This window comes from Oryctolagus cuniculus, chromosome 1, assembly GCF_964237555.1.
Source record: "Oryctolagus cuniculus chromosome 1, mOryCun1.1, whole genome shotgun sequence".
NCBI classification, from domain to species: Eukaryota; Metazoa; Chordata; class Mammalia; order Lagomorpha; family Leporidae; genus Oryctolagus; species Oryctolagus cuniculus.
This window is the reverse complement of record NC_091432.1, coordinates 127988151-128059762: the sequence shown is the minus strand read 5'-3', so window position 1 is coordinate 128059762 and position 71612 is coordinate 127988151. Positions and strand designations below refer to the sequence as shown.

Sequence of the window (71612 nt, the reverse complement as noted above, 5' to 3'; positions counted from 1 at the left end):
TCCAGTGAGAAATTATCTTTCCACAAATTCTCCACTTCTCAGCAATCATCCTTTCTAAGTACTTGGACAAGTGAGACAGCTAAAAGTTGGCATGATTCTCCAGATGAGCACTGAGCCTGCTGATAGAGGAGCAGGGTTTCTTCAAGGAGATGCAAGGCCTGGCTGATGTGTCCTGGGCACGGACTGGGGGAGTGTGCCTGAGAGGGGATCCTTGGACTGCTGGATCAAGGAAGCCAGAGTCTTCAACATTTCAGGGGAGAGTTTCTTAGTACAGGGGCCCTCCCCATGATAAAGGCTTTAATCATCTTACATGAGTCCTGGAAGGTGAACCTCATATCTGCTGGAATGGTTCTTGGGAGCTTGATGATAGCTCACATGACATATGTCAGAACTGTATTGCAGATTATGAAAGAAGGGCTCATAAGGCTTGGAGTCATGAATACACTATAGGAAACCAGAAAAACCCATTACCTAACTGTGTCTTCTGGTTGGGTTGGAGGACTCTTCATTCACCAAAGAGACAGAGGATGGATTGGGGGTAGGGCACAAGAATGGACGAGAAACTCAGTGTGCCTGGTATCTACAGGTGGGGCTGGTGGTTGAACAAGCAGTCCCAGGTGGCTACCAAAAGCCTAGTGTTGTCATTCTTCATGGTGATACATGAATAGCATTTCTTCCAAAGCCCCGGATAAGACAAAAAATTAAGACATCAAATGTACCATGAAATGCTGCACTGGCAATTCACCAAGCAAAGTTAAGAAAGTAAATTAATGACAAGTTTAAAAGTTGGAAAGTAAAGTAAGACTTTCATTATCTTCAGATATATAACTCTCTACATAGAAAATCTATGAGAATCTATGAACACACTATTAGAAATAGTAAGAGAACTAAGCAGGATTGGCTCCAAGACGGACAGTGTTTTTATATACTAGCAACAATAACAAAAATCACAGTTTAAAAGATATATTTGTAATAATAATGATGACAACAAAATAAGGTAAAAAGGAATAAATTTAATGAAAGATGGGAAGACCTTTAGGTTCAAATAGTAAGATTAATTAAGAGGCATAAGAGAAGGCCTAAATAAATTTGGAGCTCAGACCCACACACATGAGCACCTGTAACCCCTGTTTGCTTCCCTTCTTGGAGGATATAGTTCTGGGAGGGTCCTAGCTTAGTGTGTCTTGTCAGGATGGACAATCTGCCTTCAGCAGGCCTGTTTGTCACCTTTGCCATGGTTGTAAATGCCAGCTCTTTCCTCATGAGATTGGAACCACCCCCCCCCCCCCACACACACACACCGCCCCACTCTGGCTCTCTTTCTCTGCTCAGGCCAACTCAGCATCAGGTCCTGCTTGGGATTCTGGTTTCTAGGTTTCTCTTCACCTTTGGCTCATGGCAATTATAAACTCAGCTATGCATTCAGAAGGATAGTCACTGGTTCCTCCTTGTGCTTGCAACAAGCCCTGTGAATGAGCCAAGCTCTGTAGGACACCGTGCACAACTGTGGAGGAGGCAGGTGAAAATGAGGTTAAGGCACAAAGGAAAGCCAGTCCCACCAACCCCCAATACTTAAAACAACTCCTTTGCACACTGAATTACACCCCGACTTTACTTGAACACACATGTAGAATGAATTTCTTCACTTCTTTAATGTCCCCTTCTCACAGCTGCATGGTAGTTGGATGTACTGCCACTGGAGCTGGTCAACCTGGGACAGAACCTGCTATGCCACTGACTACCCAAGTCATCTTGGGCCGCTTACCCAACCACTTTATTTCTTGTTCTTATCTGTAAACTGGGGACAATCATAATACTAGGCTTCTCCACCTGGTAGGATCCAATGAGCTGTTTCTACTAAGAAAAGCACTGACAACGCAGGAGCGGCATGTTAAGTGGTATCTAACTGTGTCAAATCCAACTATTATACACAGTATAATTATAACACTTAACTCACATATTTGGAAGGGTTTATACAAAAATGAGATTTAAAAAAGTCAACTAGGAACTAGGGAGCAGGTGTTTGGCCTAACAGGTAAGTCACCGGTTGGGATGCTCACATCCCATATCAGAATGCCTGGGTTTGAGTTCCAGCTCTACATTTGACTTGAGCTTCTTGCTAATGCACACTCTGTGAGGCAGCAGGCGCTGGCTTGAGGACTTGGGTTTCTGCCACTCATGCAGGAGACCCGGATGGAATTTCCACCTCCAGTCCAGACCCATCTGATGTGGGCATTCAGAGTATGAACCAGAGCATGGGAGCTCTGTCTCACACAAATGAACAATGTTTTTAAAAGGTAAGTTATAAATTCGTTTAAAAAGAAGTATACTTGCTATATCTCATTCAGAACTCTGAATTTTGGAGGCAAGAGGCTCTGTAGGTTATACCATTAACCTTGTAACCAACACTGGGAGCCTCCCATCATTTCTTTGTTTAAAGTGTTCTCTTTTTTCCCTAAATAGCATATTTAAAAAATATTCTTAACACAGTCTGATATTTTCTTTGTCTAAGAAGATGTTATTTTCATTCAAGTTGAGTAAGTACTGCTATACTTTCAATAGCATTCTACCTTGTTTATTTTTTCATTCACTTTATTTTGTGGTTTCCTGATTTTTCCTTTTTGCTGGTTTGATTTACTGTTTATTTTTCAGTAGATAATGATTGGCTTTTTACTTTTTCCCCTGAGCTTGGGAGTTTACTTATCATTTCCTTTAATGATGATGCTCCATCACCACCACTACATGATGGCAGGAGTCCACCTCCTTCCACTGAGACTATTACCCAACTGCTCCCCTTGCCACCTTGCAGGTGATGAACCTTTAACAAGCTGTCACTTCCACATTTTTATCCTTCTCAACCTGGCTGATACCTATGAACACTTTTACTTCTGTCTCCCCATCTTAATATCCAGGTTATATTGAGAGTTCAGTGCATTGGTTCTAAACTATTAGGATTAATATATTTTTAAAAAGATTTATTTGAAAATTTGATTTAGAGAGAGAGAGAGATTTTCCATCCATTGATTCATTCCCCAAATGGCTCCAATGGCCAGGGCTGGGCCAGTCCAAAGCCAACAGCCAGGAGCTTCTTTCCAGGTCTCCCATGTGGGTGCAGGGGCCCCAGCACTTAGGCCATACTCCACTGCTTTTCTAGGTGCATTAGCAGGGAGCTGGATGGGAAGTGGAGCAGCCAGGACTTAAACCAGCACCCATATGGCATGCCAGTGTTGCAGGCAGAGGCTTAACCAACTGTGCCACAGTGCCAGCCCCTAGAGTTAATCTTGCAGTAAGTAGATCTCTTCTGTTTAAGAATCCTTATTTCTTAGATTACACATTTTCAGAAACTAATTTTCAACATGTATTTTCAATATACAAGGGTACTTCAAAAGGTTCCAGGGAAAATAGAATTAAAATATTATTTAGATGCGAAAAAATTAAAATCCACACACATTTTTTCAAAAAACTCATTCTCCATAAACTTTTTGGAGACCCCTTATATACCTGGATCTCAAAATGTTTTGCACTAATCAAATCTTTTAATTCCATTTTCCATGAGCATTTTGAAATTCTCTCATATATTTAACCATATATGTACGCAAAATATTTCCTATGAATGCATGTATATACATATACATGAGTTCGTATGTATTTACTATGTACTATTTCTCTTCCCCAACATCTAAAAGTCTCTGCTTTTAATATTTCTTTTCTTGAGAGCAAAGCCATTTCTCAAAGTTCTTTTTTTTTTTTTTTTTTTTTTTGACAGGCAGAGTGGACAGTGAGAGAGAGAGAGACAGAGAGAAAGGTCTTCCTTTGCCGTTGGTTCACCCTCCAATGGCCGCCGTGGCCGGCGCACCGCACTGATCCGATGGCAGGAGCCAGGAGCCAGGTGCTTTTCCTGGTCTCCCATGGGGTGCAGGGCCCAAGCACCTGGGCCATCCTCCACTGCACTCCCTGGTCACAGCAGAAAGCTGGCCTGGAAGAGGGGCAACCGGAACAGAATCCGGCGCCCCAACTGGGACTAGAACCCGATGTGCTGGCGCCGCTAGGCGGAGGATTAGCCTAGTGAGCCGCGGCGCCGGCCTAAAGTTCTTTTCTTAGGTTCACAGGTGACTTAGTCTCTGGACCAAGCATTTTTACAAATCTCATCTTTCTGATATTGTGTCAGCAACATAACTGCAAACATTTTTCTTCCTCTTTTTCTTTTTAAGATGTATTTATTTGAAAGACAAAGTGACACACAGAGAGGGGGAGACATAGATAGTGAGAAAGTGAGATGAAAAGTGACAGAGAGAGAGAGAGACAGAGCGAGTGAGAGAAAGACATCCACTGTTTCACTCCCTAAATGGCCACAACGACCGAGACTGGGCCAGGCTGAAGCCAGGAGCCAGGAGTTCCATCCTGGTTGCTCATATGGGTGGTAGGGGACCATCTTCCACTGCCTTCCTGAGCACATTAGCTGGGAGCTGCATCAGAAGCAGAGCAGTGAGGACTCAAGAGTTACCCAATATGGGTGCTGGTGTTACAAACAGTGGCTTAACTTGCTGTGTCACAATGCCAGCCCCTGCAGGCAGGTTTCAGTTGTATTTCAGGATACCAAAGGGAGAGCACCCAGCTCCCTTGCTGACCTCTCTGTTCCTTGGAGGACATAGAGGACTCACATGATTCCCCTGGCTCTTCCTGTCCCCCCCAGGGTCATGAGTTTATGCACAGTGAGCTTTCTACAAGACCCACCATATTGCTCATCTGGCCCAGAGATTTTTTTTCCCCAACACTTGTACTTAAGTCAATGCAATGCAGAGGAAAAACTTGACATTGTGGAAGTGGTTGGGATTGTTAGTGGGAGTAGAGAGGATCAGGCAGTGGAAAGGACAGAATCTTGGGCAACACCACTCTCTAAGGGCAGCTGGAGAAAGGAGGGCCCACGAAGAGATCTAAAAGGATGAGACAGGAAGACAGCAGGAGACCCAGGTGATGGAGACTCTCAAGAAGGAAGACGTGGGCAGATGGGTCACATTTAAGAGGAAGGTCATGTGAGTGTTCCATGTGTGTCTTCACAAGCTGGGATCAAGATGTATGAAGCCCCACACTTCAGCAACTCAGGGCCTCATCTGACAAACAGGAGTGCCAGTTCCCTGAGGCCCCTGTTCTATTTCTTAGGATCTTTGGAGTATTTACACAGACTCCAGCAGGTACCCTGGAAGGGTCTGCTGCTTGCTGGTAAGAAAGACAGCTCAGGCCGGTGCCGCGGCTCAACAGGCTAATCCTCCACCTAGTGGTGCCGGCACACCGGGTTCTAGTCCCGGTTGGGGCGCCGGATTCTTTCCCGGTTGCCCGTCTTCCAGGCCAGCTCTCTGCTGTGGCCCGGGAAGGCAGTGGAGGATGGCCCAAGTGCTTGGGCCCTGCACCCCATGGGAGACCAGGAGAAGCACCTGGCTCCTGGCTTCGGATCAGCGCGGTGTGCCGGCCGCAGCATGCCAACCGTGGTGGCCATTGGAGGGTGAACCAATGGCAAAAGGAAGACCTTTCTCTCTGTCTGTCTCTCTCACTATCCACTCTGCCTGTCCAAAAAAAAAAAAAAAAAAAAAAAAAAAAGACAGCTCATTAGCTCAGAGAGCCCCACAATGATCTACTGTATATTCCAGTATATTTGTACTGCTGCTGCTGCTACTATTGCCAGTGCAACTAGAGAATAGCAAATCCAGCCGTGGAAGGGTGCAAACACTAGGGTTGTGCACCATAGACTGTTATGTCAGGTCCAAGCTCCTGTTGTCTGTGCTTGCTTTTGTTAATGCCAGGATACCCAAATTTCTAGAATCCCAAAGAGTGGAGATCAGAGTTTCTCTCCATTTTCTTCCCCTGGCTTCAGTGTAATATATTGGATTTAATTTGACAACTAGATGGAACAATATCTAAGGTTGGATATACCAGGAACAACAATTGGCACTACACACACTCTTAACACTTGGGGTTCAGCAGGAAATACAGGAAGGAAAGAGTGATTTACAAAGAGATTATTTCCGTGGATATGGGAGCGTGCAGGAATACCATGTGGATAGTGCAGGATTCCAGTCCTGGCTGTCACCATCCCAGGTCTGAAGGAGGAAAAGGAAGGAGAGGTGACCACATGGGAAGTGGAGGGACTCACACAGAGTAGACCATCTGGAATAGACATCAGGAATAGTCAGTCCCAATGACTTCCTAGGTATGGTATAAGGGAGCAAGCACCCTGACCTTGTTCTCCTTTCTCCTGCCAACCCCTGGCAAGATTCCTGCAGGCTGAAGCCAAATAAATGCCAACAGGCACAGAAGTCCACTGAGAAGATTCATAGGGAGGAAGACAGCAGGGAGGGGAGAGATGGAGAGTGACTCTTGAGGGGCAATATCATGATCTGCCTCCAGGATACATGGCTTCAATTTATGTCCAACACGTCTCTCACATACAATAAAAATCAAAACGCATGTTGATTGTCAGTCTAGAGTACATGGAAAACCATGTGGAAAACAGGATAGATCCAGGAAGAAATCATGTTGCAGTAGTCTGGATTAAGAGATTCAGGAAATGGAGACAGTGAGTGATAAAGAAGGCTGTGATGATGAGAACTGGGAGATGACCTAGATGTAGGAGACAGCAGATTGTTGCAGATCACAATGATGCTTCCAGTCTTTACTCCTTCCTGTATTCAAACCCGCTGCCACAAAGTTTTCTAGTGCCTTTCCCCTCTATTCTGGACTTAACCAGGGTTGGCTAATAGGGTGTCAGTAGATGATACTCAAGCAACGGCTTGAAATGAGCCTGTGCTTTAGAGCTTTCACTGTTGTGTTTTTGACCTTGCCGTGAGTGTGCACTGTAGCCTGTGGGAAGATTATTAACGTGGAGCAGAACCATGCTGTCCTAATTGCTCCGGATGTAACTAGATTAATAGAAGCCGGTGTAGATCAGATTTATCAGATATATGTGGATGAATCCAGCCAGTATCGGAAGACATCTACCTGATTCTAAAGGTAGGATTCTGTTCCCAAATGTTTATGAGTCTAAGAATTTATGAGTAATAAATATTTATATCTACATACCACTGGCATTTTATAGCTGATTTTTAATGCACCATTATTGAAGTAACCAATAATAGATATAGAGAGTAAACTGATACTAGCAAATTCTCTGAGGATTGGAAGCCTATGTGTAAAATCTGCATCCACACAAGTACTAGAAGAAAGTATGGGTAGAGTGCATATATAATGTGGAGTGTGGAAAAAACTTTCTCATCACACTCAAAATCTCTATGCAGCTTAAACAATAATAAATTTGACTATATAAAATTAAGAAAATTTTTACATGATAAAACACAATCAAGGCCCAAAGTGAAAAGTGATAAACTGGGAGAAAATAATTACAATACACATCATAGATTGAGGACTATCTATGTATATATAATACATACTGTGTACAGAATCCTCAAGAATGAAAGTTAAAGAATTAAATACTCAATAAAAAATGGGCAAAACATATGGAGGGTACAAAACACATAAATGGTCTTGAACAAATGAATAGATGTTCAACTTTTCTGAAAGCTACAAAAGGGCAAATTAAACCACACAGAGATGCCACTTTTCACTTATTATATTGGCAAAAATTCAAAGGCTTGATAAATGCTTTGTTGGTGAGGCCCTAGGGAAAGAGATGCTGATATATTGTCAGTGGAGGTAAACATGATACAACCCTATGGGGTGAAATATGGCACTATCTAACCAAACTACCAATATTTTATACTGTGAAGCAGCAATCCTACCCCATTAATTTATCCTCGAAGCTGCATTTTCAAAAAAAACAAAAACACATACACCCATGTATTCCATACATTGTCTTCTTTACTTCCATTGTGGAGCAAAATCCAATTTCTTCTGGATAATTAGGACCAATCACTCTGGCTAGTACAGTAACTTTTAAATCAATTCAGAGGCACAAGAAACCCACAGTGTTCGGTGGTAGTGTCCAATGAAATTATTATCGGGTCTCCTTGTGGAAACATTCTTGCCTTTGAAACTAAAGTCTCTAGTCCAGAACAACGTAAGATCATAGGGACAGGAAGCAAGAATTTTGCTACTGAGTCCTCAGAGGTAATAGTGAGTGGTGCTTTACCTTGATTCCAGGACTCATGATTCTATCTGTGGGAGAAACAGGTACCATTTAGTGAATGATCATTTGGAATATTTAAGTTTCCTGGATAACATTTCCTCAGCCCTACAAGGTATTGCCAATTAATTGGCACCGTATCTGAATTTTCAAAGGATTATTCCGCTATTCTATCAAGCCAGCTGCTTCAGGATGGTGGGAAACATGGGAAGACCAGTGGATGCCTTGACAGTAGGCATCTTTTGCAGTCTTTTGCTGTGAATTTCTTTGTTAGAAGCGATGTTGTGTGGAATACTATGATAGTGAGTAAGATATTTTGAAGGCCATCTATGATAGACAGAATCGCTGTATGCAGAAGAAGCAGAGACCCAGAGTGAGTGTCTATTCTAGTAAGAACAAATCATGGCTGCTTCCATGAAAGTAGGCAGTGTGATCAATTTACTCTCAGGAAGCTGGGAGATCACTTAGATGAACATTGTATCAGGACTTGATGTTTTTCTTTGCTGTTGTTAGACTGGGGACCCAGTAATGGCTGTAGTCAGATTGGTGATAGTAAGTGGGAGTTGATATCATTGATAACTTCTACCCCTGCCACAATGGCCACTGTGTTCCTTTTGCCCATTGGGTGAAGACAAAGGTGCCTTGGGTCTTCTCATCTTAATTATCAAAATTCTCCTGCAGTGAGCTCAGCCTTTGGTGAATTTTCACATTGAACACGAATGTCTTCATATTTTTTCCCATTCAGAGAGGTTTACATATATGCCTCATTCCCAGACTTCTTTGTCACCTATTTTCCAATCATGATCTTCCAAGTCGATGGCCATAAGCAAATAATTAACTATAACACATGACTCACCAATTTCCTTCCAATAAAGTAAGCAAGCAGGTGCACTGCTTGACGTTCTACTTTGCAGTGGATTTCTCCTAAGATTTTCAATCAAGAATGCCCAACAAAGATACTGTGGAGTAAAATCCACACATGTAAGTACAAGTAGTAGAGTCGTCTCTGTATCAATGAATTCCAGTGCAGCTAGCTGTTTACTTCTGGGTGGTGTCTGCATATTTCATGGAACCATTTGTAAACCAACTTTTCTCTTCCTCTGTCAACTGATTGGGAGCTCCCATGAGGCCGAAGTTATGGACTGCAACTGTTGCACAAGTGGGTATCATGGCTATTTGTACCACTTCCTCATGTATTATTTTTTGTGCCTTCAGGGCTTGTTTGTGGCTAACTTCAACTGTACCATTTCCATTTGGAGAACTGCCTGATCTAATTTTACAGCTTGACTGTTAAGACACATTTAGGTCATGATGTGAGTATTAGATTGCATGGTAACTTGTTGGCCCATGGCTGAGCATTCAGTTACTAATAAGGTTCAGTAACAAGGCAGAGGCTCTTTCTCCAAAGGAAAGATGTTATTTACATAGCCTGGGGACTCCTGATCCAAAATCTGGAGAGTTCCACTGTAGTTCTCCTGTAGAGTGCTGTCAAAGGCTCCCGAATATCATCCCTCTGCCACTGACACTTCATGCACCACTGAAGTGGCTGGATCACATGGCACTTTTCACTAGCAATGTTGAAGAAAAAAAATCACTTGCCACATTAATTTATATGTATCAGGTATAAGACAATGTGTTAATTTTCTCAAGTGATGAAAATACATCTGGGGCATCAGCTGCAGTTGGAATCACCACCCAGGTAAACATAGGATGATCTGTAAATCTCTAAAACCCATGTGTCTTCTGCACAGGCTAAATGGCAAGTTGAATGAAGTGGTGGTGGGAATTCACCTGCATTCTTTAGGTTGTTGATAATGGCACTAATCTCTGCAGTCCTTCCTGGCATGTGGTATTGCTTTTGGCTTACTTTTTAGGTAGAGTCAGTTCTAGTGGCTTCCATATGGCTTTTCCTACCATAATTAACCTCACTCCACTACCCAGAAAACCAATATGGGGCTCCTGTGAGAGGCTGAGTATGTATATTCCAAAATACATTCTGGCACTGTAGAATTGGCCACAGAATGGTTTCACAGGGATCCACCACATCCACTGTGAGCTAGACTTATGCTGAAACTCCATTAGTCAGCTGACTTCTACAGTCCTTACTCTAATTCATGAACCATGGGGAATCCGGGATATCCTAGAATTAGTGCAAGTTCAGAACAATTTTCCAGTAATTCCTGAGAACTCATTTTCCTTTCCTCCATTGCCCTGTCACTCAGGTAAGGGGCCATAGGTTCTTTTGGGGGAAGGCATTGGGAAAATCAACAGTAGGCATTTTGGTGCATTTAGTAGAATCCTTCCTCAAGGGAATCTGTCCTCTCTTTCATTAATGGGGTTCTGACTGTATCCCCTGATTCAGGTATAGGGATTGAATGAGGGGCTGTGACTGTTTTTGTGATTCAAGTTATATCTAGAGATCTTCTATGTATACAAATCAAGCAAGAACCTTAGTAAACTGTGCGTCTATTTCACTTCTGGGGATACCTTGAGCAATCAATCAGCATTGTAGCTCTCTGAAAATCAGACCATTTTTATAACTGCTTTGACTCTTCTGTCTATTACATTAGCCACATCTACATTGTCTTTGGTGTTAGGTGTCATTAGTTGGCCCCTGGCAGTCCAGGATTCAATTTTTATCCTCACTTCACTTATGTTTTCAAATTCAGTGGCTGAACTTTTCTATTTTTGAGCTTCAGAGAAGATTGATCACAGAGCTCTTCAGGAGCATTGGGTTCCCCTTACAAACAGATTCCTCAGAGTTGTGGTGGAAAAGTCTTTTTTCCTGGATCCTCCAGGGTAGATGAGCATGTTTTACATGGCAAATCCAAGTTAGCATTCCAGTATCTCCCAAACCTTTGAATAGTTTTCTCTGTGCTACTTCTTCAGGCAGTCTGGCCTTTCAACTCCACTTAGTGGGCACTACTTTCTGTTCCATGTTGCAGCCAGCCTAGAGCCTTTCTTACTCTTGGAACTACAAATTTCTATCTAGAATCTCTGCTTGTTGGGCCCTATCAGTAAACTTGCTCTGTTCCAACTTCATTCCTTCTTCCATTTTCCCTTTCCACATATATGCCTCCCATTTTTTTTCTCTGTAAATTCAAAAAAGTCATGTAGTTCTTTCGAAGTAGAGCTCACCTCCTCCTCACTGGTCACATTTTACACCTCACCTTTTGTGGATTATTGGGATTTGAATTCATTTCTAGGTGCATTCAAAGAAGGATAAAGAAGGGTGAAGAAAAAGAAAAGAAGGGTAGTGAGGGTGCCTTCTGTTTAGAATCAGCATTATCTCGCATGCAAATGCCTCAGGAGTACCAATACAGATTCTTCAGGCAAAGCAGGCTAATGTATGAGGGGATGGAAGAAAGCTGCTTCTACTGGGAAAGAAGACATAGAAGAATTTAGGATTGCAATAGCCCCAGCTTCATGAGGATCTTTTTGTACAACCCTATTCCCCATTTAGGGTCTCATTACTTCCCATCAATGCCCTCACTTTAGCAGCAGATATCTAGTAAGGTTGGTGCTATGGTCTGAATTTTGGTGTCTCCTTAGGAGTTATATGTTGGAACCGAATCCTCCATGACAGTATTAAGAGCTGAGGCCTCTGGGAAGTGACTAAGTCATGAGTGTTCTGCCCTCATGAATGGGATGAGCAAGATTGAAGGGAGCAACAAGGTATCATGTAGGGAGTAGAGTGGGTCCTTATCAGATGCTGAACTGATGGCACTTTGACCTTGGACTTCCATCCTCCAGAATTAGGAGCAATACATTTCAGCAGTTTATAAGTTGTCCAGTGTAAGTATTTTGCTATAGTATTCTGAATAAGAGGGTTGGGAATTCAATTTGTGTCATAATTAAGCTACTCACAGGATGAGACTCTGGGTTTGGTGTTTGACAATCTCAGCCCTGTGTCTGGAGGAGACGCAGGTTTCTTTCATGCCATCCATAGAAACTTTCAGGTCATTTGAACATCCCTAACCTAGAAAGCAGTGAGCATATCTTCTTCTCTTACTTTGTTCGGTGCAATTAGGAGTTACCAGTCAAAGCAATTATATGCTTCAGTTTGACAAAAATGTTGTAAAGTATCAAAGTTACCCAGAATCTTACCTCTTATTAGTATTTGATTAGGAGTAGACCATGGTTATATTTTGCACATCTCTATCCACCTCATGAACTATTTTTACTGTCTTTGAATCAATTCCAGAAAGTCCAGAATTCATTCAGAAAACTCACTTTTAAGAGTCTGTTTTCTGGGGGAGGATGTTATGGCAAGTGGGCTGTTGCCGTTTGGGATGCCCATATTCCATATTGGAGTGCATAGATAGAGTCTCAGCTGCTCTTCCAATCTGGCTTCCTGCCAATCCACCTGGAAGGCATTGGATGATGGCCAAAGTACTTGTGTTTCTTCCACCCATACAGGAAGCCCAGATGGAGTTCCTGGTTCCTGGCTTTGGTTTAGCCTACCCTTGGCTGCCATGAGAATTTGAAGAGTGAACCAGTGGGTGGAAATTATCTCTTTCTTTGTCTCTCACTTTTTCTCTGTCACTCTGCCATTCAAATAAATCTTTAAAAAAGAGATTCTGTTTTCTGAAACCACTACTTACAACAAATCTATGTTATCCAGGCTTCTCTAGATACACAGAAACAAAATTTATCTATATCATCTATATATACCTATCAATATTCATCTGTATCTAAAGGTGTATTATGCCTGTTTATCTAAAGAAAAAATGTTTATTTTTAATAAGTTAGGTTATAGTTTTCTCTTCTAATTCTGTGAAGAATGTAATTGTTATTTGCAATGGAATTATATTGAATCTGTAAATTGCATTAGGTTATATGGGCATTTTGATAATTCTTCCAAACCATGAACACGAGAGATTTTCCCATGTTTTTGTACCTTCTATTTTTTCACTAGTGATATAATTTTCATTGTAGAGGTCTTTCACATCCTTGATTAAATTTAACCCAAGGCATTCAATATTTTTGTATATTGTGAATGGGATTATTTTTGTAAGTTATAAGACTATATTCTTAAAAGTTGTTTCTGAACAAGACCATTGTTGGTATATATGAATGCATTGATTTTCATGTGTTGATTTAGTATCTTGTAACTTTGCTGAATTCTCTTATCAGTTCTGGTAGAGTTTTTTGGTTCTCATATATATAGAATCATGTTATCTGCAAATTGAGATAATTTGATTCCTCTTTCCTGGTTTGTATCCCCTTAATTTCTTTCTCTTGACTAATGGCTCTTGCTAAAACTTCTAGAACTATGTTAAATAAAATCAGTGTGGGTGGACATCTTTGTCTGGTTCCAGATCATAATGAATATGCTTCCAGCCTTTTCTCATTTAATATGTTGACTATGGCTTGTTATATACAGTTTTCATTGTATTGAGATATGTTTCTTCTATATTAAAATAATAAAGGTACAAATTTTAAAGATTTTATTATGAAAGGATGATGGATTTTATCAAATGCTTTCTCTGCATCTGTTGAGCTTATAGGATTTTTATCCTTCATTCTGCTGACATGATGAATCATGTTTATTGGCTTGTATATGTTTAACCATACCTGTATCCCATGGGGTTGGCTCTGTGGTATAGTGGGTAAAGCTGCCACCTGCAGTGCTGGCATCCCATATGAGTGCTGGTTCGAGTCCTGTCCGCTCTACTTCCAATCCAGCTCTCTGCTATGGTCTGGGAAAGCAGTAGAAGATGGCCCAAGTCCTTGGGCCCTGCACCTGTATGGGAGACCCAGAAGAAGCTCCTGGCTCCTGGCTTCAGATCTGTGCAGCTCCAGCTGTTGTGGCCAATTGGGGAATGAGCCAGCGAATGTAAGACTTCTCTCTCTCTCTTCCTATCCTTCTCTCTCTGTGTAACTCTGAATTTAAGATAAATAAATCAATCTTTAAAAAAGTACCTGCATCCCTGAGAGAAATCTACCTTAGTCAGGATGGAGGATCTTTTTAATGTGTTGTTGAGTTCTATTTTCTGGTATTTTGTTGAGGATTTTTTTGCTTTTATTTTCATCAGAGATATTGGTCTATAATTCTCCTTTTTGTTGTTTGCTTATGTGGTTTTGGAATTAAGGTAATACTGGCCTCAAATAGACCAAGTGAGTTTAGAAGGGTTCCCTCCTTTTCAATTGTTTAATAGTTTGAGAAGAGGGAAACACTCTAAGGTATTGGCCAAGGCAATGAGTTTTTGGATAAAAACCCCGAAGCAAGGCATTAATAGCAAAAATAGACAAATGGGGCTATATCAAACTAAGAAGATTTTGCACAGCTAAAGAAACAATGAACAAAGTGAAGAGATAGCCAAAAGAATGGGAGGAAATATTTGCAAACTACGCATGTGATAAGGGGTTAATATCCAGTATACATAAAGGAACTTAGGAAGTCAAAACCAACACAGTTAAGAAATGGGCAAAACATACAAAAAGACATTTTTTCCAAGGAAGAATGACAAATGGGAACAGAATAGAAACTCCAGAAATCAATCCATTCATCTATAACCCACTTATTTTTGTCAAAGGAGCTCAAATCAATCCCTGGAGCAAGGACAATCTCTTCAACCAGTGGTGCTAGGGAAACTGGACCTCTCATATACAGAAGTATGGAACTAGACCCCTACCTTACACCTTACACAAAAATCCCCTCAAAATGGATCAAAGAATAAGTCTATGACCTGATACCATCAAATTACTAGAGAACATTGGGGAGACTCTGCAAGACATTAGCATAGGCAAAGACTTCTTGGAAAAGATTCGAGCACAGGCAATCAAAACCAACATTGACAAATAGGATCACATCAAGCTGAGAAGATTCTGCCTGCAAAAGAAACACTTAGAAAAGTGAAGAGGCAGCTGGCAGAATGCAAAATATTTGCAAATCATGTAATTGATAAAGGGTTAATATCCAGAATCTATAAAGAGCTCAAGAAATTCAATACCAACAAAATAAACAATCCAGTTAAGAGATGGGAAAAGGACTTGCATAAGCATTTTTTAAAGGATTTATTTATTTATTTGAAAGAGTTACAGAGAGGTGGAGGTAGAGAGAAAGAGAGGTCTTCCATCTGCTAGTTCACTCCCCAGATGGCCACAATGGCTGGAGCTGTGCTGATCCAAAGCCAGAAGCCAGGAGCTTCCTCTGGATCTTCTATGCTGGTGCAGGGACCCAAACACTTGGACCATCTTCTACTGCCTTCCCAGGCCATAGCAAAGAGCTGGATGGGAAGTGGAGCAGCCAGGACTTGAATCAGCACCCAGTACAGGTGATGGCTTTACACACTCCTTCCTCACAGCACCGGCACCTGAACGTGCATTTTTCAAGAGAGGAAATTCAAATGGCTAACAGATACTTGAAAAAGTGCTCAGGGTCACTAGCCATAAGAGAAATGCAAATCAAAACTACAATGAAGTTTCACCTCACCCCTGTTAGAATGGCTTGCATACAGAAATCAACAAACAACAAATGCTGGTAAGGATATGCGGAAAAAGTGCCCTAATCGACTGTTGGTGGGAATGTAAACTGGTTCAGCCACTGTGGAATACAGTATGAAGATACCTCAGAAGTGTGAATATAGACCTACCACATGATCCAGCCATCCTACTCTTAGGAATTTACCCAAGGGAAATGAAATCAGCAGGTGAAAGAGTTACCTGTACCTCCATGTGCATTTCAGCTCAATTCACAATAGCTAAGATATGGAATCAACCCAGATTCCCATCAACTGCTGACTGGATAAAGAAATTATGGTATATATACACTACGGAGTACTACTCAGCTGTAAAAAATGAAATCCCGTCTTTTGCAACAAAATGGATGAAGCTGGAAACTATTATACTTAGTGATATAAGCTAGTCCCCAAATGTTTTCTCTTATCCGAGGTAACTAACAGAGTATTTAAAATGTGATGTATTGGAATAAAATGGACATTTTGAAATTTGATGATTGTTTACAGCTGTTGTCTCTTCTGTTGAGGAACAGTGATTTTTTTCTTCATATTATTTGTTGACCTCTTTCACTTAGTGCAGGGTTAGCCTATGATCATTAAGTAGAATGAAAGTAGATTTTTGTGAAAAAGAAGAGTTTAATGTGAGAGGGAGGAGGAAGAAGGGTTAGAGGGCGGGTGGGAGAGAGGGTAGGAAAGTACCACTATGTTCCTAAATCCGTATATTTGAAATACACAGAAACTTGTGTAACTTAAATAAAAAAGGGGAAAAAAAAGAAATTTCTAGCACATTCATTCCAGTTATGCTTATGGACTTTTTACATATAACAGCCTAAAATAGTTGGTTGATGTGTATATTTTGGAGAATTTTTTTTCTTTTGAAAAAAAAAAAAAGTTGGCTGACAGTAAATGTAATCAAATCTAAAGAATACATGTGCATTCAGACTAATATTTGGCTAAACAGCTGAACATCCTCATTAGTCAAGTCAACACAAAAAATTAACTATCACAAGGAGCAGGAGAAAAATAACTTACTGCCTACAGGGAGCAGCAATACAATAATGGCTCATTGCCCAACAGAAATGGTGCAGGCAGAAAGCAGTGAAATGACGTATCACCAGCCCTCTATATAAGCAGATTCTGTATCTGTGCATTTAATCAGCTACATTTTGAAAATATTAGGAAAAAATAGCAGCTACTAAAAACATAGACTTTCATTATCATTGTTTTCTAACCAATATATGATACATGCTTGTGAGTGCCTTGGGTTTATTTATTTATTTATTTTTGACAGGCAGAGTGGACAGTGAGAGAGAGACAGAGAGAAAGGTTTTCCTTTTTGCCGTTGGTTCACCCTCCAATGGCTGCCATGGCCGGCGCGCTGTGGCCAGCGCACCACGCTGATCCGATGGCAGGAGCCAGGTACTTCTCCTGGTCTCCCATGGGGTGCAGGGCCCAAGTACTTGGGCCATCCTCCACTGCACTCCCTGGCCACAGCAGAGAGCTTGCCTGGAAGAGGGGCAACCGGGCTGGCGCTACAAGGTGGAGGATTAGCCTAGTGAGCCGTGGCGCCGGCCTTGGCTTGGGTTTAATTTGTTCTAATCCATGCTCACTGAAAAGAGAAAAATAACACTGTTATTTCTCTGTTTTATTGAAGACACAATTTGAGTTGGATGGGATTCCGTGTCAGTCATTGTTATTTATGTGACTATTCACAAACAAACCATTAAAGAGTTTTTTTGAAGATTTATTGATATATTTGAAAGAATTACACAGAGAGGAGCGGCAGAAAGAGAGAGAGAGAGAGAGAGAGAGAGAGAGAGAGAGAGAGAAAGAGAGAGAGAGATATCTTCCATCTGCTGGTTCACTCCCCAATTGGCAGCAATGGCCAGAGCTGCACAGATCCAAAGCCAGGAGCCAGGAGTTTCTTCCAGGTCTCCCAAATGGGTGCAGGGGCCCAAGGACTTGGGCCACTTTCTACTGCTTTCCCAGGCCATAGCAGAGAGCTGGATCGGAAGTGGAGTAGCTGGGACTTGAACCAGCGCCCATATGGGATGCTGGCTGCAGGCGGCTGCTTTACCTGCTAGGCCACAGCGCCGGCCCCAGGAAAGAGGTTTTTTTTTTTTTTTTTTAAGATTTATTTATTATTATTCTACTTGAAAGTCAGAGTTACACAGAGAGAGGAGAGGCAGAGAGAGAAAGAGAGAGAGAGAGGTCTTCCATCCAATGGTTCACTCCCCAATTGGCCACAATGGCCTGAACTGCACTGATCAGAAGCCAGGAGCCAGGAGCTTCTTCCAGGTCTCCCACGCAGGTGCAAGGGCCCAAGCACTTGGGCCATCTTCTACTGCTATTGCAGGCCGTAGCAGAGAGCTGGATGTAAGTGGAGCAGCCAGGTCTCAAATTGGCGCCCGTATGGGATGCTGGCGCTTCCGGCCAGGGCGTTAACCTGCTGCGCTACAGCACCGGCCCCATGTAAAGAGTTTTTGAAAGCACCAAGTATGTGTGTACAGATGGGTCTATGTGTGGCTATACATGTATACATATTTATGTACATTACATGTCCAACTTTTTCCTATTAAAAATATTCAATAATCTAATCATGAATTTGAATTTGAAGGCCAACGTTTTTTAATGTGAAAAGTTTTTTTTAAGCATTTGTTCAGAAATAAGTTTTGGGTACCTAAAATTTTTTTTATTTTATTTTTTTATTTTTTGACAGGCAGAGTGGACAGTGAGAGAGAGAGATAGAGAGAAAGGTCTTCCTTTGCCGTTGGTTCACCCTCCAATGGCCGCCGTGGCCGGCGCACCGCGCTGATCCGATGGCAGGAGCCAGGTACTTCTCCTGGTCTCCCATGGGGTGCAGGGCCCAAGTACTTGGGCCATCCTCCACTGCACTCCCTGGCCACAGCAGAGAGCTGGCCTGGAAGAGGGGCAACCGGGACAGAATCCGGTGCCCCGACCGGGACTAGAATCTGGTGTGCCAGCGCTGCAAGGCGGAGGATTAGCCTAGTGAGCCGTGGCGCCAGCGAGTACCTAAAACTTAAAGGCAGGGGCGGCACTGTGGTGTAATAGACTAAGCCTCCGTCTGCGGTGCCAGCATCACATGTGGGCACCAGTTTGAGACCCGGCTGCTCCTCTTCTGATCCAGCTCTCTGCTATGGCCTGGGAAAGCAGTAGAAGATGGCCCAAGTGCTTGGTCCCCTGCACATGCATGGGAGACCTGGAAGAAGCTCCTGGCTTCGGACTGGCTCTGCTCTGGCTGTTGCAGCCATTTGAGGAATGAACCAGCAGATGGAAGACCTTTCTCTCTGTCTCTCCATCTCTCTGTAACTCTATGTCTCAAATAAATAAATAATTTTTTTTAAAAAATTCAAAGATAGCAGCATTTCATCTGTGCATATTGTAGCAATGTAATGTGTTCAGGATTAGGATTACCAGGTTAAATTTCACTCACTTCTATTCCAATATAATGAGAATAATGATTTCATAACCTGGTGTCTAAAATTGAAAAGAAGGAAAATTTCTCTGTTAAACAACACAATTTACACATACATATAAGCATCCATATGTGTATATTTAACTCCATCAGAAATTGAATTTCCTTTTTTTCATAATTTTCAGAAAATATGCATCTTATAAAAAACTCCCTACAATATTGAGTCACAAGTTGTGATATTAATGATAAATAAACTCGTAACTAATAATTCCAGGAAACAGAAAATAGCAACTGGAAAGAAACAAGCTGACTCATATAAAGAATAACATTTTGGATTCAAATAGATCTGAGTTAAGGTTATGGTTCTTCCATGTACTAATGTGTGATTAAATGGCAGTTTGTTAACCTCCTGGAGCCACAGTTTTCTTACTTAAAAATGTTTATGGGGCCAGCGCTGTGGCATAGCAGGTAAAGCCGCTGCTTGCAGTGCCGGCATCCCATATGTGCACCGGTTCGAGTCCTGGCTGCTCCACTTCCAATCCAGCTCTCTGCTGTGGCCTGGGAAAGCAGTGGAAGATGGCCCAAGTCCTTGGGCCACTGCACCTGCATGGGAGACTTGGAGGAAACTCCTGGCTCCTGGCTTTGGATTGGCACAGCTCTGGCCGTTGCAGCCAATTGGGGAGTGAACCAGCGGATGGAAGCTCTCTCTCTCTCTCTCTGCCTCTCCTCTCTCTGTGTAACTCTGACTTTCAAATAAATAAATAAATCTTAAAAAATGCTTATAAAAGGTTTGTTGACAAGATGTAAATCATAGGTAGTAGATGCTAGGTAAGTAGATAAGGAAATATATGTTTATAGCCCTTAACTAAGAATTCAGAGAGCAATTCATATTCATATGGGGCTGTTATTGTTATTTCTAAATTGTGTACTTTCATTCTTTAGTTATTTAAAGTTGACATTATCTAACTGGGCAACATTTATTCAATATCTACTGCATTTGTCATGGATTCAGCTTATTACAACAGCTATTAAATAAATAAGACATGGTGCTAAAAAACACAATACAATGTAACAACTATTTACAAAGCATGTATATTCTGTTAGGTATTATAAGAAATCTAGAAGTGGTTTAAGGTATACATGAGGGTGTGCTGAGTTATATGCAAATACTCGTACTATGTCATTTTGTATAAGGGATTTGAGCATTTACAGATTTTGGTCTATGTTCCTGGAACCAATCTCCCCATGGAAATTAAGGGCTGACCTATGTTGAAAGTGATGAAAGAAAAAAGTCAATTAGAGTTTTATATTCACAAAGTCATCCTTTAAAAAAAAGTGACTTAAAGATATTTCCAAATAAACAGTAACTGAGAAAATTAGCTACTAAAATGCTTACCTTACAAGCGATGTTGCAGGAATTCATTAAGATTGAAAAAATGATGTTTTATGGTAATTGAAATCCATATAAAAATAGAGTACCAGCAAATGTAAATATGAGGGACTTTGGAAGGCTTTCAAAGAATGGAATTAAATGTTAAAAAACTATTTTTTGACAAGGCCAATTCCAACTCTTGGTAATCATTGCTTTTTTTTTTTAAGATTTATTTTATTTACTTGAAAGATGGAATTATAGAGAGAGGTAGAGACAGAGAAAGAGAGAGAGTTCATCCATATCCTTATTCACTCCCCATATGGCCACAATGGCTGGAGCTGGGTGGATCTGAAGCCAGGAGCCAGGAGCTTCTTCCAGGTCTCCCACATGGGTGCAAGTGCCCAAGGACTTGTTCCATCTTCTACTGCTTTCCCAGGGACACTAGCAGAGAGCTGGATTGGAAGTGGAGCAGCCTGGCTTGGAACCAGCACCCTTATGGTTTGCCTGCACTACAGGTCAGGACTTTAACCCCCTGCACTACAGCGCCAGCCCTGGTAATCATTGCTTTGATTGTGCTGTCTTCAGGGTCATACTGGTAAGGCCATGCTTAAGCTACTGTTGCAATTATTTGAAGAAATACTTGAGGATCTTGATCCCTCTTTAACCATCAAGTAGAGAGTTTGCTCTACTTTTTTTTTTTTTTTTGAGAGATTATTTATTTCAAAGGCAGAGTTACAGAGAGGGAGGAAGGGAGGGAGAGAGAGGGAGAAAGATGGGGGGGGAGAGAGAAAGAGAGAGAGAGAGAGAGAGAGAGGTCTTCCATCTGCTGGTTCACTCCCCAAATGACTGCAATTGCCAGAGCTGAGCCGATCTGAAGCCAGGAGCTTCTTCCGGGTCTCCCTTGTGGGTGCAGGGGCCCAAGGACGTGGGCCATCTCCCACTGCTTTCTCAGGCCATAGCAGAGAGCTGGATCGGAAGAGGATCAGCTGGGACTCAAACAGGTGCCCATATGGGATGTTGGCATTGCAGACTGGGGCTTTAAACTGCTGCGCCATAGCTCAGGTCCCCAAGTTTGCTCTATCTTAATTTTTCAGTCAGCTGAACCAATTGAGATGTCTGTCCAATCTGCTATTAATTATTGGCCTCTTCAATTAGGGGACTTGAAAGATCAATCAATTTTCTCACAAGCTGATGCTGATGGCCTGCCATCGCAGACAACATCTCCAACATCATTTCATACCTTCTGAAAATGAGTTATTTGTAAACTGCTGTCATCTCTGATGCTTTGTCCCCACAAACTTTTCATGAAATATGTTGCTCTGATAAAGACCTAACACTGTTGTTTTATCTTTTTAGTGTCTCAGATTAGATCCTGTTCATACATGTTATAACAACTTAGATGGTGCTTAATGTGGTGCAAACTTTTGAGATCCATGCATAGTGTTTTCCTAATACGCATTTCTATGAATTTTCTTGAAGCTCTCTAATATGTGGGTTAATAGAAAAAGATATGTAAACAACTAGAGAGGAAGTTAATAAGGAAATAGAAGACTTGAACAACACTATAAACCAATTGGACCTAAAAGACATATGCAGGATATTCCATAAAACAACATTTGAATGTACATTTTTCTCAAGTGCACGTGGAATATTCTCCAGGGTACACCATATGTTAGATCACAAAGTAGATCAGTACACTTAAAAAGATTGAAATCATATAAAGTATCTTTTTCTGATCACAGTGAAATAGAACTAGAAATCAATAACAAAAGGGCATCTGAAAAATGGGTGGAAATTAAATAACACAGTCTTGAACAACAAATGGGTCAAAAAGAAATCACAAGAGAAATTAGAAAATAATTGAGACAGACGAAAATGAGGACACCGTGTGCCCAACTTAGGGACTACTATGAAATACGTTAAAAGGGACACATATAGCTATGAATGCTTACATTAAAGAGTACGAAGGCCACAAACTCATAAACTACATTTATATATTTTAAGAAACTAGAAAAGATTTATCAATAAAAGTTCCAAGACTCTTTGATAGGAAAAATAGTCTTAAACAAATGGTGTTGGAAAAACTGGATATTGACTTGATAAAGAATGAAATTAACCCTTACCTCATATCATACACAAAAATTAATTCAAACAGGTCAAAGACATGAATATAGGTACTTAAACTATAAAATGCTCAGAAAAAACAGGGGAGGGGCTGTATGATACATTGGATTTGACATGATTTTTTAGGATATGGCACCAAGAGACAGGCAACAAGAGGAAAAACTAGATAAATTGTATTATATCAAAATTCAAAACTGTATCAAAGAACAGTGTTGAAAAAGCAACCCATGCAATAGGAAAAGATACTTGGAAATTTTATATCTGATAAGGAGCAGCACCCAGAATATATAAAAAACTCTCACAGCTCAAAAACAACCACAAAACACCAATAATTTGATTAAAAAATAGGCAAAGAACTTGAACAGACATTTCTCCAAAGAGGTAAGCAAATGAATAGCAAACACGTAAAAATATGCTCGCTATCACTAATCATTAATAAAATGCAGATCAAAACCACAATCAATCACTTGTTACGATAGCTACTGTATATTTTTTTAAAATATAACTGTTGGTGAGAATGAGAAGTTGGTACCTTGTGTGTATGGTTGGTGAGAATGTGAATGGTGTGACTCCCATGGAAAATAGTAAGACAGCTCCTCAAAAATTAAAAGTGTAGTGACTATATGATCCAGTAATTTTACTTCTAGGTGTATATCCAAGAGAATAAAAATCAAGACCTCAAAGGAATATTTGTGCACCTATCTTAACAGCAGCCTTATTTGCAAAGACAAAAGGTGGAAGCGGCTCAAGTGTCCTTTGGCAGACAAATTAGTGTATATACAACAGAATATTATTCAGACTTAAGAAGGAAGGGAATTCTAGATTATGCTACAAAATGAGTACCCTTAAGGACTTTATGAGTGAAATCAGTCAGTCAGAAAAAGACTAGTATTATGTGATTCCACTTAACATAAGATACCTACAGGAGGCAAACCCACACTGACAGGGAAAATGTGGTTCCCAGGGTGAGCATTGAGAAAAGAATTTATTATTTAATGAGTGAAGAGTTTCAGTTTTGCAAGAGCAAAAGTTCCAGAGATGGAAGATGACAATGTTTTACAACAACGTGAATGTGCCTAATAGCACTGAGCTGTATATTCAGAAATGATCAAGAGTTTATGTTATGTCTATTTTACCCTAGTTAAAATCTACGCACATATATATTGTTTCACTTCCCTTAACCTCTTTAAAGCCCTAAGACTGAAGGGAGGTGTTTGGTTTATTTGGGATGCCCACATTCTACATCGGAGTGCCTGCTTCAAGTCTCTGCTAGTCCACTTCTGATCCAGCTTCCAGCTAGAGCACATCCTGGGAAGCAGCAGGTGATGGCTCAAGTACTTGGATCCTTCCCAACCATGTGGGAGAGCTGGATGGAGCTCTGGGCTCCTGGCTAAAGCTCCTGGCTGGCTAGTCCTGACTTTTGTGGACATTTGGGGAGTGAAGCAGTGGATGGAAGATCTGTCTCTGATTTTTAAATAAAAGTGAAAATAAATGAAGAAAAATCTGTGAAGGGCATACATTGCATAAAGCGATGATTGTAAGTTCTATTATTGTGTTTGTAACATGCATATATGTAATATAAAAGGAAACAGGGGAGTTATATACTGGAAAAAAGATTCTACAGTTTACAAGAATAAAGCTACTTTTAACTTGAAGAAGATTGTAATTAATTAAGATGTACATTATAAACTCTTAACCCATTATTAAGTTTAAAAATCATAGGTAATTAAATGCTACACTAAAAATGCTTACTATGGGGGTCTGTGTTGGACTTGACATGATTTTAAGTGGAGATTAAGCCACCTCTTGCAATGCTGGCATCTCATATTGGGGTGCCTGCTGGAGTCCTGGCTACTTATCTTTGATCCAGCTCCCTGCTAATGCACCTGGGAAAGCAGTGGAAGATGGCCCAAGTGCTTGGGCCCCTGCCACCCATGTGGGGGACCAGAACGGCACTCCTGGCTACTGGCTTCAGCCTGGGCCAGGTCTGACTATTGTGGCCAGTTGGGGAGTGAACCAGCAGATAGTAGATTCTCCATCTCTCCCCTCTCAGTCACTCAAATTAAGAAATAAATCTTTAAAAATGCTTACTTATTATCAATTTGATAAACAAAAAACACATAAACAAAAACACAAGACATACTGAAAACAAGTGAAATGGCAAGTGTAAATTCAATCACATCAGTATTAGCATCACATGTGAGTGGACTAAATACTCCATTCAAGAGAGATTGTTCACTTGGGTGGACACTGAAGATCTTACTATATGCTGTTCATATACATGGAATCTGTTTTCTTTATATTAATTTTAAGCAATAAAAAGTGATATATAATGCAAAAACCCCATATCTTCTGGGTCTTTTTTTTTTTTTTGACAGGCAGAGTGGACAGTGAGAGAGAGAGACAGAGAGAAAGGTCTTCCTTTTGCCGTTGGTTCACCCTCCAATGGGCGCCATGGCCGGCGCGCTGCGGCCAGCGCACCGCGCTGATCCGAAGGCAGGAGCCAGGTGCTTCTCCTGGTCTCCCATGGGGTGCAGGGCCCAAGCACTTGGGCCATCCTGCACTGCCTTCCTGGGCCACAGCAGAGAGCTAGCTTGGAAGAGGGGCAACCGGGACAGAATCTGGCACCCCGACCGGGACTGGAACCTGGTGTGCCGGCGCCGCTAGGTGGAGGATTAGCCTATTGAGCCACGGCACCGGCCTATCTTCTGGGTCTAAAGAAGGTATTTTAAAAAGATTCATGGAAAATAGAATTAAAAGATGTTATTTTGGTGCAAAAACTGAAATCCAACAGAGAAAAATAGCTAGGGAAATCTGACATTGTGGTACAGCGGGTTAACCTGCCACCTGTGATGCCAGCATATCATAGTGGAACACAGGCTGCTCTACTTCTGATCCAGCTCCCCATTAAAGTGCCAGGGAAAGCAGTAGAAGATAGTCCAAGTCCTTGGGCTCCTGCACCCATGTCGGAGACCTGGAAGAAGCTCCTGGCTCCTGGCTTCGGATTGGCACAGCTCCAGCTGTTGTGGCTAATTGGAGAGTGAACCAGCAGATGGAAGACCTCTCTCTCTCTCTTTGCCTCTCCTCTCTCTGTGTAACTCTGACTTTCAAATAATTAAACAAACCTTAAAAAATGTCATGCTGGGGTAAGAATAAACACACAGATCAACAGAGAAAAACTGGGAATACAGAAATAAAGAAACTTTTGTCATCAACTTGATTTTCAACAAATGTGCCAAGTTAATTCACAGGGACAAAAAACATGTTGTCAACAAATAACGCTGGTATAATTATATACTTTTGTATACTTACATATAAAAATATATTGAGATCCTTAATACACACTAAGAAACTCAAAATCATACACCTAAATCGAATAGCTAGTATCATAAAACATCTTGCATTGGGCAGAGTTCTTAGCTATGATACAAAAAAGTATTATGCCATAAGCGAAAAAAAATGGGCTTTATCAAAATGGAAAACTTTTTTCTTTCAAAAGAGAACATTAAGAGGCAGGCATTTGGCTCAGTGGCTAAGATACTGCTTGGGACGCCTGCATCTCAAATCTGAGTGCCTGAGTTTGAGTCCTGTCTTTGCTTCTGATTCCAGCTTCTTGCTGATGGCACCGTGGGAGGCAGCTGATGATGGCCCAAGTATTTGAGTCCTTGTCACCCACATGGGAGAGCTGATTGGAGTTCTTTTTTTTTTAAGATTTACTTATTTTTTAAAAAATGCTTTTCTTTCTTTCTTTATTTGAGAGGTAGAGTTACAGACAGTGAGAGGGAGAGACAGAGAGAGAGGTCTTCCTTCCATTGGTTCACTCCCCAGATGGTCACAACGGCCAGAGCTGCGCCAATCTGAAGCCAGGAGCCAGGTGCTTCCTCCCGGTCTCCCATGTGGGTGCAGGGACCCAAAGACTTGGGCCATCTTCTACTACTTTACCAGGCCATAGCAGAGAGCTGGATTGGAAGAGGGGTAGCTAGGATTAGAACTGGTGCCCATATGAGATTGTGGCGCCGCAGGCTGAGGATTAACCTATTGCGCCATGGCACCAGCCCGTAAGATTTATTTATTTATTTGAGAGACAGAGTTACAGAGAGAGGAAGAGAGGGAGAGAGGGAGAGAGGGAGGGAGGGAGAGAGAGAGAGGGAAAGAGAGAGAGAGAGAGAGAGAGATCTTCAATCTGTTGGTTCATTCTCCAAATGGCCACAATGGCTGGAGTTGAGCTGATCCGAAGCCAGGAGCCAGGAACTTCCTCTGGGTCTCCCACATTGGCCCAAGCACTTGGGACATCTTCTACTGTTTCCCCAGGCCAGAGCAGAGAGCTGGATCAGAAGAGGAGTAGCCAGGACTCAAACCAGCGCACGTTTAGGACGCCTGTGCCACAGGTGGAGGCTTAGCCCACTGTGCCACAACACCAGCCCCTGGAGCTCTAAGCTTCTGGTTTTGGTTTGACCCACCCTTTTGGTGTTGTAGGCATTTGGTGAGTGAACTCCAAGATGGAAGATGTTTCTCTGTCTTGTCTGTCCTTGCCTTTCAAATAAAAAATTATAATAAATAATAAAAGATAGAACATTGAGAAAATGAAAAGAAAACTCATGAACTGGAAGAAAATGTTGCATTTATAATATGTAAGAGACTGTTAGAATTCAATAAAACAAAACAACCTATTTTTTAAAAAATTGAAAGTACATCAACCAAATATATGTAGCTAATAAACAGATGAACATACTATCAACATTATACATCCAGGAAAGTACAAATTAATACCTTTTTGCACATGAACATCTTACATGCACAAACAAGGTAAAAAAAGACAATACAAATGTTGTGAGCATATGGAGAAACACAAAACTTCATACATTGCTGATGAGAATGCAAACTGTTACAGTTTCTTTGAGAAAAAGTTTGACATTTCTTAAAAAAGCAAATATATACCAAATATTTAAAGAACCTCTACTGCTTATGCATCTATAAACTCTTTTAAAAAATGAAAGAAAAAGGAACACACCCTGACTTAGCCTATAAGTTCTACATTGCCCTGATAGCAAAAACCAGATAAGGATATCATAAGAAAATAAAACTATAGATCAGTATCTGTTACAGATGTAAAAACCTCAACAAGATACCAGCAAATGGAATCCAGCACACATAACAATATCATATACCTGACCAGATGGGATTGTGCAAGAGCTATTTTAATAAATGAAAGTAAAAACTAAGGCAATATACAATATTGGGAAATATACAAGGAAAAACAATGAAGGCATCAAGATTGAAAAGGAGGAAGGAAAATTATCTTTGTTGCAGATTAACTAACTTGGCATACTAAAAATTCTAAGGAAACCACTGAAAAACTATTATAATAAGTGAAATTGGCAATGCTGCCAAATAAAGATCATTATTCAAATATCTACTATACTTCTAAACACCAGCAATGAAACATCCAAAAATGAAATTAAGAATTCTATTTACAGTGGAATTAAAATGCATGAATAATGATAAATTAACAAATGAACTGCACGATATATTCTTTGAAAACTATAAGCTCCAAAAATTAAAATTTTTTTTTCACCTGTCTCCTTTTTAAAGAGAGGGAAGAGGGCTCCAACTTAAGCTTTTAGCAAATAGAAAGACATTGCACATCTAGAGTTGGAAGTCCCAGTATTGTCAATATGATAAAAACTCCCCAAATTGATTAACAGAATAAATGCAATCCCTAATCAAATGCTGTCAGTTTTTTTGCTGTTGTTGGTAGAAGTAGACAAGCTGATCCTAAAATTCATTTGGAATTCAAAGAGGCCAAAATAACCAAAACAATCTTGAAAAGAGCAAAGTTGGAGAAATCATACTTCCCAGTGTCAAAGCATATCATGGGGGCCGGTGCTGTGGCATAGAGGGTAAAACTGCTGCCTGCAGTTCCGCCATCCCATTTGGATGCCGGTTCAAGTCCTGGCTGCTCCACTTCTGATCCACCTCTCTGCTATGGCCCAGGAAAGCAGCAGAAGATGGCCAAGTCCTTGGGCCCCTGGACCCACGTGGGAGACCTGGAAGAAGCTCCTGGCTCCTGGCTTTGGATTGGCATAGCCAATCTGGGGATCTGGGGATCTGTGGCCATCTGGGGAGTGAACCAACGAATGGAAGACCCCCCCCCCCCACTCTCACTCTCTCTCTGCTTCTGCCTCTGCCTCTCTGTAACTCTGCCTTTCAAATAAATAAATATTAAAAAAATTATGAATCAAGACAGTGTCATAACTAGCATAAGGATAGTCACAAAGGTCAATTTAAATATATCTATGGCTAATTTATCTTGACAAAAGCAATATAGGAATAACATTCTGTTCTTTTATTAATTTTTTAAAATTTATTTGACAGAGTTATAGACAGAGAGAGAGACAGAGAGAAAGGTCTTCCTTCCGTTGGTTCACTCCCTAAATGGCCGCTATGACCATCTGAAGCCAGGAGCCAGGTGCTTCTTCCTGGTCTCCCATGCGGGTGCAGGGCCCAAGCACTTGGGCCATCCTCCACTGCTTTCCTGGCCACAGCAGAGAGCTGGACTGGAAGAGGAGCAACTGGATCTAGAACCCGGCACCCATATGGGATGCCGGTGCCACAGGCGGAGGATTAACCAAGTGAGCCACGGCGCCGGCCCGGAAGAACGTTCTTTTCAACAAATGGTGCTGGAGCACCTGGGTTTACATATGCAAGTGAATGAAGTTGACTACTTTTCCTCATGCTATCCACGAAAATTAACTCAGAGTGGATTCTAGACATAAATATAAGAGCCATAACTGTTAAACACTTAGAAGAAATAGAGGAATAAGTATTCATGGCAATGGTTCCTTAGATATTGACACCAAAAGTAAAAATAGATACATTAGGCTTCATTGAAATTCAAAACTTGTGTGCTTCAGTTGAAAAGTGAAAAGACAACCCACAGGATGGGAGAAAATATTTGCTGAGCATGTACCCGATAAGACATTTGTACAGAGAATATGTAAAAGAACCTCTTATGAGTCAACAATAAAAAGACAGGTGCAGACATTTGGTACAATGGTTAAGATATTACTTGAGACATTCTCCACTCATAATGGAGTGTCTGGTTTCTAGTTCCAGATCCACTCTTAATTCCAGCTTTCTGCTAATGTGCACCCTGGGAGGCTCAGTGATAATTAAGTAGTTAGGTCCCTGCTACCCGTGTGGAAGAACTGGTTTGAGTTCCTGGCTCCCAGTCACTGTGGTCATTTGGCGAGTAACCAGCGAGAGCTCTCTCTATGTCTTTTCTGTCTCTCAAATACAAATAAAAAAATAAAGTTAAATGACAATTCAGTTATAAAATGGCAAAGGACATGAGGCCTTGCTCTAAAAATGATGTACAAATAGGCAGTAAGTGCATGAAAAATGCTCAACATCGTTAATCATTAGAGAGATACAAATCAAAATTATGACATACTACATCATACTCATTAGGATGACTGAAATCAAAATGAGATAATAATTACGTTGGCAAGGATGTAGAGAAATTGGAGCCTCATGCATTGATTACGGAAAGGTAAAATGATGCAACCATTTAGAAAATGTTTTGACAGTTCCTCAAAACATTAAACATATGACCTGGCAATTATACTGGTAGGTATAAACTCAAGAAAAATGGTCATATGGCTCCATGAGAACCTGCACACAAATGTTCCTAGCAACAGTATTCATACAAAATCATAGAAATAATCCAAATATCTACCACGTGATGAATGGATAAACACAATACGATATGCACAACACAATGGAATGCTACCTTGCACCAAAAAGGGCTGCATTACTGAAATATATTGTAATGTGAATGACCTTTTCAAACACTGTTATAGTGGCCAGTCACAAAAGAACAACTATTGTATGATTCTGTTCATATGAAATTTCCAGAATAAGCTAAAATGATAGAGACTGAAAGTAGATTAATGTTTGCCCAGGGCTGAGGGACAGCGTTGTGGGGGGAGGATGGGGACTTAGTGGCAAAGCCTTTCTTTTTTTTTTTTTTTTTTTTTTTTTTGACAGGCAGAGTGGACAGTGAGAGAGAGAGAGACAGAGAGAAAGGTCTTCCTTTGCCGTTGGTTCACCCTCCAATGGCCGCCGCGGCCGGCGCGCTGCGGCCAGCGCACCGCGCTGATCCGATGGCAGGAGCCAGGAGCCAGGTGCTTTTCCTGGTCTCCCATGGGGTGCAGGGCCCAAGCACCTGGGCCATCCTCCACTGCACTCCCTGGCCACAGCAGAGAGCTGGCCTGGAAGAGGGGCAACCGGGACAGAATCCGGCGCCCCGACCGGGACTAGAACCCGGTGTGCCGGCGCCGCTAGGCGGAGGATTAGCCTAGTGAGCCGCGGCGCCGGCCCAAAGCCTTTCTTTTTTGGTGTGATGAAAATATTCTAAAATTGGGCTGAGGTTATGGTCCACATCTTGTGAATACACTAAAAATTACTGCTGTTTACACCATAAATGAGTGAATTTTGTAGAATGGGAATTACGTCTCATTAAAAATGTTAAAAAAGGAGAAAATATTAAGCGTGAAGTTACAAATCCACTCCTAAGAGTCTACCCAAGAAAAATGAAATATCTGTGCATGCAAAGTTTTCTTTGTTGCAAATGTTAATCACAGTGTAATTCATAATAATAAAAACTGGAAACCATTTAAATGCTCATCAACTGCTTAATGTACTAATGCAATGTAGTATATCTATACAAAGGATTCTGGTATCCAATAAAAGGAAATGAATTAGTGATACATGCTACAGTACAGATGATCTTCAAAACATGCTCCGTGAAATAAGCCATACACAATAGGATATAAATTCATTGGTATGAAACATGTAGGAAAAGCAAATCTACATAGAGAAAGAAAATTGGTGAGGTGAGGACAGAAGAAAGGATTAACTGCAAATGGGCAAGATAGACATTTTTGGGGTGATGGCAAGGTTCTAAAATTAGATTGTTGTGATGGCTGCAAAATTCCATGAATCCACTGAAGTGATTTGATTATATATCATGCAAGATGAGTTTTATGTTATTACTTTATATCTTGATAAAATTGGATTTAAAAATTTGGTTTCTAATCCCTCAAAAGACAATAAGTACTGAGAGAGTGAAAAAGCAAGTCATAGACTTGGAAAAAAGGTGGCAAAGCACAGATTTGATGAAGGTTTCCTACCTGTAATATATAAGGATACCCCGCAAACCAATATGGAACAAACACTTCAATAAGAGAGCACAGAGCTTCAGGCATTTCACAACAAATACACAAGAGGTTAATTGACCCCCCCCCCCCAAAAAAAAAAGAAAGAAAAAGAAAAAAAAAGAGGCTCACCACCATTTATAACCACTTACTTGCAAATTACTACTGTTGTTTCAGTAGACTGAAAGGAGTGACAGTACCAAATGTTGGCAAAACTATGGAGCAAGAGTTACCTTTAAGGGTAGTAGTTTGGTAGTAGTTAAGGGTAGTAGTTTGGTACAACTACCTTGAAATACTCTCTGGTAGACACCAATGCTGAATATATGTAAGCCTGTAACTCAGCAGTTCCAACCCCCAGTATACAGCCTTAGGAGATTTGGTGCTTATGTCAACTGAAAGACAGAGATAAGAATATTCATAGAATCATTATTTTGAAAAGAATCAATTCAGATATAATGCAAATGTCCATCAGTAGTAAATCTGATAAATAGTAATAGTCAATAGTAAATGGTAATAGTCATAGTAAATTTGTATGATAGTAATACAAGGACTACTATCTAGAAACAAAATAATAAAGTTACAGCTTTGTGCAATAAGGATACAACATTGAGTAAATGGTGCCAGAGAGAAGAGTATGATATTTCTAGGCCAAAACTTCCAATTGTGATAGAGGTCAAAATGCTAGTAACCTTTGTGGGTGAGTCTTGACTGGGGATCTGCTGGGATATTAGAAATGTTATGTATCTTGATATGAGAAGTGGTCAAATGGGTGTATGTGTGTGTGTATGTGTGTGTGTGTAAATCTTTTTGAGCTGTACATATATTTGCACATTTTACTGTGTGCATTTCCTAACATGATAATAAAAAAGCAAGAACAGATTCCTCCATCTGCTTCATTTTGACAACGTAAACATAGGACATACAGCCTAAAAACTAATGAACAAATTTTAATTTGTGAAATGAGTTAGAACACAGTTCAAAGAATATGGAGGGGGATGGAACTTTCTTCCATATAACTTTTCATTTTGTTTTTATTTTTTTTTATTTTTTTTAACTTTTATTTAATGAATATAAATTTCCAAAGTACGGAATATTGATTACAATGGCTTCCCCCCCATAACGTCCCTCCAACCTGCAACCCTCCCCTTATCCATTGTTTTAGTGTTAAAAATTAAATTATAATAAAATAGAAACAATTTCTGGGAGATAGTGGCAGAAACAGAGGTTGATGACTAATTTCACAACTTTTAGTCTCCCTTAGCGCTCACGTGGGGCTATGGGACTAGTATTGGCCCAAAGGCATTAAACTGAAGTCCCTGGGTTGAATCCTACAAGGGCTGGTTTGACTCCTCCCCATGCTCTCTCTTCTGCTGTGGCAACACAGGGGTCACAGCCTCAATGGTGGAGCCACAGGCTGGAGGCTTCCTGGATTTCCAAGTCACCACACAGAACACAAGCGCACAGAAGTGTTATTTATCTACCTCCCACTGGAGCTTTTGAGATTGAGAAAATCAACCTTTGGATTTGAAGGTTCACTTGTTGCCTCAGGCCTCTGCAAAGCCTCACCTGCTCTGCCCAATACAGTCCAGGTATAAAATTGTGATGGTTGATTGAGAGGGAAGAGACATACTGGCTATGTTAGGAGGTTTGGGGAGAGAAATAAAGCTTTTCTGTGGTTTTGAGAAGAGTAAAAATGGTACAATTTATAGAATACTAGAGTTAAGAAGAAAACGAGAGATATTATCTTATCCCTTTCATTTTAAGATAAAGAAACTAGTGTCAGGCAGACTAAAGATTACACTGGGACCAGATGCATGAAGAGTTACTGGTAGAGACAGGATTGTGACTGCAGTTTCCAAAGCCTTTAGCATAGCCTCCGGGCTGAGCTAAATCTCTTGAGAGCAGCTGAACGTTTGCTTAGAGTCCTTTAGGAAACTGAACTTCTTTTAATTTCCTGATAAAAGTTTTAGATGACAACGGCACTATCTGAGCCCCCATCGATTTCTGGCCCCTGATTCTGAGAGCACAACAATCCTCTTCCCTCTCCTTCCACCAAGACAGTTCACCATGGGTACCCTGAGGTGGAATAATCAGGAAACATGAAATATTCCTGCTAAGAATTTTATTCCTTCCTCTTTGATCGGGGTGGGGGAGCAGAAAACAACCTCTTCCTCCCCCTGCATTGGTAAAGGTAAGAATAGGAAATAAATACTCAGGCCTTGTTTTGAATGAATGTCTAGAGATCCCAGGTCATTTTGGCATTGATTTAATCCTTTGATTTGTAAAATTCCTTTTTGCTTCAGCATTGGTCAAGACATCATCTCCCCACCTCCCATCCCAATCCGAGATTCTCTATCTGCAATTTAGGTAATCTCCTCTCTGTGTCTTCCTTGGGCTCATATTGTAAATGCCTTGTCCTTACCTCTCATAGCTCCACTTCTCCATCTCTGAGCTGTGACCGTCACTGAGGTAGAGCCTCCTGACTCTTCTTGTTCACCTCCACCCTGGCCTCAGACATCAAAGGAGGTCATTGTCACATCACCACTGGCCAGCCAATCAGGATGGCCCCTTCCTTCAATGACCTTCATGTCCTGTAGGAGTTCTCAGCCAGTGTCAATGGAAGGAGGGAGTCAAGAAAGAGGCCTGGTTTTAGTCCAAAGATGATCATTACAACATGGATTGTGTATATTCTCGCCCGGAAAGGTGCAGGGCTCCCCTTTCCACCAAAGACCAGCTCAGTAAGCAGCACTGGTGGTAGCCGTGTGGGATTGCTCCTCGTGTATCTTCTCCTACTCAGTGCCCCTGCTGCTCACACATGGACAGTGCTTCACCCAGAGATCTGGTGGGGGGTCTCACAATATATAACCTGGGTTAAGAGAGGGGGAGGAGCTGGGTGTCTAGGTGTTCGGAGGTCATCAAGTTACCAATTTGTTCCAGGACATTGAAGTCGTGGAAAGTGAGGCTGTATCTGTGGTACAACATTGGTTGAAAAAAGTAAGTAAGATTTCTCCATGACTCAGAGTATCCTACATTTTGAGTCTGGACTCCTCTCTCTGTGGAGCTGGGAAACTCAAACTTATTGCCGCATGGTCTACCTAGTACCGAGTCTAATTCACCCCAATGTGCTCCAGGACAATGCGGCTGTGTCCTGGCAGGAGATGGGTTGTTGCTCTCACCAACCCCTCCTGCTTCTCAAACATCCTGGACTGAGGGATTCAGCCCAAGGTGTCTCAGGAACACTGGACACAGGGTCAGGGACCTAGGGAGAAGATATCAGAGCAGAGGAGCTTCTAGCAGGGACTGTGAGCTACCCGGGCATGTGTGTGCATGTGTGGCATGGGTGGCTGTGATGGAAATAGAATAAAAGAGAGAGAAGAGGAGAGCTGGTCTTGGGATTGGGTGCGGAATTACATTTCCAGAGGGGAATTCTTCATCTTTCAGACAGAAGAAGAGGCTTCCCAGGACATAAAGGAGAAGATGTCCACCAATGTGGCTCCCACCCGTGGCCAAGATGTGCATGTGACCAGAGACGTGGTAACAGGGAATTTGAGACCATCTTGCTGGGAGAGGGAGTGAGAGAAAGGGGAGAGGCGGGATGCCCCCTGGAAGGAGCTATGGGCCATGGGGTCCCTGTTGCAGTATTCACGGGGACCCCACCTGAATTTCCTAGGTGAAGCACCACCTCTCGAAATCTAATTTGTCAGCCAATCAGAGTCAAGAGGTCCTAGAGGAGAGAACAAGAATCCAGTTCATTCGGTGGAGGTAAGGTTCTCACGTGCTCCTTGCTGCAGGGTCCTGGCCAACACAGAGCTCAGGCACCCTTCTCCAGAGGCACCCCGTCCTTTGACTAAGGAATCTCTCAGCCTTCCTCTGCTGTCTTAGGGAATATTTTAGCTATCTTGAAAGCTTCTCTATTTCCTACATTTCTCAGTGACATGAGGGACTGGAAAACAGGGCTTTCTCTCCAGTTCATAAATGCTTCTGGGCATCTTCCAGACTTCTCTTAGTTTTGTACTTGAATTGTTGAGGAGTGGCTTCACTTTTAAGAACTTACAGAAAATACGCCCCTAAAATGCAAAATCCGAAGCCCTCACTGGCTTGTGCAATGTGTGGTGGCTTTCTAGCGTCTAAGGTTGGAATTCTGTGCTTTCTTACAACACCTGGTTCTGGCTCTGAGACGCTGACTCTAGGCAGAGAAGCTGGGCCTAAAGTCTTCTCCCGTGTCTTTCCCGGTACCCGTGTTTCCTGGGGACTCTGGGTCGCATCATCCCATTCCTCTGGGCTTTGGCTGGTTCATTGCAGAACCGTGAAGGAGGTCTGTCCTCTCTGTACTCTCCACGCCCTTCCTCTGCCCCTTGGCCAGCCCTGTTCTCTTCTATCAGGGAGTCTGTAGTCTCATTTTTGCTTCAGGACAGTGGGTTCTCATGTGTTTACCTTTTCCAGTGGCCTCTGCCTTTTAAGGGGATTCAAGGTGCAGTAATGATTTGACAGGAAGGGGTAAGGCATGGTGGAACATGAGCCACAGGAGCCCACTCCATGCATGTGGTTGACCATCATCCTGACAGGTCTGCGTGATGGAAATCTAAGCAACACATTCTTTGGTTTGGACAACTTGTACATAATCTTCAGATGTATTTTAAATCTTGACTGCATAACTAATCTAGTTTAAGTTTTGAGACATGTTGTATGAATCAGTCATATAAATTTTCCATTTTAGACTTTAAATAGAAACTTTGACTTCTACCACCCCCAATCCAATAGTTTTGGTTGAGTCCTCTTAATTTTTAGATAGTATGTAACTGGGGAATATTTAAAAGGGGGATTCATAAAGTTCATAAAAAAAAAGGAGCTAAAAGAGACATTTGTGGTTACGTGATTAAGATGCTGCTTTGGACGTCCACTTCTCATACCTGAACACCTGAGTTTGAGTCCTGGCTGTGCTCCTGACTCCAGCTTCTTGCCAGTGTGCACCCTGAGAGCAGTGGTGATGGCTCCAATCATTGAGTCCCTGCCAAGCAGGATAGTGTGGGAGGCCGAGATTGAGTTCTGAGCTCCTGGGCTTAGCCTAGCCCAGGCTGTTACAGGCCTTTGGAGAGTGGACCAGTCCTATCTCTTAAACTTATTTCAAAAGAAGACTTGGATATTTATTTGAAAGGCAAAGACAGAGAGAGAGAGAGAGAGATTGTCCGTTCACTGGCTCACTCTCCAAGTAATCACAATGGCTAGGGCTGAGCCAGGTTGAAGGCAGCAGCCAGGAGCTTCATCTGAGTCTTCCGTGGGGTGGTAATGGCTGAAGCACTTGGGCCATGCTCCGCTGCTTTTCTCAGGCCACTAGCCAGGAGCTGGATTGGAAGTAAGCAGCCGGGACTTGAATCAGCACCCATATGGGATGCCCACTTCACTAGCTATGCCACAATGCTAGCCCTCTACAAATAAAACAAATCTTTTAAAATTAGAATTTTTTGTTGGTGCAAAATATTATGAAATGCATGTATGTTTTTCATAATATGTACTTTCCATGAACTTTTTGAAGAGTCTTTTTCTGCATGGGTTTCAAAATTTTTTTTTAAAGTGAAACTTTAAGAAAAAATTCTTTTTTTCCTTTTCTTCTTTTTTTTTTAACTTTTATTTAATGAATATAAATTTCCAAAGTACAGCTTATGGATTACAATGGCTTCCGCCCCCCCCCCCATAACTTCCCTCCCACCCGCAACCCCCCCCTTTCCCTCTCCCTCCCCCTTCCATTCACATCATTTTCTTTTTTTTTTCTTTCTTTTTTCTTTTTTTTATGGTTTTTTTTTTTTGATAGGCAGAGTGGACAGTGAGAGAGAGAGACAGAGAGAAAGGTCTTCCTTTGCCGTTGGTTCACCCTCCAGTGGCCGCCGCGGCCGGCGCACTGCGGCCGGCGCACCGCGCTGATCCGAAGGCAGGAGCCAGGTGCTTTTCCTGGTCTCCCATGCGGTGCAGGGCCCAAGGACTTGGGCCATCCTCCACTACACTCCCTGGCCACAGCAGAGAGCTGGCCTGGAAGAGGGGCAACCGGGACAGAATCTGGCGCCCTGACTGGGACTAGAACCTGGTGTGCCGGCGCCGCAAGGTGGAGGATTAGCCTAGTGAGCCGCGGTGCCGGGAGGATTCATTTTCAATTCTCTTTATATACAGAAGATCAGTTTAACATATATTAAGTAAAGATTTCAAGAGTTTGCACCCATATAGAAACAAAAAGTTTAAAGTGCTGTTTGAGTGCTAGTTATAGCATTAAATCACAATGTACAGCACATTAAGGACAGAGATCCTATATGAGGAGTAAGTGCACAGTGACTCCTGTTGTTGACTTAACAAATTGACACTCTTGTTTATGGCATCAGTAATCACCCTAGGCTCTTGTCATGAGTCGCCAAGGCTATGGAAGCCTTTTGAGTTCACCAACTCTGATCATATTTAGATAAGGTCGTAGTCAAAGTGGAAGTTCTCTCCTCCCTTCAGAGAAAGGTACCTCCTTCTTTGATGACCTGTTCTTTTCACTGGGATCTCACGGAGATCTTTCATGTAGGGTTTTATTTATTTATTTATTTTTTTATTTTTTGCCAGAGTGTTTTGGCTTTCCATGCCTGTAATACTCTCATGGGCTTTTCAGCCAGATCCGTGTGCCTTAAGGGCTGATTCTGAGGCCAGAGTGCCATTCAGGACATCTGCCATTCTATGGGTCTGCTGTGTATCTCGCTTCCCATGTTGGATCGTTCTCTCCCTTTTTTATTCTATCAGCTAGTTTTTGCAGACACTCATCTTGTTTATGTGCTCCCTTTGGCTCTTAGTCCTATCATTATGAACAATTGTGAACAGAAATTGATCACTTTGACTAGTGAGATGGCATTGGTATATGCCACCTTGATGGGATTGAATTGGCATCCCCTGGTATGTTTCTAACTCTACTGTTTGAGGTAAGTCAGCTTGAGCATGTCCCGAATTGCACATCTCTTCCCTCTCTTACTCCCACTCTTATATTTAACAGCGATCACTTTTCAGTTAAGTTTCAACACTTAAGAATAACTGTGTATTGATTACAGTATTCAACCAAAAGTATTAAGTAGAACAAATAAACAAAAAAAATACTAAGAGGGATAATGTATTAAGTTGTTCATCAACATCAGGGCGAGGGCTGATCAAATCACTGTTTCTCATAGTGTTCATTTCACTTTAACAGGTTCCTTTTTGGTGCTCAGTTAGTTGTCACCGATCAGGGAGAACATATGGTATTTGTCCCTTTGGGACTGGCTTATTTCACTCAGCATAATGCTTTCCAGATTCCTAACAGGGATCACTTTTCAGTTAAATTTAAACACCTCAGAATAATTGTGTGTTAATTACAGAGTTCAACAAATAGTACTAGAACAAAAAAATACTAAAATGGATAAAGTATTACATTGTACATCAACAGTCAGGACAAGAGCTGATCAGGTCACTGTTTCTCATAGTGTCCATTTCACTTCAACAAGTTTCCCTTTTGGTGCTCAGTTAGTTGTTGCCAATCAGGGAGAACATATGATATTTGATCTTTTGGGACTGGCTTAATTCACTCAGCATGATGTTTTCCAAATTCCTCCATCTTGTTGCAAATGACTGGATTTCGTTGTTTTTGACTGCTGTATAGTATTCTATAGAATACATGTCCCATAATTTCTTTATCCAGTCTACTGTTGATGGGCATTTGGGTTGGTTCCAGGTCTTAACTCTTGTGAATTGAGCTGCAATAAACATTAAGGTGCAGACAGCTTTTTTGTTTGCCAATTTAATTTCCTTTGGGTAAATTCCAAGGAGTGGGTTATATTCAGGTTTCTGAGGAATCTCCAGACTGACTTCCATAGTGGCTTAACCAATTTGCATTCCCACCAACAGTGGGTTAGTGTCCCTTTTTCCCCACATCCTCGCCAGCATCTGTTGTTGGTAGATTTCTGAATGTGAGCCATTCTAACCGGGTGAGGTGAAACCTCATTGTGGTTTTGATTTGCATTTCCCCAATTGCTAGTGATCTTGAATATTTTTTCATGTGTCTGTTGGCCATTTGGATTTCCTCCTTTGAAAAATGTCTATTGAGGTCCCTGGCCCATCTCTTAAGTGGGTTGTTTGTTTTGATGTTGTGGAGTTTATTTATTTGTAGATTCTGGTTATCAACCCTTTATCTGTTGCATAGTTTGCAAATATTTTTTCCCATTCTGTCAGTTGCCTCTTCACTTTCCTGACTGTTTCTTTTGAAGTACAGAAACTTCTCAATTTGATGCAATCCCAAATGTTAATTTTGGTTTTGACTGCCTGTGCTTCTGGGGTATTTTCCAAGAAGTCTTTGCCGGTACTTATATCTTGCAGGGTTTTTCCAGTGCTCTCTAGTAATTTGATGGTGTTGGGTCGTAGATTTAAGTCTTTAATCCATGTTGAGTGAATTTTTGTGTAAGGTGAAAGGTAGGGGTCTTGCTTCATGATTCTCAAATCCAATTTTCCCAGCACATTTATTGAATAGACTGTCCTTACTCCAGGGATTGGTTTTGGATCCTTGATCAAATATGAGTTGGCTGTAGATGTTTGGATTGATTTCTGGTGTTTCTATTCTGTTCCATTGGTCTATCCATCTGTTTCTGTACCAGTCCCATGCTGTTTTGATAACAACTGCCCTGTAGTATGTCCTGAAATCTGGTATTGTGATGCCTCTGGCTTTGTTTTTGTTGTACAAGATTGCTTTAGCTATTCGAGGTCTCCTGTGTCTCCATATGAATTTCAGCATCATTTTTTCCAGATCTGAGAAGAAGGTCTTTGGTATCTTGATTGGTATCACATTGAATCTGTAAATTGCTTTTGGGAGAATGGACATTTTGATGATATTGATTCTTCCAATCCATGAGCATGGAAGATTTTTCCATTTTTTGGTATCCTCTTCTATTTCTTTCTTTAAGGTTTTTTAATTTTCATCGTAGAGATCTTTAACGTCCTTGGTTAAGTTTATTCCAAGGTATTTGATTGTTTTTGTAGCTATTGTGAATGGGATTGATCTTAGAAGTTCTTCCTCAGCCATGGTATTGCCTGTGTATACAAAGGCTGTTGATTTTTGTGCATTGATTTTATATCTTGCTACTTTGCCAAACTCTTCTATGAGTTCCAATAGTCTCTTAGTAGAGTTATTTGGGTCCCCTAGGTAAAGTATCATATCATCTGCAAAGAGGGATAGTTTGAGTTCTTCCTTCCCAATTTGTATCCCTTTAATTTCTTTTTCTTGCCTAACAGCTCTGGCTAAAACTTCCAGAACTATACTGAATAGCAGTGGTGAGAGTGGGCATCCCTGTCTGGTACCAGATCTCAGTGGAAATGCTGCCAACTTTTCCCCATTCAATGTGATGTTGGCCATGGGTTTTTCATAAATTGCTTTGATTATATTGAGGAATGTTCCTTCCATACCCAGTTTGCTTAGAGTTTTCATTATGAAATGGTGTTGTATTTTATCAAATGCTTTCTCTGCGTCTATTGAGATAATCATATGGTTTTTCTTCTGCAGTCTGTTAATGTGGTGCATCACGTTGATTGATTTGCGAATGTTGAACCATCCCTGCATACCGGGGATAAATCCTACTTGGTCTGGATGGATGATCTTTCTGATGTGTTGTTGCATTCTATTGGCGAGAATTTTATTGAGGATTTTTGCATCTATGTTCATCAGGGATATTGGTCTGTAATTCTCTTTCAGTGCTGCATCTTTTTCCGGCTTAGGAATTAAGGTGATGCTGGCTTCATAGAAAGAATTTGGGAGGATTCCCTCTTCTTCGATTTTCTGAATAGTTTGAGAAGAATTGGAGTTAGTTCTTCTTTAAATGTCTTGTAGAATTCAGCAGTGAATCCATCTGGTCCTGGGCTTTTCTTTGTTGGGAGGGCCTTTATTACTGTTTCAATTTCTGTCTCAGTTATGGGTCTGTTTAGATTTTCTATGTCTTCCTGGTTCAATTTAGGTAGGTTGCATGTGTCCAGGAATCTATCCATTTCTGATAGGTTTCCCTGTTTGCTGGCATACAAGTCCTTGTAGTAATCTCTGATGATTCTTTTTATTTCTGTGGTGTCTGTTGTTACATTTCCTTTTTCATCTCTGATTTTATTGATTTGGGTCTTTTCTCTTCTTTTTTTAGTTAGTTGGGCCAATGGGGTGTCAATTTTGTTTATTTTTTTCAAAAAACCAGCTCCTCGTTTGGCTGATTTTTTGTTATTTTTTTTGGATTCAATCCTGTTGATTTCTTCTCTGATTTTAATTATTTCTCTTCTCCTACTAGATTTGGGTCTGGTTTGCTGCAGATTTTCTAGATCCTTGAGATGCAGTGAAAGTTCATCTATTTGGTGCCTTTCCAATTTCTTGATGTAGGCACCTATTGATATAAACTTTCCTCTTAACACTGCTTTTGCTGTATCTCATAAGTTTTGGTATGTTGTGCTGTTATCCTCATTTACTTCCAGAAAATTTTTGATTTCTCTTTTAATCTCTTCTTTGACCCATTGTTCATTCAGGAGCATGTTGTTCAATCTCCATGTGCTTGCATATGCTGTAGGGATTCCTGAGTTGCTAATTTCCAACTTCATTCCTTTATGGTCTGAGAAGCTGCATGGTATGATTCTAATTCTTTTGAATTTGCTGAGACTTGCTTTATGGCCTAGTATGTAGTCAATCCTAGAGAAGGTTCCATGTACTGCTGAGAAGAATGTAAATGCTTTCTGTGTAGGATGAAAAGTTCTGTGGATATCTGTTAGATACATTTGGGCTATAGTGTTGTTTAAATCTACTGTCTCCTTGTTGATTTTCTGTCCTGTTGATCTGTCTATTTCTGAGAGTGGGGTATTGAAGTCCCCCAGTACTATTGTATTGGGGTCTAAGTCTCCCTTTAAGTCCTTTAACAAATCTTTTAAATAAACTGTTGCCCTGTAATTAGGTGCATATACATTGATAATCGTTATATCTTCCTGTTGAATTGATCCCTTAATCATTATATAGTGCCCCTCTTTGTCTCTCCTAATAGTTTTTGTGGTAAAGTTTATGTTGTCTGATATTAAGATGGCTATGCCCGCTCTTTTTTCATTTCTGTTGGCATGGTATATCTTTTTCCAGCCTTTCACTTTCAGTCTGTATGCATCTTTGTTGGAAAGATGCGTTTCTTGTAAGCAGCAAATAGATTGGTTTTGTTCCTTAACCCAATCAGCCAATATGTGTCTTTTAACTGGACAGTTCAGGCCATTCACGTTCAATGTGACTATTGATAAGTAGTAGCTTTGCCCTGCCATTTGCCAAAGGTATTTTCTGATATATGTTTTGAACTTCCTGTGATCTTTTGGTGTGAGATTTCCTTCATTTACCTTCTTTCATATTGATGACCATGTTTCTGTGTTTCTGTGTGTAACACATCTTTAAGCATCTTTTGCAGGGCTGGACGAGTGGCGACAAATTCTTTCAATTTCTGTTTGTTGTGCAAGGTCTTTATTTCACTTTCATTCACAAATTAGAGCTTAGCAGGATATAATATTCTGGGCTGGCAGTTTTTCTCTCTTAGTACCTGGGCTATATCTCGCCATTCCCTCCTAGCCTGTAGGGTTTCTGATGAGAAGTCTGCTGTGAGTCTAATTGGAGATCTCTGAGAATAATCTGACGTTTCTCTCTTGCATATTTTAGGATCTTTTCTTTATGTTTCACTGTGGTGAGTTTGATTACAATGTGTCGTGGTGAGGATCTCTTTTGGTCATGTTTATTAGGGGTTCTATGAGCTTCCTGTACTAGGATGTCTCTGTCCTTCTCCAAACCTGGGAAATTTTCTGCTAGTATCTCACTAAAAAGGCCTTCTAATCCTTTCTCCCTCTCCATGCCTTCAGGAACTCCTAGAACCCGAATGTTGGGTTTTTTAATAGTATCCTGAAGATTCCCGACAATATTTTTTAGATTTCTAATTTCCTCTTCTTTTTTTAGTTTGATTGTATATTTTCCTGTGCTCTGTCTTCTAAGTCTGATATTCTCTCTTCTGCTTCACCCATTCTGTTTTTAAGGCTCTCTAATGTGTTTGTCATTTGATCTATTGAATTCTTCACTTCATTATGATTTCTCATCACTATCACAGTTTCATTTTCTACTAGTTGTTTCATTTCATTTTGATTCCTCCTTAATATTTCATTTTCACGAGAGAGATTTTCTATCTGTCCATTAAGGAATTCTGTAGTTCAAGAATTTGTTTTTGAGAACTTTTTAATGTTCTTATCAATTTTTTGAGATCTGCTTCTTGCATTTCTTCTATCTCATCATCTTCGTAATCTTGAATTGGGGTGTCTATTTCATTTGGGGGCATCATAGTGTCTTCCTTGTTCTTGTTACCTCGGCTTTTGCATTTGTTTGTCATATTGGAGATATTCTTTGTTTGTTTGTTTGTTTGTTTTCTCGTTATACTGTGACTCTAGATTAAGAGGACTGCTTTTGATGGATCCTTAGAGGCTGTGATGGGTGTGGTCAGAGAGTTCTGGTTCTACAGGGTTAAGGGTGTGCCAAAGGTGATTCACCCTGATTGTTCTCTTGCTCTCTCTCTCTCTTTTTTTTTTTTTGACTCAGTTGGGAAGTAATTCCACACAGCTGAGTGGAATTGAGAGTAGTTAATGTATGAAATCTGGCCCCTGTGGGTATTCGTTTGCTTACCAGAGTCAGGTTTTTCTGCTTGGCTAATGAGAGACACCTGCTTTACATATGCAAAATGGCGCACACCGCTTTACTAACGTACAATGGCGCCTGCCCTTTGTCTTGCTCGGCTTTGCAAGGTGAGTGGAGCAAGAGGCTAAATGTCCGTGCCAGTTCCCCTTATTTATTCGATTTTTTTCTCTCCTCCAGCCAGCCTGGTGAACTTTCCCCAGTGGGGTTTCAGGCCTCGTTCTCTGCAGGCTTTTTCTGCCTTTCCCCACCAATGTCTCGGGTTACCGAGAGGATTTTAGCTCACCTCCCCTTCCAGCGCTGGCGCGCAGACTCTGCGGCTCAGGCGGCTCCAGTGGCTCCAGCAGGTCTGGCGGGTCCGGCTGCTCCGGCGGGTCTGGGGTTTCAAATTTTTAAAACGTTTATTTGAAAGTCAGAACAAGAGAAGGAGAGAGAAAGGGAAAGACAGAGAGAGAGAGAGAAAGAGAGAGAGAGAGAGAGAGAGAGAGAGAGAATGAGAATTTTCCATTCATTAGTTCACCCCCCAAGCATTTGGTCCATCTTCTGTTGCTTTCCAGGCACTTTAGAGGGGGCTGCATTGGAACTGGCTCTCCAATATGGGATGGCAGTGTCACAAGTGGGAGTTTAACATGCTGTGCAACAATGCCAGATTTTTTTGCACTCAAATCAACTTACCTTTTAATTCCACTTTCCATCGACTTTTTGAAATACCCTCCTATCCCTTTATGAAGCAGCACTGAACATTCATTTGCTGGATGGATGCATACAGGGCACCTAGTGTTTGCTAGGCTCTGGAAGAGAAAAGAATAAGACACCGTCTGCCATTTCAAAGGGCTAAGTTACTTGAAAGATACGGTGTCTGGAAGTTAAATGTTTTGGGCAGACATAGCATGGGGACCAGGCCATGTAAATTCTGGCTCCTGCTGCCTGGGACACTTGGGGAAGGTTTCCAGCAGTTTGTTTGCTCAGACTGCCCTTGAGCTGGGCAGGACCTGGAGAAGCAGAGCTAGGCCTTGGACTTTAGGGAATAGGGGAAACTTGGCAACCTGAGGGGTCCCATGTACTTGCAGGGTCCAGGGCTTCAGCCCCTTCCTCTCTGAGGCTCCAAGGCTATAGTTCGTGGTAATGGGCAAGAGCCCATTTGAGCCCAACTGTAGCAGTTTTATCCGGGACCCCAGTGTTTGCATGGTGTTTTGCAGCCATACCCGAATCTTCCAAGTTCCAAGTCAGATGGCGAATGACGTCATGCAAGAACGGATCGAGCAGGTGAGGCGCAGGTAAGCAGTTTGGGATGAGGAGATTTGTGTTCCTCAACAGGGCCGGCAGGTGGAAGGGCTGCTGGGCTCACAGTGTCCTCACACCAAGATCAGGACAGCAGTTCCTGGGCCTGCTGTCCTTGCCTGTGCTCCACATTTGCGGGGCTTTGTCAGCCTTGTGTGGGGTCTCCACCCACAGACAGGCCCAGGCTGAGCGCCTCTTCTTTGGACTCTGCTTCTAGGCCCACATGTGATGACAGCCACGGCACAAGCTGCCAGTCCACTCCTGGCCCCTGTGCAGTGGTCTGGGTAACCCCTGCCCCCAGGCAGCCTCCCTTCCACCTCAGCCTCTCCTCTGTCCCCTGCAGCATCTCCCATATTACCTGTGACTCAGCTCAGGACCCCAGCTTCAGATCTTCTTATTCGGAATGCTAAGAGCAACAGGTGAGTGTGTGGCAGGAGCAGTGGGGCGGAGGTGGTTCTCCTGGGCAGAGAGAGAGAGAGAGGGTGCACCTGCTGGGAACTTGATACCAAGGTTTAGCCTTTCCCTCTTGGTGATCAGGCTCCTGCACTTGGGGCCAAGGTGGACAGTGAAGGCAACTGCCTTGGACTCTCGCACTGCCTCTCCTAGCCCTAACTGTGGTGTCAGAGACCAGCTTCTCAGTTGCTAACAGGCCTACCGTTGAGTGACTAGTTGGTTGCGGTGGAGCCTGCAACATTACATGTCCAATAGTTCCCAGGCCTTGCTTTGAGTCACAAGATCCTATGGTCAGGGAGGATGCATCTTGGGTTTTGGACCTGCCACCAATTAGGAAGGGGACATTGAGTTACATGTGGCCTTTCTGATTGAGCCTGGCATTAGAGGTCCCAGTGGTGGCTGTGTGTGGGACTTCAGGGGTGGAAGGCCATGGCAAGTGACAGTGCCACAGGAACCCCTGCCCCGATGGGGCCAGAGGCTACACTGGCTGTCGTGGGAGCCAAAGGAGTGATTTAGACAGAGTTGGCCTCCCCATGCTTAAAAGGAAGATGGTGATGTAATCCTGGTATTCACTGAGCATTTACTGTATGTCAGCCCTCTATGTGAGGTGCTCGATCAGAGCTTCTCACCTGACTCCTAAACTCTTTTGGGAGGAGGGCGTCATTCATGCCCATTATGTCGATGGCAGAGGTCAGACCAAGCCTGGGAGCAGAGGCTGGGTTCCAGTTTCTTCCTGCTGCTGTGCCTCGGTTTCTTTGTCTGGAATACGAGCGTCTACTTCAGGGGGTTGTCTTGGGGTGATGGTATCTAGCACAGGGTGAACTCCACCTCGTTTGTTGGCTAATAGTCCCAGAGAAGAGGTGTCGGAGGTTCTGGGAGCGTCAGCAGCTTGCAGACCTGCAGAGACAGCCGGCCCCCAGTCTGACACTCCACGGCCTCTTCTTTTGTGGGTCTCTGCTCTCTAGACCAAGCTCTGTGGCTGTTGGGAACAGCAGGGCTGGAGGAGGGAGGCATCACATCCCCAGGACACATCCTCTGGGCATTTCTCTGCTTTCCAGGGCAAAGCTCTTCAGGGTCAAGAGCGGCCTGTGTCAGAGGAAACTTCCATCTCCTGCCTGACCTGAAGAGTGCCTAGACTTGTGCAGACTCCAGTGGGTGAGCCCTTCGTTGCGACAGTGGCAGCACTGGAATCTTCTCTCTGAACGCTAATAAAGAGATGTGCTATTTAACCACCCATCCTGGTGTTGGTGGGAGTGCTTTGCCATTCATTCATTCATCCATTCATCCATCCATCCATCCATCCATCAAATGCTGGGTGCCCTGTTATGTCCGGCACAGGGGACATGCGGCTGACCCCTTTGCAGTGTCAGGATGCAGGCAGAGTGAGATCCATGCAGCAAAGGCCATCTGGGAGCTCCTGGACTGAGCAAGGAGGACTTTCTGAGGGAAGCATGACTGTTTTGTTGCACGTATTTGTTTTGCCTTCATTTATTGCTTCTCTAAAGCTTTGCCTATCTCCGTGTGTATCTGAGTTTCTCACCTATATCCCTTTCCTTTTTTCTAAAGAATTGTTAATTTTTCTTGCAAAGCAGATCTGTTAGTGACAATTTCCATTGTTTTCTTATGAGCTGAGATAGTCATTATTTCTCCTTCATTTTTTAAAGATTAAAAAGTTTGATGATTTTCTTCTTTCAAATACTTACACTTTTAAATTTTTTATTAATATGAAGGGAACAGATTTTATGTATTTCATAGTACAGTTCTTTTTTTAAAAAATATTTATTTTATTTGAAAGTCAGACTTACACAGAGAAGAGAGGCAGAGAGAGAGGTCTTCCATCCACTGGTTCACTCCCCAGTTGGCCACAACAACCAGAGGTGTGCAAATCCGAAGCCAGAAGCCAGGAGCCAGGAGCTTCCTCTGGGTCTCCCACAAGGGTGCAGGGGCCCAATGACTTGGGCCATCTTCTACTGCTTTCCCAGGGCACAGCACAGCAGAGAGCTGGACAGGGAGTGGAACAGCCGGATCTCTAACTGGTGCCCACATGAGATGTCAGCACTTCAGACCTGGGCATTAACCTGCTGTGCCACAGTGCTGGCTCCCATAGTACAATTCTAAGAAGATAACCATACTTCCCTGCCTTCCCTCTCCCTCCCTAAATCCTCCTCCTCCTTTCCTTTCTTTAATTTTTGCAAAGACATAATTTTAATCCATTCTATAATCACAGGCTTAATTCACCACTAACCATAATATTCAACAATTGGAACTCCAGTTCCACAAGATTATATACACTGGCTAAAAGCAACAATCCTATCACAGAATGTCCATTTCATCCCTACACATTTTTTGCATTCTATACTAATTGACACATATCAGAAAAAACATACGGTATTTGTCTTTTTTGTATTGGCTTATTTCATTAAGCTTAATGGTTTCCAGTTGCAACCATTTTGTTGTGAAGGACGAGATTTCATTCCTTTTTTAATGGCTGAGTTGTATTCCTTAGTGTGTGTGTGTATATACACACACACACACACTCACACATACATACATGTATCACATATACATCATATATATACATATATATATATATCACATTTTCTTTATCCAGTCATCGGCTGATGGACATCTGGGTTGATGCAATATCTTAGCAATTTGGAATTGAGCTTCAATAAGTATGGGGAGTACAAATAACTCTTTCATATACTGATTTTATTTAGTTTGGGTAAATTCCCAGGAGTGGGATTGCTGGATCATATGGTACTTCTATTTTCAGATTTCTGAGGAATCATCATACTGTCTTTCACAATGGCTGCACTAGTTTACATTCCCACCAATAGTGGAATAGAAAACCTTTTCCCCCACATCTTCACCAGCATTTATTATTTTTCATTTTTGGATGTTAGCCATTCTAACATGAGTGAGGTAAAATCTCATTGTAGTTTTGATTTGTCTTTCCCTGATGGGTAGTGATCCCAAACATCTTTTCATGTGTCTGTTGGCCATTTGAATCTCATCCTTTGAAAAATTTCTGAACATGTCCTTTGCCGTTTCTTTTTTTAAAAAGATTTATTTATTTGAAAGGCAGAGTTACACACAGAGAGAAGGAAAGGCAGAGAGAGAGAGGTCTTCCATCTGCTGGTTCACTCCCAAGTTGGTTGCAATGGCTGGAGCTTTGTCCATTTGAAGCCAGGAGCCAGGATCCTCTTCTGGGTCTCCCATGTGAGTGCAGGGGGCCAAGGACTTGGACCATTTTCCATTGCCTTCCCAGGCCATAGCAGAGAGCTGGATCAGAAGTGGATCAGGGCCGGCGCCGCGGCTCACTAGGTTAATCCTGCACCTAGTGGCGCCGGCACACCGGGTTCTAGTCCCGGTTGGGGCGCCGGATTCTGTCCCGGTTGCCCCTCTTCCAGGCCAGCTCTCTGCTGTGGCCAGGGAGTGTAGTGGAGGATGGCCCAGGTGCTTGGGCCTTGCACCCCATGGGAGACCAGGAAAAGCACCTGGCTCCTGGCTCCTGCCATCGGATCAGCGCGGTGTGCTGGCCGCAGCGCGGCGGCCATTAGAGGGTGAACCAACGGCAAAGGAAGACCTTTCTCTCTGTCTCTCTCACTGTCCACTCTGCCTGTCAAAAAAAAAAAAAAAGTGGATCAGAAATGGAGCAGCTGGGACTTGAACCGGCACTCATATGGGATGCCAGCACAGCAGGCGGTGGCTTTACCTGCTATGCCACAGCACTTGTCCCTTCTGCCCATTTATTAACTGGATTGTTTGTTTTGTTGTTGTTGAGTCTCTTGAGCTCTTTATAATTCCTGGATATGAATCCTTTATCAATTGCATAGTTTACAAATATTTTCTCCCAATCTGTCTGTTGCATCTTCACTTTGTTGAGTGTTTCCTTTCAAGTGCAGCCACTACTTAGTTTGATGTAATCCCATTTGTCTAATTTTGCTTTTGGGATCTTTTCCAAGATGTCTGCCTATGCAATGTTTTTCAGAGTTTGCCTGAACTTCCCTCTAGTAATCTGATAGTAACAGGCCATAGATTTAGATCCTTGATTCATTGTGAGTTGATTTTTGTATAAGGTGTAAGGTATGGGGTCTTGCTTCATACTTCGTGTGTGTAGATCCAATTTTCCTACCACCATTTGTTGAAGAGACTGATCTCTGCAAGGATTGATTTCAGCTAGTTTGTCAAAGATTAGTCGGTTGTAGTTGTGCGGATTAATTTCTGGGGTTTCTATTCTGTTCCACTGGTCTACATGTTTATTTTTGTGCCAGCACCAGGCTGTTTTGATTATAACTGCCATGTAGAACATATTGAAATCTGCTATTGTGATGCCTCTGGCTTTGTTTTTCTTGTTTGAGATTGTTTTAGCTATTTAGGTTCTTTCGTGTTTCCATATGAATTTTAGTGATTTTTTTCTAAATCTGAGGAGAATGTCATTGGTATTTTGATTGTGTTCGAATTGTATCTAAATTGCTTTGGAAAATTTTCATGGACATTTTGATGATGTTAATCTAATCCAAGAACCTGGAAGATTTTTCTATTTTTTGTGTCTTATTCTGTTTCTTTAATGTTTTGTAATTTTCATTATAGAGATTTTTCACATCCTTGTTTAAATTTATTCCAAAGTATTTTTAAAAAGTATGTATTTATTTATTCGAAAGTCAGAGTTACACAGAGATGAGAGGGAGAGAGAGAGAGAGAGAGAGAGAGAAGTCTTCCATCCAATTGGCTGCAACGCCTGGAGCTGTGCCAATCTGAAGCCAGGAGCCAGGAGCCATGAACTTCTTCCAGGTCTCTCATGTAGGTGCAGGGGCCCAATTACTTAGACCATCTTCTACTGCTTTCCCAGTCCACAGCAGAGAGCTGGATTGGAAGTTGAGCAGCTGGGTTTTGAACCGGCGTCCACATGGGATGCTGGTGCTTCAGGCCTGGGGGTTAACCCACTGAGCCACTGCGCTGGCCCCTCCTAAGTATTTAAATTTTTGTAGCTGTTGTCAATTGGGCCGATCTTACAAATTCTTTCGCAGCCATGATATTGTTTGTGTATACAAAGTAATTGACTTTTGTGCATTGATTTAATATCTTACCATTTTACCAAACTCTTTTATGGGTTCCAATAGTTTTCTAGTTGTGTCTTTGGTTCCCATATATATAGGATCACGTCATCTGCAAACTGGGATAATTTGACTTCTTTTCTAATTTATATCCCTTTGATTTCTTTTGCTTGCCTATTGGCTCTGGCTGAAACTTTCTTGGTGAAAATGGGCATCCTTCTCTGATTTGGATCTTACACAACTTGCCTAAAGTCTTTATCATGAAAGAATGTTGCATTTTATCAAATGCCTTTTCTGTATATATTGAGGTAATCATATGGTTTTTATTGTTCAATTTGTTAATGTAATGTACCACATTTATTGATTTGCATATGTTGAACCATCCCTGAATGCCAGGGATAAATCCCATTTGGTTCAGGTGAATGATCTTTCTGATGTGATTTGATTAGCTACTAGCTAATAGAATTGTTGAGGATTTTTGCGTTTATCCTCATCAGGGATATTAGTCTATAGTTCTCTTTTTTGTATCTTTTTCTGATTTTGGAATTAAGGTGCTGTTGGCTTTATAGGAAGAGTTTGTGAGGATTCCCCCCTTTTCAACTGTTTTGAATAGATTGAGAAGTTTGGAATTAGTTCTTCTTTAAAGGTAGAATTCAGTGGTGAGAAGCCATCTGGTCCTGGGATTTTCTTTGTTGGTAGGGTTTTTATTATGGATTCAGTCTTCATCTTGGTCGTTGGTCTGTTTAAGTTTCCTATGTCTTCATGACTCAACTTTGGTAGGATTGTACCAAATCTGTATCTAGAAATCTGTCAATTTCTTCTAGATTTTAAAATTTGTGGGCATATAGTTATTTGTAGTAATTTCTGATGATTCTTTTTATTGCTCTGGTGGTATCCATTGTAACATCTCTTTTTTAATCTTTGCTTTTATTAATTTTGGTCTTCTCCACTCCCTCCTTTTTTTGGTTAGTTGGGTCAATGATGTATCAAATTTTTAAATTTGTTTTCAAAAACCCAGCTGGTCATTAAACTGATCTTTCGTATTTTTTTTGCTTCAATTTCATTTATTTATTCTGTAATTTTAATTATTTATTTCTCCCTACTAATTTCAGGTTTGGTTTGTTCTTGTTTTCTAGGTCCTTGAGATGCATTGTTAGATCATTTATTTGGTGACTTTCCAATTTCTTAATGTAGGCACTAATTTCTATAAACTTCCTTCTTAACACTGCTTTTGCTGTATCCTGTAACTTTTGATATGCTGTGTTGTCATCTTCATTTCTAAGAATTTTTGATTTCTTTTAGGATCCAATGTTCATTCAGAATCATGCTGTTCAGTCTCTATATGTTTGCATATTTTCTAGGGGTTCTTAAATTATTGATTTCCAGCTTCATCCCATTGTGATTAGGAAAGATACATGGTATGATTTCAATTTTTTTTGAATTTGTTGAAACTTGCTTTATGGTATAGCATATAGGCATGAACTGATGAAAAGAATATGTATTATGTAGCTGTGGGATGAAATGTTCTGTAGATATCTATTAGGTCCATGGTTTAGATTAGTTCTGTTGTTTCTTTGTCAATTTTTTGTGTAGTTAATCTTTTCATTGATTAAAGTGGGGTGTTGAAACTCTGCTTATTATTGTATTGGAGTCTATGTCTCCCTTTATATTCATTAACATTTGTTTTAAATAGTAGGTGCCTTGGCATTGGGTGCATATACATTTCCTATAGTCACATATTCCTGTTGAACTGATTCCTTAATCATTACTTAATGCCCTTCTTTGTGTCTTTTAACAGTTTTTCTGTTAAAGTCTATTTTGTCTGACATTAGGGTGGCTACATCTGCTCATTTTTGGTTTCTGTTAGCATGGAATATCTTTTTCCATCCTTTCACTTTCAGTCTGTGTGTGTCTTTGCTGGTGAGGTGTGTTTCTTGTAAGTAGCATATAGATGGATTTTGTTTTTTAATCCATTCAAGCCAGTGTCTTTTAACTGGAGAATTTAAGCAATTTACACTCAAGGTTATTATTGATATATATTGACTTGGTCCTTTCATTTTTCCATAAATATTCCTATAGTTTGTTATGTGTTTTCTTTTTACTTTTACTAGGAGGTTTTCTACCTTCACATTTTATCATAATGGTGACCATCTTTCTGTGCTTCAGTGTGTAGCACATCCTTAAGTATCTTTTGTTTCTTTTTTTTTTTTTTGACAGGCAGAGTGGACAGTGAGAGAGAGAGACAGAGAGAAAGGTCTTCCTTTGCTGTTGGTTCACGCTCCAATGGCCACCGCGGCCGGCACGCTGCGGCCGGCGCACCGCGCTGATCCAAAGGCAGGAGCCAGGTGCTTATCCTGGTCTCCTATGGGGTGCAGGACCCAAGCACTTGGGCCATCCTCCACTGCACTCCCGGGCCACAGCAGAGAGCTGGCCTGGAAGAGGGACAACTGGGACAGAATCCAGCACCCCAACTGGGACTAGAACCCGGTGTGCCGGCACCGCTAGGTGGAGGATTAGCCTATTGAGCCACGGCGCCTGCCACCTTAAGTATCATTTGTAAGCCAGGATGAATGGTGACAAATTTTACATTTCTGTTTGTTTTGGATGGTCTTTACTTCATCTTCATTTATAAATGAGAGCTTGCTGGATACAGTATTCTGGGTTGACAGTTTTGTTTTCTTTTAGGACTTGGCCTATGTTTCATTACTATCTCCTAGCCTATAGGATTTCTGATTAGAAATCAGCTGTTAGTCTAGTTGGAGATCCTCTGAAGGAAATCTGGTGTCTCTCTTGTGCTCATATAAGAATATTTTCTTTATGCATGTCATTACATTGAGTGATTGACTATAATGTGTCATGCTGAAGATCTTTTCTGATCATGTCATGCCTATTAGCAGTTCCTTGTGCTTCCTGTACTTGGATGTCCCTTTCTCTAAATTAGGGAAGTTTTCTATATTTCATTGAATAGGCCTTCTAATCCATTCTTTCTTTTCACACTTTCAGGAACTCCTAAGACATGTATGTTTGGTCATTTTATAGTATCCCATAAATCTGAATCTCTATTTTTAGTTCTTTTATTTTTTTGTCTGATTGAGGTATTTCCAAGGATTTATTTTCTAGTTCAGATATTTTTTCTTCTGCCTCACCAAGTCTGTTGTTAAGGATTTCCACTATTTTATCTATTTGACATGTTGAATTCTTCATTTGTAATATTTTAGTTTGGTTTCTTTTCAATTTCTCTGTCTCTTGGCAGTATTTTTATCTATGTAGTGTATGGTTTTCTTTAACTTATGTATTTTCTTCTTTTGTTTTTGAGTAATCATATGATCATTCTTTTTAATTCTTTTTCAGGAATTTCATGAGCCTCTTCATCTTCATATTCTAATATTGAAGTCTTGTTCTGTTCTTTTTGGGGAGTTGTATTGTCTTTCTTGGTCATGTTATATTTCTGCATTTATTTTTAGGCATTGTGGAATTAATTTTTGGTTTCTCCCACTCACACCCCATACCCTCTTATGCAGTCACAGAATTCTGACTCTCAGCCCTGCTCAGTCCATGGAGAGGGGTGAGGTGTCCCCAGAACCAGCTGCTTGTTGGTGCTCTGACTTAGTTGCTTGAATCCAGACACCTGTGATAGACGGAGGGGAAAAGGAATGCCTCACAGGCCTAAGTGTGCATCCCACAGCTGTCAACCCTCCAGGCCAGACCTCAAAGTTAATGGGGAACCTGGATTTATCCCTCCAATAAAGATCTCCTTAGAATGTATGCATGAGTTGTTGCAACTTATACTAGTGTTATTAAGATGGTGCTTCCTCCCTGTTACTCACTTGGCACCCTTGTCAGGGGATGGGAACAAAGCACTGTGTTCTCCCTTCATGGGGTTAGGTGGGCACCTTGCTCCCTGCTAACGCTCTTGGCCAGACACAATGTCAATGTGGTCTGCCATTTCTCCCTCAAGCAATATAACCAGTGGCACAGGCTGCTGCAGGCACCTCTCGCCTTGCTCCAAGAAGATGGCATCTCCTCCAGCCCCCTGCTGTGGGAGTAGCCGGTGGTATCCCTACTCTCTGCTAGGTGTTTGTACTGTCTGTGGTGCTCCACAGGGTCTCTCTTCTATCTGTAGAATTTCCACTGCTAACTTCTCTCCAACTTAACCCTGGGAATGCAGCCCCTTTGCTTTTCTTCTGTTATATCCCGTGGTCAAAGCCAGCAAGTCTTTTCCTTATTCAGCCATCTTGGATCTCCTGAACACTTGAATTTCACTCTACTATCATCTTGCTCAGCTGGCCTCTGGGCAAAGTTGGATAGAATTCCTAAACTTTGGTCTCATTCTTTCTCTAATTCTTTTAAGATTTTTTTTTTTACTGCATTTGAATACGGTACGATGAGGTGTGGGATTTTTTGTTATTTAACATGCATTTGAGATTCCTACATTTGGTGTATGTCATTAACCGGAAAATTCTCAGCTATTATTATTTTGATTATTTTTGCATTCCTTTCTTCTTTTCCTTTTGGTGTTCCCTTTTATGCATTTTATACCTGTGTAACACAGTTCATGGAAGTTCTGCTCCACTGTGTTTTTTTTTTTCACTCTTTTTCTCTCTTGGCTTCTCAGGTTGGGTATTTTGTATTCTCATTTCTTGACAGTTATGAATTCTTCCTTCAGCCTTGTCTAGTCCACAATCAGCCCTTCACAGACATTCTGCATTTCTGTCACTGTTTTTGACATCTAGCATTTCGCTTTGGTTCTTCCTTGCAGCGTCCACTCTTCTGCTAGTATTACATTGTCTACTTTTCCCAATAGAGTCTTTGGCTTATTAATCATTACTGCTTTAAATCCCCAAGCTGGTAGTTCTAGCTGCTCTGCTATATCCGAGTCTGAGTCTAAGGCTTGCTTTGTGCCTTTAGACTACAAATTTTACCTTTTAGTATGCTTGGTAGTTTTCTGATGAAGCAGACTTGATGTAGCAGGGAGAGGACTTGCAGAAAACAGGCTTGAGTGTGAGGTTTTGTCTGGCTAGGAGTTAAGCTGTGTTGACTTTTTGCTACAGCCGTGAGTGTCAAATGTTAAGATTTGCTCTGATGTCCTTACTTTTGTCTTCCCTGCGATCCTCAGGTTTCCCCAGCAACTCCTTCTTAAATAGAGTTGAGGCTTGTTATTGCAACAGCCCTGCTATGGTGGTGTTAACGTGAGGAGGGCAAGCATCTACAGTCCCAGGTCAGAACCTTTAGTGAACCTTCACCCATGGGCTATGCTATTCACAAATGCCCCCCCTTCTCTGCGAACCTTGGGAAATCCAAGATGGCTGGAGGAGAAGGGCCTGGAGTTGGGTATTTCCTTTTCCCCAGGCTGATCTAGCTCTGGAAAAACAGTTTCCCTTTAGAAAAGTCTGTTGTTAGGGAGAACAGAAAGCTCCTGACATATATTAGTTTATTTTATGATTTTAGTTAATTCATTAGTCATCTTTGAAAGTCAGATTTAGAGAGAGAGCCAGAGAGAGCAGAGCAGAGAGAGAGAGAGAGAGAGAGAGATCTTCCATCCACTGGCTCACTCCCCAGATGTCCATAATAGCTAGGGCTGGGCCAGGCCATATCCAGAAGCCTAATATCCCCTCTGGGTCTCCCACATGGATTCAGATTCCCAAGGACTTGCACCATTTACTGCTGTTTTTGCCAGGCCATTAGCAGAGAGATGGATGGGAAATAGAGCAGCCAGGACTCTAACCGGTGCCCACATGGGATGTCAGTGCTGCAGGCAGCAGCTTTACCAGCTGTGCCACATGCTGGCCCCCATGCATAGTTAAAGATGGCTACTCTCCCCTCCGCCTCAGGAAGTGAGTGACAGGCAAAAGTCTGGAAAGTTGGGGCTGGTGCTGTGAATAGCAGGAAAGCCACCACCTGTAACACTTGCATCCCACATGAGCTCCGGTTCAAGTCCTGGCTGTTCTACTTGTGATCCAGCTCCTTGCTGATGTGCCTGGGAAAACAGAGGAAGATGGCCCAAGTGCTTGGGCCCCTGAACCCACATGGGAGACCCAGAAGAAACTCCTGTCTCCTGGCTTCAGCCTGGTCCAGCCCTAACCATTGGGGCCGTTTGGGAAGTTACCCAGAAGATGGGGGACCTCTCCCTCCCTCTTTCTATCTCTCTGTAACTCTGCCTTTCAAGTAAGTACATCTTGAAACAAAGTTGTGAAGATCTGAGATTGACAGTTAGACTTGTCCACACAGTGCAGGTCAGCTTTCCTTGCCCCGTGTCCTTCCCTGGGCATCTGCTCTGGTAGCTGTGAGTCTTGGTGGCCACCATCCATCTCTCCCATTTTCAGACCAGCAATTCATCTTGTGAGTTCTCTGATGGATCTAGGAGAGTAGTTGATTTTCAGCTCTTTTTCCCCAGATTTTTCTTTTTTTTACTGTGAAGATGGGAGTGATGCCTTTCAAGCTCTTTGCATGTCAGATTAGAAAAGGGAGCCTCCTTCAGTGTCAGCTAGAATAACAGCTACTGCTCACTGAGCAGGTACTAAGCTTGGTCCTACCTAAGCACATTACATGCATGCAAGTGCTTAATCCCAGAAGCACTTGGGCACAGACAGATATGAGTGCTGTCAGAAAAGACCAGAAACACAGGATCTGGGGGCTTTGGTCATGTTGGTGACCACAGAGAGGTGGACGCCTGGCCTTCTGGCCCCAGAGTTCCTTTCTCAAATATGGTATCCCAGTGTGTGTGGGTCCTGGGCTAGGTCCTGGAAAGCAGCAGTAAAAAAATCCCACTCACCCCAGTTCCTTCCCTTGGGGGAACTGCAATTTTGACAAAGGAGATGGATTTTTTTCAAGATTTATTTGTTTATTTTGAAAGTCAGAGTTACAGAGAGAGAAAGAGACTGAGAGAGAACTTACAACCACTGGTTGTAATGACCGTAATGGCCAAAGCTGGCCCAGGCCAAAGCCAGGAGCCAGGAGCTTCCTCCAGGTCTCCCACATAAGTGGCAGGGGCCCAGACATCTGGGACATCCTTTACTGCCTTCCCCAGGCCATTAGTAGGGAGCTGGATCTGAAGTGGAGCAGCTGGGACTCAAACTGGTGCCCATATGGGATGCTGGCATTGCAGGCGGTGTCTTTAGCCATTACACCAAAATGCCTGCTCCTAAGGAGATGTTTTTTTTTCCTGCAATTATAGAAATACTATTTTTAAACTTTTATTTAATAAATATAAATTTCCAAAGTACAATTTTTGGATTACAGTGGCTTTTCCCACCCCCACCCCCATAACTTCCCTCCCATCCGCATCTCTCCCATCTCCCACTCCCTCTCCCATTCCATTCACATCAAGATTCATTTTCAATTATATTTATATACAGAAGATCAATTTAGTATAAATTAAGTAAATATTTCAACAGTTTGCTCCCACACAGAAACACAAAGTATAAAATACTGTTTGAGTACTAGTTATAGCATTAATTCACATTGTACAACACATTAAGGACAGAGATCCTACATGGGGGCTAAGTGCACAGTGACTCCTGTTGTTGATTTAACAATTGACACTCTTGTTTATGGCGTCAGTAATCACCCTAGGCTCTAGTCATGAGTTGCCAAGGCTATGGAAGCCTTTTGAGTTTGCCAACTTTGATCTTATTTAGACAAGGTCATAGTCAAAGTGGAAGTTCTCTCCTCCCTTCAGAGAAAGGTACCTCCTTCTTTGATGGCCTGTTCTTTCCACACTGGGATATCACAGGGATTTTTTTTTTCTTGCCAGAGTGTCTTGGCTTTCCATGCCTAAAATACTTTCATGGGCTTTTCAGCCACATCCGAATGCCTTAAGGGCTGATTCCGAGGCCAGAGTGCTGTTTAGGACATCTGCCATGCTATGAGTCTGCGGTGTAGCCTACTTCCCATCTTGGGTCTTTCAGGAGATGGATTTTAAACAAACTAATTATAAATCACCATTTTCATTACTATAGGGAAGAAATGCTTTATATCATGGGAATTGACCCTAAACAGAAAAAGAAAGCAGAGGGGATTTTGTCTAAATGAAAAGCATGATATCCATTTTACAAGATGGGGAACAGGAAGTTCAGAGAGGCCAAGTAGCTTTCTTAATGGCATCACCAGAGGTTGAGTCCAGGTAGCCTCACGTCAGAGCCAGTGCCTAGCCCTGCCCTGTAGGGCTATGGTGGGTGAGTGATGCTTAGCTGGTGATGGCTGGGGTGCTGGGATCCACCTGCCTCACTGTTGGGGGTGGGCAGGTGCACCTGAGCCGGCTCACTCACTCCAGCGGGGGAGGGAGGGAGGGTGGGTGAGGAGGTCAGCAGGCAGAAGGGCAAGGGACAGGCTCTGAAGTGGGGAGAGAAAACAGCACGTGGGTGGAAAACATCAGGACCAGGTGGGGAGTGGGAGGGGCTGAAACCTTGGTAAGCACCTACCTTGGCACACGTGTGTGTCGGAGGCAGCAAGGGAGTCTGCCCAGGAGACAGGCAGCAGGGGTCCCTGGTGGTGGTGGGGATGAGGCGTCAGGGCCCGGCAGGACACAGAGTTGGTGACCAGTGGTGCACGGCTGTGGAGGGCGGTGTGTGGTGCACCTCGTGATGGCTAGGCAGGGGGGCCTGGGCCGGGGGTGGGGGCATCCATTCAGCTTTGTCTTGAGTTTGGGTGCAGAAAGACGCCCACTGGGGAGACACACACGGCCTGGACTGATGGGTGCCACCTCAGGCGGAGCTTGGACAAGGTTCAAGGGGAGACTTAGCACGTGCCAGGGCTGCTGGCCAGGAGGGACTGCGCTCGTGCAGGGCACAGCCGGCGTGAGAAGAGGGGAGCCGATCTTCCTCAAGTCCTCCGCACAGTTCTTGGGAAGGCAGGGAGGGGCCCTCAGCTCTCCAGAGCCCAGGTCAACGCTGCAGGAATGCACTTCCCAGCTCCTGGTGGCCTTTGGAGCCTTCTCTGTCCACTACAGGGGGCCTAGGCTGTTTCGCCATTGACCACCAGGTGGCGGCATTTCCATGCAAAACAGCATTTCTTGAAGGTGACTCGGTCTAAGGAGTCCGCTCCAGCCTGGGGACCTGGTGTACATGTTAGCGGCTTTTGGGAAGCCTAAATTGGTGGGCCGGCTTTGGGGATCAAGTTTAGTTATAAGTAGGGTCCATGTGCACATAGATGATCTACACAGGCCCCATGCATTTAAGCAGAATGTACTGAGCTGTGTGGATTCAGCCAGGTGAATATTTAGCGTCCAGAAGCCCACAGTGGCTGAGGGGCTATGCAGACCAATAGTGGCAAATTGTGTGGGACAGCCAGAGGACCTAAGTAGTGGTGCAGAGATGGGAGCGATTTTCTCTGCAGATTTCCAAAGCAGAGTTTTGGGGGGTGTTGGGGGCTCTGACAACAGAGGACAGGTCTCCTACATTAGAACATCCATGGGGGAAGGGATCTGGCCCTGGCTTTGAGCTGGAGAAGGACCCTGGGTGTTGAGAGGTGGACAGGTGCACACCCTCCACCAGGGCAGAAGCCCATGAGCCAGGCCAGGTTGCCCAGGGACTCGGGTGCCTAGGAGGAGCCCATGACACATAGGAGGGCGCTACTGTGGCAGCTCTGTGGGGAGCACCCAGCTCTGGAGCCTGGGGAGAGAGGGACTCCCACTCCTCTCACAGCTGAGGTCCCTTGCAGCTTAGGGTGGAAATGAAATCATTAACTGGCTCATAAGACATTTTGCTCTGTTCGTGATTGACCCAAGGAGGGGAGTTTGGGGACAAATATGCCTCCTCTACCTGTGTTACAGGGGGACTGAGCCACGGTAAATTAAAAGAAAATCACTGGCAAATTTGGGACCAGCGAGCTGTGACCAAGCCATTTGTGTAGTTAAATGGAGCTGAAAGAGCTAATAAAGGCTTTGTGGGTCACGGATCCCCCGTGTGAGGGCCGGGTGTGGGAGGCCGGGGAGCTGGCCCAGGCCTGCAGCAGGGACTTCCTGTGGCGGTGGCGACAGCGACTGGGAGGGGAGGGGTCTGAGATGGCCTTTGTGGGTGTGTCCCTTCCCAGTGTTAAACCTAGATACGGACAGGGACCCAAGCGCAGTCCCAGCTTCCAGTGTGTCCTACAAAACAGCCTCCAAGCACAGCCCAGCCCCGGGGACACCAGGGTGGGGGCAGGGGTGGTGGCAGGGTTTTCCCATCAGCCAGGGGGCAGGCACTTCTTGAGGGGCAGGGGGTTCAGTGCAGAGGGGACTGATGGAGGAAGCAGATCGGAGTTGCCATGATGAACCGTGTGGGGTTGTGCAGCTCTGCAGGGGGGAGGCACTGCCCGGGTAGGGTGTTCACTGAGGGGTGCTGCCTCGCGGGAGCTGGCTGTGCACCTAGCTAGGGCCAGTCCACCCTGGAGGGACTGGCTGCCTACCGGGCGCTCAGCGTGAGGCTGCCGGCTGGGGCAGGTGTGCGCCCCAGTGCATCCGGGTAGCAGCAGGTGGAGCCGAAGAAGTGTCTGGACACCACGTCGGAGCGCTGCTTCTGTTTCGGCCTTTCTCATCTCTGTCCAGTGGACCTCACTCCGCCGCCAAGGTGAGCTGCCTTCCAGAGCCGGGGAGGAAACGTACCCGAAGGGACGCCAGGCGCCTGCGCCGCACAACCAGACGCTTGTTCGACACGTTTTCCAATTACTCCGCAGCCTCCGCGGCGATGCTCAAAATTCATTTTCCGTCCTGAGAGGGCGAAAATAAAGGCAAGAGGAAGCCGCAGCTGCAGCCTGGCGAGTGGAGAGCCTCGCAGAAGCCAGGCCGGGGGCCCGGGCCGCCCTCCACATCTCCTCCAGCCCTGCTCTGTCAGCTCTGCTCCAGGCCTGGGCCCAGGGACGCAGCCCCTCCAGGAAGATGGAGGCGGGGCCCTGGTGGAGTGAGGAAGGACTTGCGAGATTTGGACGTGGAGAGGGCAAACTCGGGTGGTGGATTAGTGGAGAAGGTGTGGGCCCCAGACTTCTTTTTATCATTAACTTTCAACGTTTATTTTTTTCCCTAATTTTTATTTATTATTTACTTGAAAGCCAGAGAGAGAATGAGAGAGTCAGACAGCGAGACTGCTCTCATCTGCTGGTTTACTTCCTAAATACTTGGGCCAAGCCAAAGCCAAGAGCTTGGAACTCTATCCAGGTCTCCTACATGAACCCAAATGACAGGGACCCAAATACTTTTTTTAAAAAAGACTTATTTATTTGAAAGTAAAAGTTACACACAGAGAGGAAGAGAGGCAGAGAAGAGAGAGAGGTCTTCCATCCGATGATTCACTCCCCAATTGGCTGCAATGGCCAGAGCTGCGCCGATCCGAAGCCAGGAGCCAGGAGCTTCTTCCAGGTCTCCCACGTGGGTGCAGGGACCCAAGGACTTGGGCCATCCTCTACTGATTTTCTAGGCCATAGCAGAGAGCTGGATTGGAAGTGGAGCAGCTGAGTCTCGAACTGGAGCCCCTATGGGTTGCTGGTGCTTCAGGCCAGGGTGTTAACCTGCTGTGCCACAGTGCTGGCCCTAAGGGACCCAAGTACTTATGCCCTTACTGATTGCCTCCCAGGATGTGCGTTAGCAGGAAGCTGGAATGGAACATGAAGCCGGCCCTCGAAGCCAGGCACTCCAATAAAATGTGCAGGTGTCCCGGGCTCTGTCTTAACCACCCCTGCCTCAGACACTCTTGGCACATCCACTGTGCCGGTTAATCACCTGTTTCTCTACCTGTGCCCTGTCTGCTGTGCTAGGAGGGGAGTCCCGGAGGACCCAGCCAGGCTCTGTGTTTCACAGCCGTTTGTTTGCCCAGCGCCCTTGAACCATGCCTGGTGTGGGTGCTCAGCCCATGTGGCCTAGGAAAAAAGTGCTGCATCTCAGCACCCCAAGTCTGGGCCTTGAGGGTTTTTGCTGCTATTTTGCTGGTGTTCGCATCAGTTCTGGGGCCTCCTCCGCCCTTTCTGGGTTCCCACTTCTGTGTCTTCCAGGGGTTCCTCTGTGGACCGGCCTGGAGGTGCTGCAGAGGGAGGTGGAATGGTTCATGTGGGGAAGGCCTGGTGCATGAGAAGGGCAGAGGGCAGGTGTGGCTGTCCCTACCTCGTAGGCTGTGGAAGGAAGGCCCAATGAGAGACAGCATGTAGCAGATGTGTAGCAGAGAGGACACAGTTGCTAACAGTGAGTGCCCAAAGGAGCTGTTTCTGATACACATGCTTTTCAATGTGACAGCCAAGATGGAAGTTTCTAGACTTAGATGGCTTGGGCTGGAACCCTGGCCCTCTCAGGTGTCTGTGTGACCTTGAGTAAGCTGCTTATCCTGCCTGAATTCAGCTGCCTAGAATCCTTGTGAGTTCAAGTGTGGCAACTCCTGTCCAGGGTGCAGAGCGTGCCTAGCACTGGGTGCACCTGAGCCTGGGGCCGTTAGTTACAGTGGTTCTTCACCCCAGAAGAGGTGCCAGGCTTCTAGCAGAGATCATCACTGGTTAGCCTCAAACGCATAAAGTTCCTATGCCTCTCCCTGGATGAGTTGGTGACCTGCTTGCTCTGTAAAGAAAGGCTCCGTGGGAAGGAGCTGGCACTGTGGTGTAGCGGGTAAAGCCGCCGCCTGCAGTGCCAGCATTCCACATGGGCACCGGTTCAAGTCCCAGCTGCTCCACTTCCCATCCAGCTCTCTGTTATGGCCTGGGAAAGCAGTGGAAGATGGCCCAGTCTTTGGGCCCCTGCACCCACATGGGAGACTCCTTTGGATTGGCACAGCTCTGGCTGTTGTGGCTAATTGGGGAGTGAACCAGCAGATGGAAGATCTCCCTCTCTCTCTTCCTCTTTCTGCCTCTCCTTCTCTCTGTGTGACTCTGACTTTCAAATAAATAAATGAAATCTTTAAAAAAATAAAAAACCCACTATATTAAAAAAAGAAAGGCTCAGTGGGTGCCCCCTAGGAGTTTGCGCTGGAAGGTGAAGGATTTCGGTATCTGCAGAGATGCTGAGGAAGCATGAGTTGAGGAAAAATAAGAATGTTAGGTGTGCAGTTGGGAGCCGGTGCTGGAGTAGTGTGGCCTTAAGGAAGACATAGTAGAACAGAGTCCCCTCTCCATGGGCTCTGAAGGGGACTGGCTGGACACAGGACACCTTGCACCCTGGGTCTGTTTGCCAACTGAGGAGCGGCTGCCCTGGACCTGGACTAGGACGAGGGTGGCGTGGCCCTCTGTGGCCAGCAGATGATGCTGTTGATCCAGCAGTGCCAGCTGCTGGGCCCTAAGCTGGTGCCTCCAGCACAGTGTTCAACCCCAGGCTGCTGATTGCTCATTTTCCACCAAGTACAATGTGCACAAACCACCATGCTCTCCCACAAGCAAGTTCCTGCAGCCGGCTTTGTAGTTGTCCTCTGAGGGGGACTTTCCTCCACCTGCCCAGGCAGAGTGGGTGCCAGACTGGGGTGTCAGCACCAGACAGTGGATCTTCCGTTACTGGGAGGAGGGACTGTGCTCTGTCCTATACTGGGGCAGTGGGTTGGCCTGGCCACTCCCCAGAGCCACACAGCAGGCAGAGGCCTCTGGATCCATCCAAGTGCCCTGTGAGAAGGGTGGAACAGGGGGGACATGCAGACAAAGAGGCATCACTGTGAATCGGAGTCTGGCGGCGTCAGAACCCCCTTTGGGGACCAAAGTTCTGCTGTCAGCTTTCCTGGCTTGCTACCGATGCAGGTCATCAAACATCACCCTCATTCTCTGGACTGAAAGCTCATGACAGAGCCCAGGAGCCCGAGTGCCTGTTGGTCCCGTCCGGGTGACTCTGCACAGCCCTCAGATCAGTGTCCAGGTTCTCAGAAGCAAAACTGCAGCTCTTTATTAGTGCCTTCTCTCTCTCTGTCTCTCCCTCTCTTCTGTCTGTAACTGCTTCCCAAATAAGTAAACAAGTCTTTTTAAGAAATCCACCAGCTCCACTTATAAAAAACAGAAACACCCCACAACCGAGATGTAGCATAGTCATGGCCAAGATCACTGGACAGGGGTACAGTAGGGAAGATGCTAAGGTTTGACTGACGCCTTTGCTTCTTCCTGTTGCAGGTCCAGTCAAGACCATGATGTCAGACCATCTTTGGCCCTGTGCAGTCCTCTGTGGCCTCCCTGCTGTCTTGTCCTCACGTTGGCTTTGTGCAGCAGGTCCAAGGGGTCCTGAGCTTGGGAGCTACCCAGTGCTTGGAACGTAGTAGGTTGTGCTGAATGAATCAAAGCTTGGATTGGCTGTGTGACCTTGCGCAAGCCACTTGTCCTCCCTGGGATTACAGGTGAAACAGGATAAATAACTGTGTGCGTCGCATCCAGCAGGGTCTGAGTGTGGCTGTGGCTAGGATGGCTCTGACAGAATGGGCATTTTTCTTCCCTTGGAGGAAGTTTTCAGTCTGAGCATTTCTTACCCTCTGTGTTGAAGGAGCAGGGAGAAGGTGCCATGGGACTAAGGCCAATGAACAAACTTAAACTCTTGCAATGCAGAAATGCCCCGTCTCGTCTTCCACAACAGAAGGGAAGAGAGCCACAGTGCTGGCCAAGCTTGCCCCTCTACCAAGCCCCTGAGTCCGAGTCCTCTCCCAACTCCCTCCCCAGCAGTTTCAAAGCTTTGCATCAGCAAGTTCACTTTAGATGAATAGTCCACTGCCTTCCTCCATAAGCAGTCAGTGCCAGGGACTTCCCAGGGGATATTTAATATTATTGTTATGTGCATTTGGAAGACAAAGAGAGAGAGAGTACGTGAGAGACCGAGAGCTCCCATACTCTGGTTCATTCCCCAAATGCCTGTAATGCATGGGTCTGCACCAGGCCAAAGGTGAGAGCAAAGAATTCAGTCTGGGTCTCCCACATGGGTGGCAGGGGCTCAGCTCAACTGCTTGGGCCATCACGTGCTGCCTCCCCTGGTGCAGAGCTGGGATTGGGACCCAGGCTCTCCACTATGGGGTGCAGGCATCCCAAGCAGTGTTTTAACCACTACAGCAAACTCCCATCTCTTAGAGTCATTTTAGATAACTAGAGACCAACTCCTGTGTTCACCTAACCCCTCTGCAATGCCCTAATGAACTCTCCTGTGTGTTTTGAGCATGTCACTCACCCTTGAAGGCCAAGGTCAAATGCCACCTCCTCTGTGAGTTGTTTCTTCTTTCTCCTTGCCCCTTATTCTCTAATGAAAGTCAAGTGTATTTCCACATCTCACTATCTACATAGTTAGCATATTTCTTTTTCATATTATATTTTTAAGTAGTTTTCCCCCACCTGTAGACCTGTCAGACAGACTTTAGGCTGAGGTCTGGGTCTTGTCAGGCTCAAAGGATGAACTGATTCAGAACAGCCTAAACCAGCGCGGTGAGATGGCAGCCACTTTGCCGGGCGTGTTCTCAGATCCTGGCTGAAACCTCATCCTACCTGCATTCCTAGTTCCTCCATCTTCCCGTGCCCCCCTCCCCAGCAGTTTCCACACACTCTCATCTGCCAGGAACTGCTTCCTTCCTGAATGCAACTTTGTCCTGAGTGTGACAAGGACCTTCTGAAAGGAACCCTGGCTGTAGAAAGCAGCTCTCCAGAGACTGCTCAGATGGAAGCTCCTCTAGCAACGAACAGCTTCACGGTCATTTCTTTGGGTTTACTGTTTATTGTTATTACTGAACCCAAAGGGCCTTTTGGGGGATACATAGAATGGGCACAAAGCTCTTTCAGAATCTCTTGCCTTGGGCTTCTTCTCGCTCTCTCTGCCTCTTCGCCATGTATTTCCATTTATCTCTCATCTATCTACATGCTTACCTATCATATCTCTATCTTCTATCAAATATCTTCATCATCGTTATCATCATCTGTCCACCTACTTACCTACTATCTCTAACTTCTTTCTATCCACCCATCCATCCATCATCATCCGTCACTTATCTAGTGTCTGTCTCTTTATCTTTCTATCTTTCCACTAATTTCACCTACAATATCATAATCACCTTCAGCCTGCTAATTACATGGCCAAGAACAAACTGTGACCCATTCTTCAAGAGCAGAGCACAAAGAGTCACGGAAGGTGTATTTGCCACTCAAACATCTGCGTTTGGCAAGGGAGGGGCTCTCCCACCAGTGCATTGTGAGCCTGATGCATGGTGGCTACATGGCTGTGATCCCTTGAGAATGAGCCTGGTTTCTCTCTATTCTTCCAACCTAGGGTGACTGTGCCCAGACGTGAGTGGCTGCAGAGGAGATGGCTTCCTTGGTCACTGTAGGATGTCTTTGACCATAGGCACACACAGTCTTTGTATCATGGTAGCCCCGAGTTGCAGTTACTCAGAATGTAGTTTTCATATGGTGTAAGGCTATGCCACCCTGAATGTGTGCAGTCTCATCTGATCTCAGATGCCAAGCAGCATTGGGCCTGATTAGTACTTGGATGGGAGATGTTCATTTGGTTGAAAGAACATTGAACTCGAGGTCTCAGCTCTTTTATTTCCTAGATACGTAATCAAGGGCAAGTGGCTTAATCTCTCTGAGACTCATTTAAAAGAGAATATATGTAGTGTGTGTGTGTGTGTGTGTGTATTTTGAAAGATTCATGGGAAGTGGAATTAAAAGATAAGCTTAGTTTGGAGCAAATAATTTTAGATATCCATGCATCTGAGGAGTCTTCAAAAAGTTCATGGAAAATGTGTCTTATGAAAAAATTATGTGCGGATTTCAATTTTTTTTGCATCAAAATAACCTTATTTTAAATTCTATTTTAGATGAATTTTTTGAAGTACCCTCATATGTGTGTGTGTGTGTGTAAAACTATTGAATGAGCTGGTGAAATCTACTTGCCTATATCTCTCATCTCTATGAACTATTGATTTGTGCCCTATTTTTAGGATGATTGAAAGATTATGTAAAGTGAAAATTCTGGGTGCGCTCTGAAAACTGCCGAGTACAACGTGAGTGATCCCATGAGGATGAGGACTGTGTGTCCCCTGTTCATCGCTGTGGCTCCAGTACCCGATGTGGTACCTGGGTGTGTAGGTGTTTTAAGAGAGTACATGGAGATTTCTCAGAAACATGTGAGATGGACACTGGGCTGTGTGAACCTGGTGAGTGATACGAGAGAGAACGTGGGCTTAGAGTCTGCTTTTCTTTCCAGGAGATGCCGAGGGCAGCCAGGGAGAGAGACTTGGTTGTAGCTCGGTTGCTGGGAGTCACATACATCCACAGAACAGATCCAGCCCTTCTTTCGGCTGTGCCGGCATAGACTGACTGGCATTGCAAGCAATAGACAGAAAGCCAGATAAGCTGTGGAGGGGTGATGCTAAAAGAAAAACAGGGGTCCTTGAAGAGTGGTATTTGATAGCAAATAACAGAGCACAAGACTGACAGAGGCTAACCAGTCGAGCCACATGCTCATCTCACGCCATAGCTCCTCGGGTGAGGCTGAGTGTGTGGGGATGATACCAGGGCTGGCAGCTCCTTGTCTCTTCCGTGTACTTTGCACGCCTGTTCTGTCTGCTCACAGGTGAGGCACCATGCACCACATCAGCACACAACACATCCCAAGCTAGGGGCAAGGGGAGGTGTGCTGGAATCTTGTCTTTGGGAGGCTGTCTCTGTTCAGGTGCCAGGAGACATTTCCAGGTAGGCTTCAGCAGCATGGACCCCCTCCAACTCTGGACAGCGATGGCCCAGGGAGATTCAGGTCTCAATGTCTGGCTTCCACCAGTGCCGATTCATCTTTGGGAGCGGGTAGGAAGATGGGAATCTGTTACAAGAAAGAGCAGAGGAAATGACTGGTGGGGGCAGCTAATGGCCTCTACTGCCAGGCCTGGGAAGGAAGAGGATTCTGTGGCAGTGGTCGCTCCAGCAGGAGATGGGGGATACGCTGGGAGAGAAGCTTATTCCATGCCCCATTGGGATGCTGAGTGTCTGCCTGTGGCCGCAGGGGGACGGGGGTTGGGCCCTTCCTCCAGCTGCGGGAGTCCCTTGTTCTGTGAATTTTTTTTTCTGTTTTAAAGGATCATCCTATTTGTTGGGCCTAATCACAGAGCTAATGCTAATCTGATGATGGTGATAATGATGACATTTAGAATCATCGCGTGGGCGTTTTCTGAGTGTTCGCAGTGTGCTCCATTGTATCCCTCCATCCTCTACAGTCTCATGACAGGTGCTTCCCAGACCCATGTCTCACAGATGTTGAGACTGAGACATGGGGGACCAGGGTACAGGAGCAAGAGCACATAGATTATCTATGGGGGAGCCGGGGTTTAGCACATGTTGGCCTAGCTCCCAAGCTGTGCCTCTGACCATTGACCTGCCTGGTGCTGACTGAGGTTATTGTGAGGATGGCGTGGAGCAGGAACAATTACTACTGCTCTGTGCTGAGCAACTTTCATTCGCAGTGGGTAAAAGAAGGTCCCGGTTTGAGCATTTGGTCTAGTGGTGAAGACACCCACATCCCTCATGGGAGCACCTGGATTTGAATCCTGCCTCTGGCTCCTGACTCCAGCTTCCTGTTAATGTGGACCTTTGGAGGCAGTGATGATAGTTCATGGAGTTGGGGTCCCGCCACCCGTGTGGCAGGCCTGGAGTGAGTCACTAGCCTTCAGTCTGGAACAGTTGCACGTATTTGGGGAGTGAACCAGAAAATGGATATGTTTCTCCTTCTTTCTCTCTCAAAAAATACAAAAAAGGACAATCCCTGCTCCTATATTCTAGCGGGGACAGGGCTGGACAGGAAGTAGATTTATAGATAGTTGCCTGATTGTTAGGTAGATAGTTGATAACTAGAAGGCTGGTGGTGCTTTCTGCTTTGAAATATAGTAAAGTGTGTGTATGGAGGAGAATGAGTGAATATGTCAATCATGGGACTGGCATTGTGACCCTACGTGTTAAGCCACCATCTGTGCTGCCAGTATCCCATATGAGTGCTGGTTTGAGTCCTGGCTGCTCCACTTCTGATCTAGTTCCTTGTTAATGCACCTGGGAAGGCAGCAGAGGATGGACCAAGTGCTTGGGCTCCTGACAGCCACATGGGAGACCCATCTGGAGCTCCAGATTCATGGTTTCTGCCTGGCCCAGTCCCGGCCATTGTAGCCATTTGGATAGTGAACCAGTGGATGGAAGATCTCTCTCTCTCTCTCTCTCTCTCTCTCTCTCTCTCTCTTTCTCTCTCTCTGTAATGCTGCAGAGGGACCCGTACTTGCTGTAGCCCTGAGGACCGAGTGGGCTGGGCCCCACCAGGATATGGCCTGCTATGTCTGGGCAGAGCGAACCGGAAGGAAGGTGGGCAGGAGGCGGCAGCATGAGCTGAGATACTGAGTCCCTTGGACAAGGCTGCAGAGCTAACTGGGGGAGCGAGGAGGCCAGGGAGGGAGGTGGCGTGAGGCCAGGCAAGTAGGGAGGCTCTGATGAGGGCCACAGTCTGCATTTGTCCATCAGGTGGACATTTGAGGTGGCAGCAGGATGACATGGCCAGTTTCGCCTCTCTGACAGTCCCTGCTGGTCTCTCTGAGTTAGTTTTCTCAGCTATAAAATGAGATCAGTGCCACCAAACCTCATCAGATATTGAAAGGATCAACTGAATTATTTTTTGCATTTTTGTTTAAATTTCTAAGAGATAGAGGGTAGGAGGAAGAGAGAGGGCAAGGAAAAGGAGAGGAAGTCTCCCGGCAACTTGTTCATTCCCCAAATGCCTAGGCTGAGTCAGGCTGGAAACAGGAGCTGGGAACTCCATCTGGGTGTCCCACCTGGGTATGAGGTATATAAGTTATTGAGTCATCACCCAGTGCCTTCCAGGGTGTGTATTAGGAGGAAGCTGGAATCAGGAACAGAATTGGGACTCAAACACAGCTATCCTGATATGGGATACAGGAGTCCCAAGTGGTATTTTAATTGCGATGATGTGCACCATTAATGCAGGCTGCTATGATAATAATTTGGCCCCCTTCCTCTCTGTTGTATGGATTCCCATCTGTACAGACTACAGCCTAGATAACTGTCTCAGAACTTGAAGATAACTAAATGATCGCACCCAACCCTCATGCCCCATTCTGAATGGTTGAAATTATTATTTTTCCTGTTGAACAGCAATGGAAACAAGCTTAGGGAATTGAGAGAGGCTAATGCACACAGCTAGTGGGTGTGGGAGATGGGCTTCTACTAGGACCTTCTGATGGTAAATCCAGTTCTCAGAGGATGGTGTTTGTGGGCTCAGGCTGAGGGAGGACAAGGTTCAGAGTCACAGCTGGGTTGGATGTAAGCACAAGTGGACAACAACCCTTGTTATGGTCATGTGCACAGTCCTTCGGGAATGATCCTGTCCAGATTAGCTTGCATTAGACGGTGCACCCAGGAGGGTGCTAGCTACAACATGGAAAGCTTGGGGGAAGCAACGTGATGTCATAACACACCAGCTGAGGGC

At 43.5% G+C, this 71612-nt stretch overlaps 1 protein-coding gene and 1 long non-coding RNA gene across 6 annotated transcripts; one reads left to right on the top strand and one right to left on the bottom strand.

Moving 5' to 3' along the window:
• Window positions 1-17761: 17761 nt before the first annotated feature.
• LOC138847338 (uncharacterized) lies at window positions 17762-34258 on the bottom strand. The gene is made up of 3 exons (XR_011385081.1): window positions 34170-34258; window positions 30917-32139; window positions 17762-30542 (listed from the first exon to the last, which is right to left on the bottom strand). It is a non-coding gene; the product is annotated as an uncharacterized lncRNA (long non-coding RNA).
• A 52-nt stretch (window positions 34259-34310) lies between these two features.
• On the top strand, window positions 34311-65645 carry SPATA19 (spermatogenesis associated 19). 5 transcript variants are annotated; one of them, XM_051834505.2, is made up of 7 exons: window positions 34311-34485; window positions 34685-34741; window positions 35189-35281; window positions 35418-35509; window positions 45650-45727; window positions 45949-46150; window positions 65279-65645. In XM_051834505.2, exons 1-6 carry the CDS (start codon window positions 34408-34410, stop codon window positions 46139-46141), a joined length of 591 nt encoding a protein of 196 aa, XP_051690465.2. In that variant the 5' UTR covers window positions 34311-34407; the 3' UTR covers window positions 46142-46150; window positions 65279-65645. The 5 variants fall into 5 exon arrangements, with proteins under 5 accessions (XP_051690465.2, XP_051690464.2, XP_051690466.1 ...); XM_051834504.2 differs by lacking the exon at window positions 65279-65645 and adding an exon at window positions 47243-47453 and having other exon boundaries at window positions 34313-34485; XM_051834506.2 differs by having other exon boundaries at window positions 34318-34485; window positions 46075-46150; window positions 65279-65439.
• Window positions 65646-71612: the final 5967 nt, after the last annotated feature.

What these genes read in the sequence shown, in the direction of transcription:
- SPATA19 (XM_051834505.2), top strand. Translation starts at nt 34,408, where the DNA reads ATGATCATTACAACATGGATTGTGTATATTCTCGCCCGGAAAGGTGCA. An exon ending in TACAACATTGGTTGAAAAAA is followed by an intron (nt 34,742 to 35,188) that starts GTAAGTAAGATT and finishes TTCATCTTTCAG; the next exon opens with ACAGAAGAAGAGGCTTCCCA. An exon ending in ATCGAGCAGGTGAGGCGCAG is followed by an intron (nt 45,728 to 45,948) that starts GTAAGCAGTTTG and finishes CTCTGCTTCTAG; the next exon opens with GCCCACATGTGATGACAGCC.